This window comes from Diospyros lotus, chromosome 3, assembly GCF_014633365.1.
Source record: "Diospyros lotus cultivar Yz01 chromosome 3, ASM1463336v1, whole genome shotgun sequence".
In the NCBI taxonomy this organism is placed as follows: domain Eukaryota; kingdom Viridiplantae; phylum Streptophyta; class Magnoliopsida; order Ericales; family Ebenaceae; genus Diospyros; species Diospyros lotus.
In genome coordinates, this window is record NC_068340.1 from 7060225 (window position 1) to 7117739 (window position 57515).

At 36.9% G+C, this 57515-nt stretch overlaps 3 protein-coding genes across 5 annotated transcripts; all 3 read right to left on the minus strand.

The window, feature by feature from the left end:
- Positions 1 to 1912: 1912 nt before the first annotated feature.
- Positions 1913 to 23443, minus strand: LOC127796667 (trans-Golgi network-localized SYP41-interacting protein 1). Its single transcript, XM_052328929.1, has 9 exons — positions 23282 to 23443; positions 22888 to 23081; positions 22142 to 22471; positions 18701 to 22054; positions 17028 to 17886; positions 16290 to 16945; positions 2688 to 2835; positions 2535 to 2616; positions 1913 to 2297 (listed from the first exon to the last, which is right to left on the minus strand). The coding sequence occupies exons 2-9, from the start codon at positions 23053 to 23055 to the stop codon at positions 2195 to 2197; spliced, it is 5700 nt and encodes a 1899-aa protein (XP_052184889.1). The 5' UTR covers positions 23056 to 23081; positions 23282 to 23443; the 3' UTR covers positions 1913 to 2194.
- A 6008-nt stretch (positions 23444 to 29451) lies between these two features.
- Positions 29452 to 31751, minus strand: LOC127796668 (E3 ubiquitin-protein ligase AIRP2-like). Its single transcript, XM_052328931.1, has 5 exons — positions 31391 to 31751; positions 30589 to 30751; positions 30284 to 30350; positions 29951 to 30179; positions 29452 to 29857 (listed from the first exon to the last, which is right to left on the minus strand). Exons 1-5 carry the CDS (start codon positions 31477 to 31479, stop codon positions 29647 to 29649), a joined length of 759 nt encoding a protein of 252 aa, XP_052184891.1. The 5' UTR covers positions 31480 to 31751; the 3' UTR covers positions 29452 to 29646.
- A 12260-nt stretch (positions 31752 to 44011) lies between these two features.
- LOC127797435 (probable LRR receptor-like serine/threonine-protein kinase At1g67720) lies at positions 44012 to 51718 on the minus strand. Of its 3 annotated transcripts, none has more exons than XM_052330331.1 (16): positions 51355 to 51718; positions 50552 to 51089; positions 49845 to 50356; positions 49584 to 49713; positions 48950 to 49021; positions 48795 to 48863; positions 48633 to 48704; positions 48388 to 48456; positions 47689 to 47861; positions 47353 to 47606; positions 46725 to 46851; positions 46562 to 46627; positions 46293 to 46479; positions 46080 to 46212; positions 44642 to 44931; positions 44012 to 44295 (listed from the first exon to the last, which is right to left on the minus strand). In XM_052330331.1, the coding sequence occupies exons 1-16, from the start codon at positions 51422 to 51424 to the stop codon at positions 44088 to 44090; spliced, it is 2970 nt and encodes a 989-aa protein (XP_052186291.1). In that variant the 5' UTR covers positions 51425 to 51718; the 3' UTR covers positions 44012 to 44087. The 3 variants fall into 3 exon arrangements, with proteins under 3 accessions (XP_052186291.1, XP_052186293.1, XP_052186292.1); XM_052330333.1 differs by having other exon boundaries at positions 44204 to 44351; positions 51355 to 51714; XM_052330332.1 differs by lacking the exon at positions 44012 to 44295 and having other exon boundaries at positions 44426 to 44931; positions 51355 to 51711.
- Positions 51719 to 57515: the final 5797 nt, after the last annotated feature.

Below are 57515 nucleotides of genomic sequence, written 5' to 3' on the forward strand. Positions count from 1 at the left end.
GTTATCATCAAGGTTTCCTAAACTAAGATATCTTAGATTAACAATAAATTTGTCAAGTCGAAATTATCTTAAAGACTTTTGAGGTTAGTTTATCTCGAGCCATGTCAATAATAGTCAAGTTCTCTATGATTAGAATTAGAAATTAAATTAATTATGTCAAAAGATGAGTCTTTTTGTTTTTTATAATTAATTTTTTTTTAATAATAACATAATATTCTTATTTAATTTCAATTACGAATGTCGTCTACCTATAAAATGTTGTTAAAATATGAACAAGATAATATGTGTATTGAACTAAATGATAAGATGACAAATTATTCAAGATATCAAAAACTAAATAACAATGCATAAAAACTAATCAAAAAATTAAATAACCAAAAATTTAAGTCTAACCATTAATATTTTTTGCCACCTCATATCACATATCAACTTGTCACACCATATTTTAATAACATTTAATAGTATTGTAGCAAAGTCTTCGAATAACCTTCATAATGGTAGCTTCCCCAGAGGCTCATGCCTGTGGATAAGTCTTCGTGGGCATCTGAAGACCTAGTTGTAGCCTTTTAGGGCTGAGCAAGCCCAAAGGCCTAGCTACCCTCACACTTTTTGGAGATATGCTCCCACCTAACTCTTCCTTGAAGACTTGGCCGACCCCTGTTTGGGGCTTCCCACATCCAAATACCACTTTTCGGGCATTATTCTAACCTTTTGATCCTAAGCTAGGGCACCCAAAGACCTAATGCTCACACTCGAAGAGTCTTTCCAGATATCTTCGTGCATGCGTGCCACATGTCTCAATCCTTTAATGAATATGAATAGCTCTTTAAACCCATGTCTTCGAAAAGTAAGACCAAGGCCTAACTCGAAGACATGCCTATTGGTAGCACCCTCCTCTAAAGGACCTAGTTCTTTCTGAGGGCCACATGTGCACAAGCTGATCCTTGATCCCTTTTCTGAAGGGTCACAACCCTTCTAAAGACTAACATCCAATTCAACATGTTACACTTACATCATTATTAGACCTATTAACATGGTTGACTTAAACATTGAAAGACCCATGTGAAAGAGATTTTTGTGTGTCTTCTAATTGTCCTTGTCTTGTAAGCAACCCCGAAAACTCAAAAGACCATCCGAAAGTTACCTCCTAGAGACTCAAAGCTCTCCCAAAGTCGAAAACTTAGCCAATAATAGGACCCTTAGGCAACATCTATAGCTAAAGACCCTTCGAATCATGTTATCTCCATAGACCTTGTAGGCCCTATTGCCTTTGAAGACACCTTTCAGGATTTTCATCCACCAAGATTGAAGACCTTTCAGGCCTCTTCCTTCTCGAGGATTTCTTCAAGTCAATTCTATAGAAGATTTCCTGAGGCCTCGCTCACCTGCTCCGTCATTGCCAGGCCCTATCAAGCATTTCTTGAGCTTTTCATAAACAAACAAGTTTTAATTATTGTATTACGATAACAATAAATAGAGATGCCAAACAATTTATAATTGAAACTAAATAGAAAAATAATGCTACTATTAAAAGAAAATTAAAAATTTGATCTAAAATTAAAAATTCAAGTAAAAATCTAATTTTATTTTTTTAAATAATTAACCCCTAATAAAATTGCATTCCAATCCGAACACCCTTTAACTCTCATCCCAATCCAAATTTCAAAACTTTGGTTTTTCAAAATCCTGAAAATAAAAAATGAAATGGTACTTGAACCAAAAAAGTATTATTTTAAATAATTGCACATATGGTTCCACAAAAGTACTCATTTCATAGAAAAAAGGCTAAATGGTTGCCTGGAGTCAAGTTAACGATGAACATTTGAAGTTGGATTGATGAAAGTAATGACTAGTTGGATTGATGAAGCTTCAAAATCAAAATGGCATTCAAGTATCATGGTCACGGGGAATAGGATATATAGGGATTAATTTCTTATTATCTATTGACTAACATAATAACAAATTCAATTGAACACAGAAAGTGGAACAAATATAAAACATTCTCCATATTTGCGGAGGCCTAGATTCTCTGAAACCCTAAAATCTGATTGCAGAGAATCGCTAGGGCAAATCATATGAACAAAAAAGTAAAATGTAAGTCAAAAGAATGGTTAAAGGACTTATATCTATGATACATCTACCGTTTGTGAATAATGGAGTTTGTGTGCTTCAGATAGCGTATGATCACTGGCTGTTACAAGATTGTTCCGAGAATCCATATATGCACAAGCAGACAATAGGCAATTACCCCTAGCCGCGCTCTAGGACGACTCATCAGAGCTCGACCGCTAGATACCCTGAAGAAAAAAGGAAATGAAGTGTCAAATTGCTAGATGTACCTTTAATTAAGACATCTCTAGTCTTCTAGCGTACATAAGTTCACATCAGGCTTAATCAAGCTCTCACCATGAACAATGGAAATAGAGGACGTTAATAGCAAAAGATGTCAACAAATGCATAATTCTAAGTCATAGGAATCCTAATTTTGAAATTGGCATTCAATCTTCTCAGACAAATTTTTTATAGCATCTTACCAAAGTCCATCAATTCGATCTGCAATCATCTTCCCTTTCAAGGGAACGAGGCCAGACGTGTTAAGAGACTTGAATACATGACCTGCAAAATAGGAGTATTTAAGTTGCAATGAAATTACTTCCTAGGAAACCAGCAACCCACAGATATCATACCTTTATCTTCATCAGTTTCCTCGTTTGTGATCAAATGGTCAGATTCTGAATCCATGTTGATAGCAAGATGATCATTTGATCCCTTGCGCAATGTTCTCACATGGGCAGCAGAAGGGAGAGGAGGAGTTGCTTTCTTTCCAAGGGGCCCCTGCACAAACATTGTGATGCAAACACAGCTTATTGATGCAGTTTCTTTTATTGTGGAATGTAAAAGGGAAGTTGCCATAAGTTATGTACAGATGTTGAAAAGCAATTAATATCATGATGTAGTAATAATTGCCAGCTAGTTAGTGCCACTTTGCTTAACCCCCAATATAAATTACCCTGAACACCTTGCTAATTTTGGAGCTCTGACTTTTAACTTCATAAATCAAAACTTGCAACTTTGCTGGTTGCATGTGCAACCACATCAATCAAAGTGAAATTGTGAATTATGCGTATGTAAGCTACTTTCCCCACCTCTCTGTCTCTAATTGTTGGGGAATACTATCAGATTCAGAGCACTGATTGTTGCTCCTCCTATGCACTGAGACAGACATGCTCAGGAGCAGAATGATATGATCTGGTAATTTATTTTCTTAGATTGACTTTTGAATTCCCTCTTGTGGACCAGTGTCCAACTACATAGTCAAATTCAACACTTGAATCTGTCACATTCCTAAGGGTAGGGTAGTCCACAAAAAATTTCTGTAAGCTGCTAGGAGTTGTACCTAGGCAGTTATTAGCATCTCCTGGTGTACATTCCAGAAGATTAGAAGCAGCCAAACGGTTATAAATGTACTGTGGCCTTAGCCACCAAGCATGCATGAAAAGAATCTGATTTGATCTCTCTCTCTCTCTTCTCCAAATTCCCTCAGGAATCTCTCATCAGAATCCTAAAATATCCCTTGTCAGCTCTGAGATGCTGACAACTGGTATTAGAGCCAGGTGGTTAGCGGCGGTTAGCAGCCCAAGGCAGAATTCTGGGTGAGCAAATTGGACACCATTCCAATTGAAAATATCAACCGATTGATTTGGGAAGGATTCCGACTGACGAAGGCGGGTAGAACCAAAGGCGGTGAAGCCAGTAGTCTGGGTGAACGAATTGAGCAACAACCTGATCAGAAATATCAACCAATCAAGCTGGGAGGGATTTTGACTAATGAAGGTGGGTAGAACTGAAGGCGGTGAATCCAGCAGTCCGGGTGAACGAGTTGAACACCAACTGATCAGACATATCGACCAATCGAGTTGGCCAGGAGTCCATCCAACGAAGGAGGATACAGGGTGAGCAACCGAGAGGAGGATGGTGGAAGGCACATGGATGAAACAGTTGGAGTCAAGGTTGGATGCCTTGGAATTGAGCCTCCGACATAACCATGAGCAAGTAGACGAGAGGCTAGAGACGGTCGAAGCTGGAATCCGACACACCCAGGAGGAAGTCGGCCACATCCGAGCAGATGTGTCAATGATGGAGAGGAACATCCAGGAAGAATTTTCGGGGTTGAGCCAATAGCTGAATGCTGCCCTCGCTATGCTTTCCCAACAGCCTAACGCAAGCCTGCCAATAGATTTCCCTCCATGAGCCACGGCAGCACCCATCTTTCTTAGACTGAGAGGTCGGCCAAAAGTGGATGAACGAACGAAGTTTGCTACCGAAGGGTCTCTTAGGGGACCCTTGGCGAACCAAAATAATCCCCCTACACCAAGACTCAAAATTCTGATGTTCGAAGGGGATAAACCCCAGTGGTGGATTAGATGATGTGAACGTTTTTTTTTTTTTACTACTACCAAATAGCAAAAGGGAATAAGGTAAACATGGCAGTTGCCTATCTGAATGATGTGGCAGATTCATGGTTTCAAAGGTGGAGGCCAGAGTTTGTAAAGGAATTTTGTGCTCATTTCAGGGAACGAAACCTAACTGATATTGTGTGTTTAGTTGTATATAGAGATGATAGTTATGTATATATATTACACCTAGGGTTAGCTTTATGTCAGGACTCGTGGCTCATGGTCCGTTTAGTATTTATATATATAGGTGTACAATCTATTAGTTTAATACACACAAAAAACTCTCTCTAGCTAGGGTTTCTCTTTAAGCTTGACATGGCATTAGAGCCAAAATACAAATCCTAGTTCCAGAAGTCGTTGTTCGAGTCACCAACGACCGTCGCCACCTACCACACCGTCGCACCCACTTCTCGCTGTTGCAAGAGCCTAAGAAAACGAAGGGTTTCTCGTAGATCTGAACCGTTGGCCTCCTTTCTGGCCATTGATTGCTCGCGCCACCGCCGCCATTGCATCCATCAGCCTCAAATCAGCCCACCCCCAGAGCGCCGCTGCCGTAGCAACCTCCATGCGTTGCCCATTAGAACTGCGAGCCGAGACGTTTTTGCTCCAATCTCTCTCTCTGGTGCTCCGATTGCGACGTCGTCAACACCGTTGGACTCGTCTCCCTCAATCCATCTTGATCCCGGTGGTTTCGTTGCCATCCACTGCCCGTCATCGTCCACTTTCGTTAGTGCTCCAGCAAGCCTTTGCCGCTCCACTTTTTGAGTTGTTTTGGATCATCCAGTCTTTCTTTTTGGCTTATTATAACCCCCTTTTGTCTTAGATCTTTTTGATCTTGTAGGGCTCCCTTTAATCCAACATGTCAAGAACTAGTAAATTCGGCTCCTTCTCCAATATCCTGTCTCCCTCTCCAGCTATCGCTACTGAGAAGTTAATGGGCAATTTCAATTATATCTCTTGGTCTAAGGTTGTTGAACTGTGGTGTATGGGTCAAGGTTTAAAGGATCATCTAACTATCAGGTTTGAGGATGTGACCACAGACAAAACTGAGTGGATGAAAGCTAATGCTCTGTTGTGCAATCTCCTATGGTAGTTGGTTGATCATTCTCTTCACCCAATCTATACCAACTATACCACTTGCTATGAATTGTGGACTCAAGCCAAGACTCTCTATACAAATGACATCCAATGCTTGTATTCAGTGGTGTCTAATCTGATTAATTTAAGACAATAGGGTTTGACTCTTCTCGATTTTCTCCGTTAGATGGCTTCTATTAAGGTTGAGTATAACTCCCTTTTACTTGCTGGTAAGACTGCTACAGAGGATCTTGCCCAAAGAGATAAGTTCTTCATGGTTTGTACTCAAACCCTATTGGTCTTGAGCTTGCTCCTCTTCGTGACTAGATCCTTGCCAGTCCCACTGTCCCTATGATGGATGACGTGTATTCCCGTCTTCTCCGGGTTTCATCTGTTCCTACAGTGACTGCCTCTTCCACAAATGATAATTCAGTCATGGTTTCGTAGGTTCAGAGTAGTGGAGAACAGAGAGGAGATCGTGGTGGTAATCGGGATAAACGCCGCAGGTGTAACTACTAGTACAAGTGGGGGCATACTAAGGAACGGTGTTATAAGTTGCATGGCCGCCCTTCTGGTGCTAATGCTACTCATGTTGATGGTTCTTGATCTGAGTCTTTTGATGGACATCCATCGAACTCTTTACTTCTCACTGGGGCTGACTATGAAAAGTATCTCAAGTATAAGACATCTCAACAGTCCTCATCCACAGTTGCCTCTATCACCCACTCCGGTGACTCCATTGCCTGTCTCGCTCGATCATCCTCTTTAGGACCATGGGTCCTAGACTCCGGTGCTTCTAACCATATATCTGATAACTCCCATATGTTCTCTCATTTTACTAGTTCTGTTTCTTTACCTTCTGTAACTTTAGCCAATGGTTCCAAAGCAGTTGCAAAAGTTGTTGGCGCTGCCAAACCCTTACCTTCTTTGCCTTTATCTTCCTCATTATCCTTTTAATCTTGTTTTTGTGAGTAAACTTACACGTGCCTTAAATTGTTCTATCACCTTTGATGACAATTCTGTTACTATCCAAGATCGTGGTACGAGACAAATGATTGGCGTTAGACGTGAGTTGCAGGGGCTCTATCACCTCAACCTTCCTGCTTCTCCTGTTGCTTGCTCGGTGATTGACTCTCTTACTCCTCTCCACAACCGTTTGGGACATCCTAGTTTGGCCAAGTTTCAAAAGATGGTCCCCAATTTGTTTAGTTTGTCGTTTTTTTATTGTGAGTCTTGTCAACTTGGGAAACAATCTAGAACTTCTTTTCCAAAGCGTGTCAATAATCGGATTGTGTCCCTATTTGCTTTAGTTCATTCCGATGTCTGGGGTCCTAGTTGCGTCGTCTCTGTTTTGGTTTTTCAATATTTTATAACGTTCATCGACAACTATTCTCATTGCACTTGGTTATATTTAATAAAAAATCATTTTCCGCTTTTCTCAATCTTTTTGTGTTGAAATCAAAATGCAATTTCATACACATGTTCAAGTATTACACAGTGACAATGCCCTTGAATATTTTTTTGCCCCCTTTACTACATTTATGTCTTCTCAGGGGATCTTACACCATTCGTCTTGTGCCTATACACCACAACAAAATGGGGTTGTTCAGCGTAAAAATGGACATTTGATTGAAACTGCTCACACCCTTCTTTTACACCATCATGTTCCCTTGCGTTTTTGGGTTGATGTTGTCCTTACTGCTTGCTATCTCATTAACAAGATGCCTTCCCCTGTTCTTTAGCACAAAATTCCTCTCTCTCTCTCTCTCTTGTTTCCTGATCAACCATTATATGTTATTCCTCCCCATGTCTTTGGTTGCACCTGCTTTGTCCATACCATGTCTCTTGGTCAGGATAAATTGTCTGCTCGGTCCATTAAGTGCATTTTTCTTGGTTACTCCTGAATTCAAAAGGGTTATAAGTGTTACTGTCCTAACACCAGACACTATTTTCTTTCTGCTGATGTTACATTCTTTGAGTCGTCTCTTTTCTACTCCTCGCCCCATTCCGAGTGTCATCCCATTTCCAAGGCCATTCCTATTCCATATAGTCCTCCTGTTCCTGTTATCCCTATTCCCTCTTCTACCCCATTACAAGTTTATCATTAGCGTTCTCAACCTCGATCTAATTTTGGTCTTGACGTTGTTATTAAGCATTCTCCAACATCTCTTATTACACCGACGACTCCTGTTGCCTCACATCTTCTCCAATGTCTCCACCTGTCGTGACCCTACCTCCTGAGGATCAGTTTCCCATTGCCATTCGAAAAGGTACCCGTTCTACTCGCAATCCTCATCCCATTTATAATTTTCTTAGTTACCACTGTATGTCTTCCCCTTTTTGTGCTTTTGTTTCTTCCTTATCCTCTATTTCTGTTCCCAAGATCGTTAGTGAGGCCCCTTTCTGATCCGGGGTGGCGACAAGCAATGGTAGATGAGATGAATGCTTTGCATTCCAATGGTACTTGAGATTTGGTTCCATTACCCCTAGGGAAATCTCTTGTCGGTTGTCGGCGGATTTATATTGTCAAGGTTGGTCCTGATGGGTAGGTTGATCGGCTTAAGGCCCATTTGGTTGCCAAGGGGTATAACCAGGTTTATGGTCTCGACTATGGTGACACTTTTTCCCCTATGGCTAAAATGTCCTTTGTGTGTTTGTTTATCTCTATCGCTGCTATACACCACTAGCCATTGTATTAGCTGGACATTAAGAATGCATTTTTACATGGTGAGCTTCAGGAGGAGATTTATATGAAGCAACCTCCTGGGTTTGTTGCTCAGAGGGAGTCTAGTTTGGTTTGTAAACTCCATTGCTCACTATATGGGTTGAAATAGTCTCCACGAGCTTGATTTGGTCGCTTCAATGTTGTTATTCAGGAATTTGACATGACTCATAGTGAGTCTGATCATTCGATTTTCTATAAGCACACATCATAGGGGAGGTGTATATTCTTGGTTGTCTATGTGGATGATATTGTTATTACAGGCAATGATCAAGATAGTATTGTTCAACTAAAAAAACATATTTTTCATCATTTTCAAACTAAGGACTTGGGATTACTTAAGTACTTTCTTGGCATAGAAGTTGCTCAGTCAGTTCTAGTGTAGTTATCTCTCAACAAAAGTATGTGTTAGACATTCTGGAATAAATCGGGATGCTTGATTGTAAACCTATAGATTCTCCTATGGGCCCTAATGTAAAGCTTTTACTAGGATAGGGGGAGCCTCTTGCAGATACTGAGAAATACCGTAGGCTGGTTGGAAAACTTAATTATTTTACTATCACTTGGCCTACCATTTCTTTCTCAGTCAGTTTTTACAATCTCCTTGTGATACCTACTGAGATGCGGTTGTCCGGATTCTCAAGTATATTAAGGGAGCTCCAAGTAGAGGACTATTGTATGAGGACGGAGGTCATACTCAGGTAGTCGAATATTCTGACGTTGATTGGATAAGTTCTCCATCTGATAGACGATCTACTTCAAGATAATGTGTTCTAGTTGGGGGAAACTTGGTATCTTGGAAAAGTAAAAAGCAAGATGTTGTTGCAAGGTCGAGTGCAGAAGCAAAATATCGTGCTATGGCCTTGGCAACGTGTGAATTTATCTGGTTAAAACAATTGCTTCAGGAGCTCAAGTTTGTAGAGATATCACAGATGAGGTTAATTTGTGATAATCAAGTTGCGTTACATATTGCCTCCAATCCAGTCTTTCATGAGAGGACCAAACATATCGAGATAGATTATCACTTCATCCGAGAGAAGATTTTATCTGACTATAGTACCACAGATTTTGTCAATTCAAATTACCAGTTAACAGATGTCTTTACTAAATCTCTCAGGGGTCTCGAATTGGGTATATTTGTAACAAACTTAGTGTATATGACATATATGCCCCAACTTGAGGGGGAGTGTTGAGTTGTATATAGAGATGATAATTATGTTTGTATATTACACCTAGGGTTAGCTTCATGTCAGGGCCCGTGACCCATGGCATGTTTAATATTTGTATATATAGGTGTACAGTCTATTAGTTTAATACACAAAAAAATATTATCTCTAGCTAGGGTTTCTCTTTAAGCTTGACATTGTCAAAGAATTTAACAAACTGGAGCAAGAAGGAACGGTGGAAGAGTATCTAGTAACGTTAGAGGAGCTCACCCGACATTGGATGAGCATTACTTTGTATCTAGCAACGTTTGATGAGCATTACTTCATGTCTAGCTTCATCAGTGGACTGAGATCGATACTTACAGCAGAGACAAGAAGCATTATAGGTGATCAAGAGAGAATTGGTTGTGGCCCAGGAACAGGATGAAATAGCTTGTAGATAAGAAAAGAAGTGAGAAAAGCTTTGAGGTGGGCGACATGGTTTACTTGAAGGTTAAGAGGTTCCAGCAATAGCTATTGGTTGGACATCCTCACACCAAGTTGACCCCGAAATACTGCGGGCCCTTTCCGGTGGCTGCCAAGGTGGGAAAGGTAGCCTACAAATTGCAACTACCTGAAGAAGTAGGGATCCATCCCTCTGGAATCTCTCATCAAAATCCTAAAATACCTCTTGTCAACTTTGAGACATGGAAAAAATCCTTCAGTTGTTAATGAAAATTCAAGAAGGAAGTGCTTGAATTAATTGTAAAGAAAAATTCATAGCCCCTCGCATGCAAGAGAAAGAAATATCATTTTTCCTTCGAACTTTTTTTTAAAAAGAAATTCAAATAGATTCCTAAATAATAGCAGCATCTAAACTTCAGGATATTGTACAACAATATATGCAAGTGTTCCTAACGCATCCAAGTAACTGAAAGTAACTTTTCGAAACATATATTGTCTCCAAGTTTAAGGGTTAAAGAAGATTCAGTGTTATGATAGACATGCACACCCAATAATTGTCTAGGTTTGTGTAAGAGGTAAACATAAATGGAAGGTGCATCCCTAAAAATTTGGGATAATCTTTAGAATGCATTAAAGGGTAGAATATTTGGCGTTACAAGACTTTCATTTTTTCTTTTTTTTTTTTTTTTTTTTTTAGAACAAGAGGGAGAGTAGTCATTAATCTTTTTAGTTGGAGGTCCCTTTGATGTAGAGCTGTTGGTTTATGTTTTAACTAATTCTTTGTTTCTTTTATCAGGGAAAAAAATAAAAGGAAGAAAATCTATCTATAAAGTTCATCTTCTGTCAAAGAAGATAGTATCATTCAACAACAAACAACACCACAATAGGCATTTATCCAAATATGTGGGATCAGATACATGAATTCTAGCTTTTCATTCATTTCTATCCACTGCCTTATTTTTTGTAAGGCTCGTATACCGGATATCAAAACCTAAAGTGTCTCTCACCAATTTTTTTTTTTTTTTTGTCTTCCTTTACGTCTTTTGCTAATTACTTGTTCCATTCCATTAACTCCTTCACAAGAGCCTCTATTGGTCTTAATCCATGACCAAACCATCTTAATTGTGTTTCCAATACCTTATCTTCAATAAGAGTCACTCTAGCCTTATTACCATTAACTTTACTTTTGTTTTTATCTTTTCTTATATGGTTTTGCACATCCATCTTAATATCCTCATCTCAATTATGCTCATATTTTAAATATGTTGATATTTTACTACCCAACATTCTGTGTCATACAATAAACCTGATTTTATAAATGTCTTATAAAATTTTCCTTCTACCTTCAATGGACTCTTACTATCTCATAAGACTCCAGATGCACTTTTTCATTTTAACTATCTTGCTTTAATTTTATGGGTAACATCCTCATTTTAACTAGAATTCATGTAGCTGACCCCCACATAATGGGATAAAGGCTAGATACGTTGTTGTTGTTGTATCCTCATTGATCTCTTCATCTTTTTAGATGATTGATCCAAGATATCTAAATTGATCCTTTTTTAGTATGATTTGATCTTCCAAGAAAAAACCTAACAACAAGAGAACAAAGGTGACAACTGCATTTGATTAGCAATAAAGATAAATGGAAATGATCCCTTCGTTATTGTAGAGTTGAAGGTTTTCCTCTTTATTGCAATGTTCCCAAATCCAAATAGAAGAGGGGGCTGAGGTTAGGTAGCTGACAAACAGCACAAAAGTTATCAGATCTTTTCAACATATCTTTTTAGCACAAGAATGAAGGGAACAGCTGCATCTGATAAGCAATAAATATAAATGGAAATTGTATAGTCCCTTCAAAGCTTCTAGTGTTGAAGGTATTTCTCCTTATCACAGTGGGCCCAAGCCCAAATAGAGGAAGAGGGTTACATTAGGAAGCTGACAGAAAGCACAGAAATCATAAAACATTTCAACAAGACACATCCTTGGAACAATAGAATTTGCATTTAGTTAACACCCAATCAGATACAGTCCTAGATAGGATAATTGGGAGCTAGAATCTATGTAGCTGACCCCACCTAGTGGAAATACGGCTTGTGATGATAATGATGATTAGTTAACACCCAATCAAACAATCAAAATCACAGATAAAAGAAAATTATTGGGCAATAGACAAGAACAGATATCAGAAAGGTATTATAACTCCTAGTTTTCCAATATGATTGAATTTCAAGTACAGAGACCACGATTTGATGCCAAAGTAATTGCCATATGTATCAGCAATGTAGTGCAGCTTTGAGTTAAGAGAATTAGCCTCTTTGTAGGAAGTCAAGAGCAATATAGCCAAACTGCTACCTAATCCAGAACCTGCTATAAAAAGGACCTATTTTCTAACATGAACTTCAAACAAACAATGGAAGTGTATTCCATTGAAGCTTTATAAGAAATGAAACTAAAGAACAAAGGCTTGATTAGTGATATAAAACATTTCCCAATTTTTCATCTCCAGTTTTCATTTTTATCTCCAAAAACGTGTTCAATTTTGCTGATTTTGGTTCCCCTGTTTAGTGGCAAGGTTCTCTCCTCTAGTAACAAGCAACAGAGGTGATAGAAGGTTCTCTCTCCTTCAGTGTCTCCAAATGTGTTTCAGCGGCAGGGATGCTTCTTGAAGCTTTGCAGATCTCCTTCCTCTTCTCCAGCAAGCTTTGGCCTTCTCCAGTAGCAAGTGGTGAGTCTTCAATCAGGAGTCAGGAAAGAACCTAACCTTGCTAGGTTAGGTTTTCCCCAATGATAGCTGGGAACGGCATTCCAATGATGATTGGGTTCACAGAGCCCAACCATCACAAGTTTGGCATAGAGAGAGAGGGGGGAGGGGGGAGTCACCACTGGTGCCAAAAAACGAAAGGGAGAGAGACTGAAAGTGATGCGGTCGCCAATCAAAACCCAGCCCAAAGCCAACCCAACCAAATCGGAACGGTATCACCGGAATAGTAGCACCATAACAATATTTTAGTACTTCTTAAGTTTTAGAATTTTACTTGATTTAGGATTCTACTTCATGTTTCTACTTGATTTAAGATTCTACTTCATATTGATTAGGGTTTTATTTTTATTAGGATTCTACTTAAATTTTATTTAGGATTTATTTCTATTAGGATTCTAATTGGCTTTTGCTTAGGATTTATTTTTATTAGGATTCTAGTTGAATTTTAGTTACAAATATTAGATGGATTTGGATTAGCCAAACACTATAATTATGTCTAGGATCTAGAGTTCGTAATCAAGTTTTTCTCAATCAAATTTCAGCAACCTATTTGGGTTTTCTTAGCAACACAGTCTTGTTTTTGCATATTTTTGAAAGCCAAGTTTCGGCCATTGAAGTTTGTTCTTTCAATGGTTTATTTGGTGTGTTTTTTTTCACACGCGCTACACACTGCGTCAGGTGGTATCAGAGCAGTTAATCAAGCAATTAAATGACCAATCTTGAAGGTAACGGTAGCAACCAATCTCGTGACGGTGATCAGGGGTTGTCCGCGGTTTGGAGAGCAATCAAAGAACAACGGAAAGTATCTCGAACCATCTAGTAGCGATTGGAGCAAATCAGCAACCAATTGGGCACCTTACAACGAGTTAAGGATAATCGGAACCAGACTAATGGCGTGAATCAAGCTAACTACGTTAAACTGGGAAGATCAGCCATTAATCCTATCCTCGTTAATCATAGAAGACCAATGATGGATGATAGCGACGATGAGGACGATCTTGGTCGTATGATAGCCAACTCTAGTGGTAGAGGGGTTAGAAGGAATGCGCAGCAACAAAACCATTGGAGAAACGATGAGTATAAACTAAAGAATGGTTTTTCGGTGAGTTTGGAACTTGATCTTGAACATTATGTTGTCCCAGCAACCTCAACGTTTGCAAACTCAGGTCTAGTTTATGCTACTAACATGACAGAAACTCTAAGGTTGTTGACTCATACTAGGGTATTTTCTAGTCCTGAGGGCTCAGGCATTGCTTCACAATCCAAGGATGATGGTGTTTCTTCTGATCGGCTTGTGACTGTAAAAGAGATGGAGGCCATGGTAACAGATCCTTCTACAGTTTATTCAGGCTCTGACATGGTTGAATCGAAGGCAATAGGAACATATTCACCTTTGCGATTGCAAAAACAAGATGGTCACAGGGATCTCTTTGTGAATAGGGGTGTTGGATCTCCCAGGCTAGTTAACTCGGGTAGCGCAACTGCTTTCGATATTAATCTAAAATTAGATTTCGAAACTCAGAATGTTGTAGCAGCTACCACTATAGCTGATCAAGTGCCTGGACCAAAGGAGGATACAAGCATCAATATTTGAAGTGATGGAGAGACTACTAGTTGTTATGGAATAAGTCTTTATTCAAAACAGTTGCAAAAGAATGCTTCTCTAAGCAAGAAAAATCTACGAATGAATTCGGAAGTTGTTGAGGAGTCAAAATCAAGAAAGCTGGTGAGAGGAGAAGGACCTATGATAAGATCTACCAGATTAAAGAAGTGCTCAAGATGGAAAGTTCAACATCCTCAATCTAACAGTAATAATACAATGGAGGCAGAGGGCAACAAACATGGTGATGGTTGGACTCATGCCAACGAAGATAGGGCTAAGAGGGGAAGGAATGTCTTTACTTATGTTCCCTTAGCAGAAAAGTTCAAGCAGTTCAAGAAGATGTCAAGCAAAAGTTGCATAAATAAGAAGTACAAGACGACAGCTGACAAGCATAGAAAGCATAAGATATTTGAGGTTGGAGATGAAGTCACGATATTCTTAAAAAAAGAACGGATTCTAGCAGGAAAGCAGAACAAGCTCAAGCCAAAGAAATATGGTCCTTACAAGATTCCAAAGAAGACAAATGATAATGCTTATGTTGTAAATTTTCCTAGTCATATGGGTATTTCTAAACATTCAATGTGGCTAATCTCTCTTTGTACTTGTCGAACGTGGATTTGTCCTACTTGGATCAAAATTCGACGTTGAATTTTTTTTCAAGTGGAGGTGAATGATGCGGTCGCCAATCAAGACCCGGCCCAAGGCCGACCCACCAAATCAAAACAGTATCACCGGAATAGTAGCATCATAACAATATTTTAGTACTTCTTAAGTTTTAGAATTCTACTTGATTTAGGATTCTACTTCATGTTTGATTAGGGTTTTATTTTTATTAGGATTCTACTTAAATTTTATTTAGGATTTATTTCTATTAGGATTCTAGTTGGCTTTTGCTTAGGATTTATTTTTATTAGGATTCTAGTTGAATTTTAGTTACAAATATTAGATGGATTTGGATTAGCCAAACACTATAAATATGCCTAAAATCTAAAGTTTGTAATCAAATTTTTCACAATCAAATTTCAGCAATCTATTTGGGTTTTCTTAGTAAAACAGTCTTGTTTTTGAGTTTTCTTGAAAGCCAAGCTTCGGCCATTGAATTTTGTTCTTTCAAGGGTTTATTTGGTATGTTTTTTTCACACACGCGCTACACACTGCGTTAGAAAGAGAGAGAGGGGAGAAAGAGGCAAGGATATTTTAGGTATTTTAGAAAAATTAATGGCTGTTTATTTATGATAGGGGTTAAATTATTTTGCTTTCCAAACTTCAGAGGAACTTGTAATGCTCAAATGGAAGGGAAGTCCTTGTAACTTAAGGGGGTCTTAGTGTAATTTACCCCAAGTCAATTATTTTCTATTAGAAATGTTACACTAACATCATCAAGATTGATATTTTTACTATTTATTAATATTTTCCTTCATTTTTTTTTTTTTTTGGGCTGAGGGAGGCCTCTTTTTTGAAGATGACTAAAGTTTCTTTAGAATGATTTTCAGGCCAAAATAGAAGCAAGCAACCAGCATAAAACCAGAATTTGTTTTTTGGTCTTTTATGTTTATGGAAATCCATTCAATTCAATTTGCAAACAAAATAAGTAAGAAATTGAAATAATAGATTCATCCCAGATATTAAAAAATTAAAAAATTAAAAAATCATATAAATCCAATATTTGTTGGAGTTGATTTATGATCCAAATAGATAATATCTTGTAAATTTTTGTGATTTTTTTGTCAATTGACCCTTTTATATCCCATTGTTTTCTACAGTTTAATGATCAAACTATTGGATCTGTTATATTGAGAACTATCCAGTTTTTGTTTTCTGTCTTTTCTTTCTTTCTTTTTTGTTTTGCCCACTGCTTTTGATCATTACAATATTTTTAAGAGAATTCCTTCAGTTTCGAAAACTTGTATACATCTTATAAACTAAAATACATTACCAAAGCTAGAGAGAGACAGTAAGGTTCAAAATAGCAGCCAATAACTCAGGGATGCCTTATAAGGTATTATGTAAAAGAATAAGTTGATAAGAGCAAAAATATATATAATAAAACACTTACCCCATCTTCAATTTCAGTTATCTCTGACCAAGAAGGCACTGAAGGTGCTTCTGTGATGATGCTTCTTTCCAGGGCATCCTCAGGTGAACCGGATCTACTTTGATTAGAATGCTCAAGTAACCTAACCTTTGTAGATAATTCATCCATGATCTTTTGGCTTTCCAGCAACTTTGCACCAAGTTCCTGGGCTTTAGACTTTGAATTTTCCGATTCCAAAATCATGCCCATAACCTGCTTTTCTAATACTGTTAAGAGTTCCCTTACACCAGCAGATTTCTTGTCTCCAAGAAAATTATCTCCTCCCAACTTCTGAATTATATTTTCCAAAACTAACTCCAGCTCAACAAATTCACTCTTCATCTTTTCAGAGTCATGGTTATCTCTAATCTGCTCTTGAACTGTCTCTTCCAGATGTTCAATTTGATGAACCAGGTTGCCAACAGTTGACTGCAGCTCATCCTTGTCATGAGATAATATGTTCACGTGATGCCGCATTGCAGCAGCAGCATCAATTATGTAGAAGAGCTTCTTTACACGGTCTGTATCATGGAACTCAGTATCTTCTACTTGAAACTCACTAAAAGGGACTTCAAAATTATCTACCTTATCATAGAGGGATTTCACTTCAGATGCTGACAGGAGTACGTCTTCATTACCTGCAACAAACAACATTAACAAAATGGTTAAAGGCTACAATAAATAATGATAAAAGTTCAGCAAGAATAGACTAATAGTCACCTTTTTCTTTTGTCACTGAAGTATTGTACAAAGACAAAAGTTCTGCCTCCCTGGCATTCAAATTAGCCTCCTTTTCCTGATAATCCTCCAGTTTGAACTTCATTTCCTGGAAAGAATTTTGTAACACTTCTAAATCAGTCTCCAACTTGGAAACCCTATTTTGGTTCAAGTCCCTTTCTTCTATGGCATTCTCTAAACTTATTCCAGTTTCTTTCAATTTATTGTCCATATTTTTAATGGTAATAGCTGATTCATTCATTGCATTCTCAAATTGTTTAGTTAGTGCTTGAACTTTTCTAGTAGCCTGTAATAGGTCCTCTGCAGTCTTGATATATTTGCTGCCCTCAAGCTTCAGCTGATTTTCTGCTACTGTTTCTCCTTGGGCTTCTCTCATGTCAGAGGACAAGTTATTCAATTTTTCCAGCTCAGGAACAACGCCCAGTTCCAGTACATTCCTCTCAACCATAAACTGCAGTTCTTGGGTGGCATCAATACAAGCTGACTGTAAAACTGTAATACCATGTTCCAACATGGCTCTCTTGTTTTCGTGTGCCTGTCTGCCTGTTTCCAGATTATTAACTGTTTGCTCCAGAACTCTCACTTGGCCTAGCTTAGCTACTACCTCATTTCTTATTGCTTGTAATTTTGTTAAAAGAAATGCAATAATCTCTTCCATGGACGCAGAGAAACCTTCAAATTTATCCGCAAGAATCTTGTTTTTAGAATGAAGACCTTCCACAGTTTTTCTGAAATAGGACTCAAAACTGTCACCACCTTCTGCATGATCCTCCCCATTGTCCAATTCAACCTTTGTGTTGTTTTCAAGATCAGCCAATAACTTCAAAATATATCCATCTTCCTACACATATTGGGAGTGGAGTGGAGAGAGAGAGAGAGAGAGAGAGTATCAGAAAAGAACCAATATTTTAAGGACATAGGTATAAATTTAGAAGTGTAGATGCCAAAACATTCAGGCATATGCAGATGAAGCACAAGTATAAGAGAAGCAGCAGAAATTTTATGAGAATTCTGCCTCGGATCAGTTTTTGTTTCTCATTCATCCTAAGCAGCATGAACACTTCTAAGAATATCCTATGTCCGTGTTGGATGCCAACACTATTCATAAAGGCTGAGACATGTCTGCCATAATAAAGTAGCCCATTATCCTTTTAGTATTTCCAGAACTAGGCATGTTTTGAGCACTTGGAAAATAGATGCCAATGCTTAGAGACATATATATGCATTATCAATTCAAGGATAATCACTAAGCAGCTGATTATTGAAACTTAAAACAAAGGGAATTTATGAATATGGATTCCCCAGCTTTCAGAATCTGAAAACTTTAAATAAAATGTCCTATTTGTTTTTAGCTTGAATTAGCAAAAACACACATGAGCACGCGAGTGCGCATGCATACACACAGTTTTTAGCTTGAGCTTGTTTAATTATTATGATTAGTTCACTCAGAGTGCTAGGCCAGAAATTCACCGGCTTCTTTTTCCAACCAGTATTCTGAAATTCACCAGCAAAGATGAAAAAAAAGACATTAAGCATGTGGAGGAAAAAGGTTCAGAGGGAAGAACCTAAACGCAACGAGTGTAAGTACATATCACATACAATTGTGAGCACAAGCAGTTTTACAAACAACTATTAACATAATAACTTCAAATTACCTCTGTATCTGGATAGCTTTTCAGTTTTTCTGATCCCATTTTGACAAAATGATCCTTTATGTCTTTGAGAAGGAGGTCCATATCTTTCAGCCCCTCAAATTTTATCTCAAATCTTTCGCCAAGTAAAGAGAATAGGGTCTTATCATTTAGTAGCAACTGAAGATTGTTAAGATGACTGGAAAGCTCCAGAGACCTACTTTCTAAGCTACCACTGGTTCCAGCTAATTCTTCCATACAAGCATTTAACTTGGAATTAAGTGCTAATATCTCCTCTTCAGCATTTTTCTTTTCACCAAGAAGTTCAGAAATGTTATTTTCTGCCTTCAACAATGCATCTTCCAGTCCTGTTATTATTGATCCGGCATCTGCAAGCTTCCTAGCCTGGGAATCAGCTTCATCTTTTTGTTTCTTCATTTCATTCTCCAAATTACTTCTATCTGCTTGCACTTTGTTATTTGCCTCAGACAGCAAAGAAACATTAGTCTCCAACTGGGATAATGCATCTTCAAGTGATTTTATAGTACTGTAGGCCTCTGCAAGTTTACTAACCTGGGAATCAGCTTCTTCTTTTAGCTTCTTCATTTCATTCTCCAAATTATTTCTATCAGCTTGCGCATGATTCTTTTCCTCCGAAAGGAAAGAAACATTTGTCTCTGCCTCAGACAGCGCATCCTCAAGTGACTTTATAGTTTGGTAGGCTTCTGTAAGTTTGGTAGTCTGAATAGAAACTTCTTCCTTCACTTTTTCCAGCTCCGACTCCACTGCCACTCTACTAAATTGGGCACTTTCTTTCTCGTTCACAAGAACAGAAATCTTATTCTCAGCTTCTAATAATGCATCTTCAAGTGACTTTCTCATTGCAGAAACCTCACTAAACTTGCCTGCTTGGGAAGAAAGTTGATCTAATACTTTCTGTAACTCTTGTTCTACATATGTCTTACCAACTTCTAGTTCATCCTTTTCTTCAGCTAGTCGGGAAATATTATTTTCTGCAACTGATAGTGCTTCTTCCAGTGATTCCTTGGTTGTGCAAGTTTCTGCTAATTTGCCCGAAAGAGAAATGACTTCCACTTTTAGTTTCTCCAACTCCTGTTCTACATCTATCTTTGCAGCTTGACATTCACTGAAATATCTTCCAAGCCAATGTACCTTCTCTACAGGTTCTTTGAACGTTGGATCATTAGGAAGAGCAATATCATCAATTGATTCAATCACTCTCTGTAACATGTTATTGCTCTCCGCTAAGAACTGCTCAAGTTGATCCTTTAGATCATTCATAGTGGTAAGATCAGCCTCCAACTTGGGAATGAGTTCCACATCAGCAGACAATTTACTAATCTGATTCTTGCAACCATCAAGTGTAGATTCTTGCTCCTGTTTCTCAAGCTTCAACTTCTCAATTTCTGCATTCTTTTCATCCAGACGCTTCTTCAAGTTATCCTTCTCTTGAACCAGTCCTTTTCCTTTCTTAACTGCCATAGATAGTTTTTCCCTTATTAAAGCAGATTTCTCCTCTGAACGTTCAAGATCTTTCTGCAGAGCACTTTTCACATCCTTCAGTGCTTGAAGCTCTTCAGATGCAACTCCCAATTTATTTAATAAAGTATTCACCCTTGATCTAACTAGGACATCTTCTTCTAATAATGCTTCACAAAGCATCAACTCCTGATCTTTTATATACAAAAGAGTTTGAATTCTTTCAAACATCTCAGCCTGAAGATTGGAAGATTTGGAGGATGAACTACTTAGCTCTTTGACCTTTTCAAAACATCTCTCTATAAACATGGCCACATCAAAGTGAGATTGATCGGCCTCTTGACTGTCCATTGCAATTCCAGATACATCTAGCAGCATGGCAACCATCTGATCCTTCTCAATTGAAACTTGGTGCTCCTTCTCAGAAATCTCTTTGTACTTGTTGGTCAGATCTTCCAACTCCTCCTGCAGATAATTTTTCTGTTGCATTTCTGTTAAAAGTGAAATTGTTAGGCGTTCAATCTCATTATTTACAGCTTCGCTAGTCCTAGCAATCTCATCTTGAAGTTTATTTGCTTCTCCTTTGGCTTGGGATAATGATTCCACAAGCCAACTGACTCGAGATTCAAGGTCAGAAGAGGAATTGTTTTCTGGTAAATCAATCAAAGATGGGACATTTATCAGTTTGTGAAGTTCCATCTTCAGGCCCATTAGTGTATTTCTCTCATTCACAAGCCATCTAATTCTCTCCACAATATCTGCCGACTGAAGTTCCTGAGGCTCAATGGCGTCAGGCAAAATTTCCTCACATTTTGCAAAAAGTGCATCCCGCTGTGCAAGTGCTTCTTGCAATGAAGCAGCCAAAGTTTCAGTTCTGACCAATTCCTCCTTAGTTGTTTCAGCAACCTCCAGGGCACTTGACTTCTCTTGCAATTCGGTCAAGCATTTCTCAAGTACACTTGTTTTCTCAGCCAAAGACTGCTTTAGCGAGTCCCGCTGCTGAACCAATGCCTTTCCTTTTGTCACAGCCATGCTGAGCTTTTCTTTTGTATTAGAATATTTTATTTTCTCCTGTTCAAGTTCTACTCTGAGTTTTTCAACATCTGCATTTGCCATTTTGGCTGTTTCTTTGCCTTCGTCAAGCTGTTCCACTAGTTTCCTGTTTTCATCTTCCAAACTATTAATTCTTTGAGCCAAGTCTACTTCCTTCTTTTGGAGATCAAGCAAGATCTCACGTGCACCAACAATAGTTGTCCCAATGTCATCTTGTATGCTAAACCCCAACCCGACCTCAGTCAAAGATTGCTTAAGTATATCAATTTCACAGAGGAAATGGCTATGCTTCTCAACCAGCAGGGAAGTGCTTTTCTCAATGCGTGACATTTTCACAGAGATGGAGTCATCCAACAGATCTTCATTAACTGATATGCCAAGAGAAGCTAGCAACCTGTCTGCAATAGCCTCAATATGCTGTTGCTCATTGTGTGTAAGGTCCAGAGATGTTTTTAGAGAATCAGACCAACTCTTAGCTGAACTTAAGACAACATCCTGAGATATTGACAGTTCAGCAACCTTTGCATGAAGATCTTCAATTTCTTTATCCCTTGTAAATACCATGGAATGGAGTTCTCTAAATGTTTCCTCTGTCTGTAGCTGTACATTCAAAGCATTCCTAACAAACTTCGAGCATTCATTTACCATATCATGCAGTGGGTTATCAGATAATGAGATCTTTTCCCCCACCTCTTCCATTTCAGCTCTTTGAAGGCCAGAGACAAAACTGCTATCATTTTCCCTAGGCAAAACCTGTTGACTGTTCAGAGTCTGAAGCTGATAATGTAGATTAGCAAGTTCTTTCGTGAAGGCTTCCCTTTCTGCCTGTACGATGAGAAGAATCAGTACCTAGCACCAACTATTCAGCAGAACAGAAAAATTACATAAATTTTACATAAATTGACAGACAACCTTATATTCTTGTGCAGAACCTTCTTTCTCACTGATGGTTTTCTCAAGCACAGCACGCAGGTGAACCAGCTCATCCATTAATTGCTTAATTTGTGTCCCCGTGTCTGACTCATTAGCAGGAGCTTCCTGCAAATCATCCTGTGTCTCCAACCTTTGGTTGGATTCAGGAATTTCTGCCACTTCTCTATTATCAGAAACAATTAACTCATCAGGACAATCAACAAACATGTCTTCTTTCACCCCATCTTCAGTCGCTCTTGTGTCACCCGAGCTATTTTCTGCAGAATCAGCCCTATGCAACAGAGCCTCTTTACCATCTTCTTGATCCACCTGAAGGGAGTTAATACGTGCATTTATTTATGCTTAGGGTATTGATATTGGCACATTGAAAAAGACCAGAAATACTAGCAAAAAAAAAAAAGAAAAAGAAAAAAAGAAAAGAGAAAAGGCCAGAAACAAATTGATGATCTAGGAAAACAGAGGTTCTAAGAAAAGTTAAGAAAGACAAGCTCATTTCCCAATTATTTGAGCAAAAGTTACATATCTTTCCAGTAGCAATTTCCAAGATTAAAAATTGTCCTGTTGAAACTTATAAGATAAGAGTCCAGTTTCTACGCTTTTGATTAAAAAAAAAACCAGCAAAAAAATATAGGTAGAAGCAAATAAGAAAGCAAGTTCGCTAACCAAACAAGAAACGAAACAGCAAATCGTTGCTTTTCCACGAACTACGAAAAACTCTGCAGTACCTGATCAATCCTTCCAGCTCCATCAACTGGCTCGACAATGACGGGAACTTCCCCAGCACTTGCTGCTGCATCACCCGGTGCTGTTTCTGGCTGAAATCCATTGAATTCTCCATTTTCCACAGCTCCGGCACCTTCCAGGACCAGCTCCGAATCACGATTCTCCGACATTTTCTCCAATCATAATCCAAAACTCACTATCGAGATCAGGCAAAAAACGTCAAGTCAAGAAAACTGAATAGACAACAGTATCCGATTCTCTCACTCGCGCTCAATAAACACAGCAACAACGAGACATTTAAATGGGAAAAACAAATCAAAATAAGACGAAACCCTAGAAACTGAATCGGCGTGTGGGTATACACATGCACATACATGCATCAAAGGGAAAGCTTACCGGTAAGTGAAATGGAATTGGCAGTGCGATTGAAGAGAGATTGTGCGTGAGTAGCTCGATTTGCGTTTGGAGACGAAATGTATCAGCAAATCGTTCGAGTTCGGAGAAAGTCCCTGGTTCAAGGCGTTATTTCCATTGGCTCGTCCGGTAAAACGACGTCGCTCGGTGCTTGCCGTTATGACCTCGGGAAACACGATGGTGAAAATCAGGGAAGCGCAGGCGTTACTGTCTTGACGGGGGAGAAAGTGTCGTTAATCAAAGTTGTGGTGGTTAATTATAATTGGAGAAAAAATAATTGTCGTCGACCAGCCACTGTTAATCTTTTGTAGGTGCATCGGGTAATACTGTAATAGTCCACAAATTATATATATTAAATAAATATATAAAAATTTAATGATAAAAATTATAGTCTAATTTTATATTTTTAAGATAAAATTTAAAATTAACATAATGATTAAATTAAATATTTTATACTTGAGATGACTGCCTTATGCAGTTTTCAACTATGTTGCACAGAAACACCTTATAGGAACCGTTTTCCCGTTTTTTCGTTTTTGAAACGTTTTATATTCTCGTTTCGGACCTTATTTATGTTTAATTTTTTAGAAAAATGTTTGTTTTCTCGTTTGCGTTTCCTGTTTCTGTTTCTGTGCAATATAGATTTTTTATACTCATGCCCTCGATTACATTAGGAAAGATAAATCGTATATGTGAAGTTTCATCTCATTGCGTAGGACGAAAATCGAACTCATAACCCACTGAACTAACATCAACCGCTCAATCTATGCTCTGAGACAAATATTTTATACTTGTAAGATAATGACATCAAAATTTGATAATTAAATTTTATATTTATTTTTAAATAAAAATATAAGAATATTTTAAAATTTTATGTTATTAATACGACTTTATTATACTAAAATAACTTCTTTATTTATATAGTAGTATAAATATATATATGTGCAACTAAGGTGGTTTAATTAAGCTTAAAAATCAAATAAAGTCTATGTTTAAGTTCTAATCTTTCAGACTAAATTCTCTAAAACAAGTTATTTGTTTGGCTTTATACAAATACTTTAAGACTATATAGTTTAAATGCATTCATGGGAGTCGATAAATCCTTTCATTTTCTAAGCTTACAAATTAAAAATAAAAAAATATTTGTTTAACTAATTAAAAAGACCATTCTACCCTCATCAGCTATCTAACCCACTTCCCGACTAATAAAAAGTGTTAAAATTTAAAATTAGATATTCATCATGATCAAAATTTAAAAATCTAACTCAAATAGAAAAACACAAACATTTTTGTTTAGGAGGTATCCTGTTTAAGCCAAAAAGTCAATTTGATTCGTGTATTATTCGTCACTAATTTATCACTAATTTGTTTAATATTTGATGTGGCATTACCTAAAATTACTAGAATACCCATACGCGCTAATAGTTTCACCTGCCACGTGGATCACCGGAGAGACCGACACGTGGCAAGTCAACACTCCAGAGCGAAGCCCGAGAAATCCGGGCCGAACCGCAAGACCCGTTCCAACTTGATCGGGATTCTCGGGAGTCGTGCCCGCTTATCTCGGGTACCCCAAAACGGGTTCGCCTATAAAAGACAAGGACTCTCGCCAGGTATATTCAAGCTCTACGTCTCTCTTATTTACTTCTACTTGCATTTACTCTACTGATTTGAGCGTCGGAGTCCACCCCGAGGGATCCAAGCCCCCGCCCTCCATTGTCTTGCAGGTTCTACACCTAAGATCCGACATCGCCAAGTCCAAGGTACCATTCCTGAGGTCCAGTTACAGAGGTGGCACGTGGTAGTCGGTCTCAAATACCATCATCAATATCTATATTTTTGGGATAATTAAATAATTTTAAGTGTTCAAATCATGTTAATTTAATAATCCAATTTTTTATTTAGTAATAATTTAGTAAAGAAACAAAAATAAACTAATCTAAGTAAAAATTTAGTGCTAAATAATATAAATTTTTGTATGGGTAAAACAAATTAGGTCAATTTAATATAACTTTTAAGAATTAAGTCAATTTGATACTGTCATAAGTTAATATTTAATTTGATTAATGCCTGAAAGAAATACTATTAAAGTTTATAATACTTTTAGCAATTATGTGTTACATATTCTTAATGTATTTTATTTTGAATATTCAAAATTACTTTACCTGATAATATGTTTTTTTTTTAATATTGTCAACGTTCAGAATAAATCGACCGTGGTTCATTAGCCTGCATTGAGAGAATAAACACAAATACAAATTGCACACTGAAAAGTTTTACGTGGTTCAGTCAAAATGATGCATAGTCCACAACTGTTCTCTAATTATTTCGGCAGAATAACAGTATATTATTACTCGTCCCTCTTTATAATGGTTTTTCGACCCATATTTATAGCATAAGATGTTTACAATTTGAATAATCTACCAAATAGAAAGATAAGATCACGTCAATTGAGTTTCTTTATTAGTTCCCCGTAGTCAAGAAAGAATTTTACTTTTGTATGGATTTGATTTATTTTGAATTGGGAATGTTGACTTTACGATAAGCTCACAAATCTCGTTTCGAGCTAGCTAAGTAAGTTTACGGGAAGCTGGGCACGCAACTCGCTGTTCACGTCATTCTGCGACCTGGATTTGGTGTAACGACCTGTGACTTTAATTCACCTTGGGTTAATCAGGCTTCGAATAATCGGGCTAGCCTTTTGGCCTGTTTTCAGCCCACCCAATACAGTCTAAAAATACACATAACAGTTACTATTTTGCTTTGGAAATTTTAATTGTAGTCTTAAGGCATGGGACAAGGCTACACATGACAATGGAGAAAATGAAGAATTAAATACATTGATGGCGGGGGTGGGCATAAGAACTGAGAAAGAGATAGGGAATAAAAATAAAATAAAGATTAAATGGATACCCAATTCAAACACGATGAGTCATTGTTAATGGTACTCCTGCACAATACACTCCTCACATCGACGAATGATAAAAGGTTAATCAAAGTCAATTTGGTGGTTCAATTCAAGACACGATTTAGTGGTGTCTGGCTTACCCTTTTTCCTTTTTTTTTTAAGTTCTTCTACTTAAAAGCTGTATAAAATTTGAAAGTAGATTAGTATTTAATAAATATGTTTTAAATTATTATTTATATAATTATATGTTTGATTTAAAAAAATTGATAAGTTATAGAACTTAATAAAAAGATTAAAATAAATATGTTGTTAAATAATATAAATAAAATTAATAAAAATATTTTTTTAATAAAAATAAATTATAAATTGATATCCTAATACAATTTATACTATTAAATCTTAATAAATTATATATAATTATTAAAAAATATATTAATATAAAGCATTAAATTTAAATTTAATTTATTAAAAAGTTAAATATATATATTAAGACATTAAATATATATAAAGAGAGAGGAAAAAAGAGACCGAAAATGAAGACAACGATAGAGACGACGGCCGCGATAAAGATGGAGTCGACAATGATGATGAGGCAATGACGACAACGGATAGAGATAAAAGAGGCAACGACGATGGGTATGGGGTTAAAGGCAGCAGCTGCTATGGAGGAGATGGAGAAATACATGGAGAGAGGATAGAGAGAGTTTTATAATATTTAAAGTTGAAAATATGATAGTTGTTGAAGGACAAAATTATAAAATACTTAGTCAACTAACTAAGTCATATATAGTGTTTTCAGAAGGGGAGGGGGGGGGGAGTCAAATAACGTTTAAACTTGATAATATTTAAACTCTTTAATTTTTAACAAACATATAACTAAATAAGTTATACAACGTTTAAATTTCACTGACAATTTATAAGCAGTCAAACCGCACAGCCAAACACCCTCCTAGGGACCCCCTAAAACAAGGCTATGAACGAAATTGGTTTATAGTGAAATTTTCCTGCAGCGTTCCTGAAATCCCAATCAAGGCCCTAAAAGATGCTAAATGTCAATATGCTAAACTCTTTGTGGAACATCAGAGCTGAAATTGCCCACCAATTCTCACAAGTTTGAGGCTAATTTAGGGTTGAATTCATCAAAATATATAATCTTCTGGTGGGGATTTCTTCCTGATCAGCCATGAGAATCTAGGCTCTTCCTGTACTACAAACAACCCCAGAACTCCGAATCTAGAAGATGAAAGGAACCTAAGATTGCCATCTTGAGAAAAATAACAAGATCGACAAATATCAAGAGCCGGGCAGCCTTCTTTCAACAGCAATACGTCGGTTGCTTCTCCAAAATCTAGGTTATATGAGACTAACACCCGGACACTGGCAGCGTGCCCAAGGGTCGAGGTCTCCTCATGGACCAACTACATCTAAAAACCCCCATCAACCAATTCTGGGAGGCTGCCTAGTCATAGATTTTCTATTTGAGGCCATCTCCTTTGGGATTTGGTTTTCGACACGTCTACAAACTCCACCCTTGGAGTGAACTCTGCAACGGTCAGATTAACAGCTCTTTCAAGAAACTACTACACAAATTTAGTCATAGTCCAACGAGGAAGGAGGTACCTCTGAGCTTGCAGGTTCCAATGAGCTGGTTCAACAAGTTTCTCCAGGTGTAGAATGACGGAAGATAAATGCTAGCGGTATCGGGCTGAGCTCGAAAATGCACTCTTCTGAAGGACTATGCCCTGCCACAAGGTATTCCATTAGCTCAATCTGCTTACAGAGATGCCTGTAGGATATCTTACAGACTTAAATGAGTGCTCGTCAATGAAAAAATTCAAGTAACATCCCTACTGAGGCACACATTCTTGGACAGTGATGCCAGAGTACACCGCGGTTGATCGGTTACTGCCAGTTGGGTGCCTTCCCCTAGGAATTTCTTTCTCAATTCCAGGATCTTGATAAAGCAGGATGCAATGCAACTGCCAGTTCAGTGGTAATAATCCACAACAAAATCCTGCAAAGTTAGTCGCAAATTTCAGAGAAGGGTATCCTAGTTGTGAAGAGGCGTCGGATAGTGTACACATACCTGCCGGGTAATGTAATGAGTCCAATTAGGCCCCATCTTGAAGAGCCTCTATGAATGATGCAAGCTTGGATCCAAACTCATAGAAGCCACACATTAGCAGATAGGTGAACTATAACCTCAACAAAGGCTTCCATTGACCATTATTTTTAACCATGTGATCAATAAATAGCGCGGCCTGTAGTACAGCTCCAATCCACAAGTAGCTAACTGATTTTACCATCAAGAGGAGGATAATTGTACCAAGACACCAATGGGATCTTTTCATTTTCTGTCTCCTAAAATGAGAGAGTGCAAAATCTCCTGGAGAGGCTCAATATGGTTCAAATAAAGTATGAATCAGGAAACACATGATTCTGCAGAACGAAGTTTGAGAGGCTGAACTTGAGGCTGCCTTCTTCCTGCTCTTAATCTCTCCTCTCCACCTTTTGTCAGAAAGGTAAAATGTATCCCAACAACATTACATACCAATGATTTGTTTGAAGTGAAAGAAATGGAACTATTTATGCTGCAATCCCTGATTGCAGCATTTGTCACATGGACCATCTATTTGGATTTTGGAACTCCAAATATAAATGCAATTTTTCACTGTGTTATATTTTCAGTACTTCAATGCCACCGTGCAGAATGTAGCTTTAGATGGCCTTCAAGTTAACAAGGGATAATGAGGAATCTATGCATGCATAAGTCATGCTGGGCAACTGAACTTACTTGAACCTTTGATTACAATAGTCGAACTAATTAGATTAAATACATAACAACCAGACATCGGAACTATCAGAACCAATGCTTAAGCTTAATGCTTAGGATCGTAATCATAAGTGTATATGGAGGGCCTGCTGTGTGCATTTACAATATGCTCCAAATTGAAAATTAAATCTTTCCATGTGGAACCCAAACAGGGAAGTGAGATGTAATCATCAAACACGTACAAACCAACAGGACGCTGACTTCTAGATGCTTTCTCTACTTGCATTCTCACAATCAAATCAACTGAAGCCTAGCCAGAACAATCCAACATCACTCTTTTAAGCTCCATCTCAACCATTGAAATGGAAGTGAAAAAATAAAGAAAAGGAGAAAAAAGTGTGATGCTCTCAACTTGTTCACCTTCATGCATTTTCTATAAGCAAGATATGGAAACAAAAAATCCGGAGTCCAGATTCAGAAATGGGAAGTCTATTATTCATCAGAAAGATATCATATGTTGACATTTATAAATTGCTTACAGGTACAGTACAGAACTGGTAATCTCTGTGTAAAAATCTTAAGAGAAATGCCCTTACCAGAATCATCTATTTACATGTGAAGGTTGGCTTTTTCTATCTGTACACCAATCTTCTCACTCACTTTGGGTCAACGTAGGTAGTCATAATGCATTAGAAAGAGGGAATCTGATGAATCTTTTGGCAATCTGTTGATATAAAGGTAGAAACGCAGTAAGTCCTCTCGGGAAACTGTTTCCGCGTCTACCACATCATCACTACAAGTAAGGACCCATAAGTCTCTGGACTTGACTCTCTTGATGTTACCACGACAAAAGGGGCAGGACTCTGATCTTGTGTTCCTGCAACTCAGCAGGTAAATAAAGAATAAATTCCAGGTACACGTGACGGGAAATGCGAACTTAATGGATAAAAATCTAGTCTGTTATATATACCAATCACGATAGCAATTGATGCACATTTCATGACAGCAATTAGGCAAGACCATCTTGGTACAGCGCTCCAGGCAAATCCCGCATTCATCTTCTCCATCCAAATCAGCATCGGACAATCCATTACTGCCTTTGATCTTACTAATGATCCCTGAGCCAGAACTCTCACCGTTAGCATTATCCGGTTCCACCAAGTCACCGTGGAGCCGCTGAAGAGACGGCAATATAACAGCTGCAATTTCAATTTTTGGAACAAAAAAAGAGTATAAGCACATAAACTAATCTAAATACATCTTCAATGCTCCAAAGAGATAAACAGAAAGATTATCTACATACCATAGAAGTCCCTAATCGTTGCCTTCCTCCCATGCTTGGAAATGTTAGGTCTTCGATCCACATACACCTGCAGAGATAGCAACTTCAACGAACTACATTGAAGGAACTATCATTCTACAAGAACAAAAAGCAAGCACTCCAAGCATCCATATAAACTCTTTCCTAATTTATATGGCCATCAATTGGATTATAAGTTCTCAAGAAAGGAACCCATCTTTAACTCGTTCTCTACTTTCCTTGTTCTTCCCAACAAGCATAAGGAGATTCAATTAGAAACAACAGGGCTATCGATATTCAGAACCAACCTTATATACAAGTACATGGAAAAGATTTAGATATCTTGGCAACAGACACATGCAGGAGCAATCCATCCATTGGAGCAAGAAGAACAGGAGGGGTGTCCAGTGATTGTAAACCAATTTCATCTGCAGGCGAGCACCACCTTTGGCTCTTGGTATTGCAGCTGCACTGGAAGCTCAAAAATAAAATAAAATAAAAATAATAATTAAGCCAAAAATCACATTTGACCTGTCCCTGCTTCTAAATTTACTCAAACAAATAGAGATAACATGAAGATTAACATAGATATACCCGTCTTTAAAACACCTATTATCAAATTGTCTTTTAGGATTAAAATAGGAGAAAACCATGTAATCCTAAATTGGGTATGGTCCATACAGCTCTCAGCTCTCTAATATACAGCTATAACCAAACCTAACCTAGACTACCTAAACTTCCTACCTATCACCAAAATCATGAAAAATGGGAGCCCGAGAAAAACTTTTCCATCCCGAGAGAGATTGCAAGATGATATTGACAATGGATGTGAGAATAATTGTCAGAATAGAAATAGACGATGAAATCCCAAATTGGTAACAAATCTGTAGTTCCAAAAAACTCCTGAACTATGCATACTGTACAAAAATGTTTTTAAATGACCATAGACTAGCTGAACCCAGATGATGATGATGATGATGATCGAAATCAAAATTGAACCGAACCCAGAAAAAGAAGAAAAAAAAAAAAGGAAAAGAAGAAAAACAGGCAAAATTGGATATTCCAAAATCCAGGCGCAGAACAAGAAAGTAAAATTGAAGGAGAGCTCACAGAGCGTTGGCGTGCTGTATATCAGCTTCAAGGATTTTCAGGGAATCCTGGTAAGAAAATCTTGGGAACTGGTAATACATCATCTCCATCTCTCTCTCTGTCTCTCTCTACACAATATCTATGCTTTAAGAAGATCAAAGCAACTGGGCTCGGCTCTTGAAGAACCTAATCGAATCTCCACCAAAAAGTGGATAAACAGAGAAGCGCATAAAGGGGGCTGTGTCTACGTCTAACTTTCCCTCCCACTCCTATCTCTCCTGAATGGGGCGGCTTTGATTATGACCGTTTTGTTGATGGGTAGCGTTTGGTCAGCAAGAAAATAATCCCAACAATCCAAGTCCATGTTGATGGCTTTTTATCTGCAAGGTTGGGCTTGTCTAGATGCCTTCTGGTCCTATCTATCTTGCTTGTTTCATCACAATCTTTCTCTGAAAATAGTTTCTATTTCAAGTAAAATACATTTTTTCTTCTTCAATTATCATATCCACTTCTTTATGAGTAGATGATGCATGATCTGTCTTCCTACTATGATTTGTGCTTATCCTGGCCTTCCATTGTTGGAGCTTTGCCAATCATGTTTTTCTTCTAATTTCTTAGGACAGCTAACAATAAATAAACAAAAACTTTATTCTAAATTTATAGAAAGAAACAATTGTATATTTCTTTAACAATTATTGTTTATACATGTCATTCTGAAAGGGCACTATTATCATCTATCATTACCTTAAAGAAGTCAAGCCCAAAATCTTGGTAATTGAAAATAATAAGAAATTAATCCCACTAGTTTGATTGCTTTGAAATTAGCTTTGCAAGTCAAAAATTGATGTTAGTTGATCAAAATAATTCAACATTCTTGATGAGACTTGGATTAGAAGGGCAGGTCCTTGGGTTGTCCCTCAATACTTAGTTTGGTTGAAGCTGGATTAAAGCATTAGGTTCCACTAATATTTATATTTATGTGATCTTATACTCTAAGATTTATAAACCTAAATATCAGCCAATGACATTGTCAAGAGTATTTATTTTTGGGTTTAAGTAAATTTGGGAATTGATTGACCCAATTTAATTTTGCTATTCACCTTGGTTCAATTCTATTTTCATTCTTTTGACTTAAATTGACATAAAATCGAATCCAATACAATCTTATTATTTATTAAGATACTCGTATGCTCCTACTTTACAAATACCCAATAATCAAACAGGCGATGATGAAATATATGAAGAAATAAAATATGATATTTTCTAGAATTTTATTAATTAATGAATTTGTTAAGGTGCATCTAATATATATTATTTTTTAACCAAAATATAATGATTGAGTGGAAATAAAAATATTAAAAATAAAATATGTTAAATATAAGGGAAGCCTATTTTTTAATTATGTGAAATTGGAAATGATAATTAATGCAACCACCTTGGGCATCAACTACAAGTCATATTATTATTATTATGGGAAGGGGCAAGAGGCGTGTTGAATAGAGCAACCTTTGTTGAGATTATTTATTGCTTATGAGAATCATTGCTACGGTTGACAATTTAACAACTGCCCCCTCATTAGCATTTATTATTATGAATACAACAATTTTAAATACATTTTATAATAATAATAATAATAATAATAATAATAATAATAATAATAATAATAATAATAATAATTATCCCGAATTACATTATTTATTATTTAAAATATTTTTTTCTTGTATATAAGGTTATTTAAAGCTAAAAAGGTGGGTATAATGAAAAAATTTAAGGGTCAACAAAATTTGGGTTTCACTAAAATAATCGAATTGAATCAATTAAAATTATCAATTTGGTTTGGTTTGAGCTAAGAGTTAATTTTGTTCAATTTTTAAGTTTAGTAATTTTGATTATTTTAATTCGATTCTACATTGATGTTGAAAAATAATTAAATCAATTGAAATTGTCAAATGATGTCATTTTTTACCAATATTTTGAAAGAAATAGGAGAAAAAAATAAACAACTTTTCTAGTTAATTTTTTCAATTTTCCAATTTTTTTTTTCAATCAATTTGATTTTTTTTCATATTTATTTGATTTTTTCAATTTTCAATTTGTTTTATTTTCATATTTATTTGGTCAATTCAATTCGATTTGATTTAATTTTTTTACACAGGATCACTTATTTCTATTTCAACATTTCAATTGATTCAATAGTCAGACCAAACCAAAATTCTAAAAAAACAACTAAATAACAAATTCAAACTAAATTCGAACCCAAATTTAAATTCTTCCAACAACTATATATTTAGAATTTTAAATTTTAAATAACAAACGATCTATTTTAATGTAATTTAAAGGTTTGTTTAATTTGCAAGATAGGATAAGATAAGATAAGATAGGATAAATTAATTATATCTGATTTGTTTTTGTGGTATATATTGAAGGGCAAGAGAAAGGCTAACTTTAAGGATTAAAAAAAAAAAAAGAAGAAGAAGAAGAAGAAAGGTAAGATAATTCATTCATTCATTCCCTTTTTATTTTAAAAATTTAGAAAGATTCTTGATTTTTCTCTTTTTAAATTTAAATTAAATGATCAAAGATAGAAATGACAAGAAATAACAATTATCCGAATAACATTTTGTTTATCATATCTTCGACTTTCACGTCTTGTTCTTTGCCACGTATTATTGAATTATAAATCTCTCACTTTTATCTCCAATAAGAAGTGAATATCATTTGAAATTTATCCTTAAACTTACATAAATATTATAATAAGGTATGAATTTTTTCATCACATATTGGATGATGATAAACTATAATATATATATATATTTATTTATTCATTACACTTCTTTTAAGATATGAATATTTTTTGTTAGTTGATTTTATTATAAATTGCATTTCTTTTAATGCTTATAATGCATTTGTTTTTGACATTTTTTTATTAGTTCAATTTTATGGCGATGGATAAGATGTAATAACAAGTGTATTTATTATATTTTATTTTTAATGTTCAAATGCTTTTACTTGTTGGTGATGATAGCATTATTTAAAAAGTAAAGTATATGAAAAAATTGCTATGGGAAGGAGTTTTCTTCTATGATCATATCTATTCAATTGAATATATGTAAATATTATATTTGGTGTGTGAAACCTTGTTAATTAAATTTTATTTGTTAACAAAATACTTTTATTTTTTTAAAAAACAAAAACTAAATTTAACAATAAAATTTGAATCCCTGATATCCAACTTAAAGTTAATTTATTTTATTATTATACTAGTGGTGAACCCGTGTGATACACGGAAGAGTTTAATTTAAAAATAAAAAAATAAATTTATTATTTTAAATAATTTTAACATAATTAATAATTATATTTTTTTAATCTTTACTTATTTATTAAAATTTAAGTTTAATTAATTATTCGCTATTCAATATATTAATGGAGAACACTTTTAATTCAATGTACTACTATTTAATGTGTTAAAGAATAATTAATTTCTTAAGTAGGTCACTTGACAAAATATTTATAAAATTTTTTATTTATTATATTATATTATATTATATTTATTTATAAATAAATATTATAAAATCTATAATATATCCACTTAAAGACGTTCCTTATTTTCTATTTATTATATTATAATTATAAATATAAATTAAAACTCTTAAATATGAGTAAGAATAAGGTTTTTAATAATAACAAAATTTTAAAAATATGAATTTTAATTTCTTCCATAGTCTTAAAAATGTGATACTTTAAATATTAATTAGCATTGAAAAACCCTAACATTTAACAACCTTAAATATTTTTTTATGAATTTGTTAAAATATCACATTTTCAAGACTATAATATAATTATTAAAGTAATTAATAATTAATTAATCACTACCTATGATTTAATGCAAATTTTTGAGGAAAAAAATTTACCATTGATTAACACTTGGCAAAATACTTTGTTTGACTATCATATTTTAATATTATATAAATATATATAGAATAAAGATATAAAGATAATATTTTAAATAAATGAACAATTTTCTATAACTTAATTAATAGTTTAAGTTGTCTATTAATATATCTCATAAAACTCATGCAAATTTAATACAAATTTTAGAGGCAAAAAATAGCTTGATAGATTTTTGGAGGGAATAAAAATTTGCAAACTATTTGTAAACACCTCCGTCCAGGTACCCCAACCACCTAGACTACCCGAACGGGAGTGCCTACGGAAGGAGAAAAAATGGAACATAAGACAAAGACTACTCTGGCATACATAAACAAGAATTAAAACAACGGAAGCGAAGCTATATACTTGCATGCACTACGGGAACACCGCTAGCACAGCAGCCACAAGATAAATAAATGAATACAGACTCCTGTGCCGACATACACGAGACTCGAAGAATGACCTGGCACAGTAAAAATATAGAATAAACTCTACTCAACCATCAGAGTTGACAGAGACTGACAGGACTGTCTGTACACCATACTGACTCTGTCGCTAGAAGCTAACTCCCTTGCCCTTGACCCATGCTGCCACTACCTAAAATGATGAAAAGTAAAGTGAGTCGAGAGACTCAGCAAGCATAAAGAAAGAAAACTTGCAAACTGAGCAAATCCAATAAACTCTCCCCAGAACACCAACCCTCAAGCACACACAAGTCATGAGACGCACAACACAGTAGTATAGTATAATAAAAGCACATACCGGTCATTGGGGCCTACACACGACACCCAAGTCCCATACCAACATGTCGCTGCCCTGGAAGGCAACAAATACCTCCAGCAAACCTGTGCGCGCCGTCCCGGATCAGTCCTCCCATAACCCGAATGCTCGCGTAGGTCCTCTCGACACCTGAGCTGTAGAAAAACAGAGCCATAGGCTCCCTTGGGACGATCATCTCTTCCGAGACTTGTAAACTGTTGGTAACCATGCAATGCACATAAAAATGTCATGGCGTAGTGAGTATCAACGTGATACACTAGCGCTCATACATCCAGGCATCAGGCCATGCTCTGCCTACATAGTAAACCACACGCAATGCATATGCCCGTGCCAGATGCAATCTAACCACACTAGAATGTCCATGTCCAATCATACTCAATAAATGAATATCCCAACATGCATTCCATACCCATGTGCATATCAAATCATGAACAGTAATACAATGTATCTAATCATGCAATAAATCACATACTGACAGAGCTAGTCAGCAGTGCTTGACACCGGTCAATGGCCAGTGACTAGGAGTGTCCACCAGACGGTCCACTTCAGGGCCATACAATAGTCTACCACAACGTCACCAAACAACCGACCCTTGCCCCACTGCTCGATAGCTCTAACTGAACCACAAATAAACCCGAGAAAATTGTAAATAAATCCGCACGTCTAGAAACCTAGTCCCCAAGATGGGTTCAACATTATTCCAAAATGAATAGGGGGGGTACAAACCCCCATAGGCTCACAACAAATAAAGTTCTAGAAGTCCTGGGTTTAATTTAAATTAAACCCATTGAATAACAACTCAATAATAATAACTCAACAAATAATGTTAGGCGCCGAATTAAAGTAAAGGAGGGGATAAAATATGAGAAACCACAGAGTCTCTCACAGGAATTAAAGAACATGAGGAGAGGGTTAGGAGCTTGCTTTTATTCGGCCGATTCTCGCATTCCCTATGCTCCCGCTGCGAAGTAAAATACTTTTTAACAATTAATAAAATCATACATTAAGTAAATCTAACCATGTATTATAAATAATTTAACCATATAAAATTCTTGAACATATAACGCTTCTAATAATGTTTTACTCACATATCCGGTCACTTTTCATGCCAAGAAAATCTCAAAATCCCCTTATTTTTCCCTTATTCCCTTACTTTTCTTTTATTTTCTTTTCTTTATTTTTTTTTCTTTTCTTTTCTTTCTTTTCTCTTCTCTTTCTCTTCCTTCTCCTCCTCATTCTTTTTCCCCGTGCCTTCTCCCCTACGCCTTCTTCCTTGCGCACACCAACAGCCACCCGCCGCTGCCCAGCCCCCTGCCAACGGCACAGTCGGCCACCCCCGTTACCGGCGCCGCCACCCACAGCCGCACTACTGCTCGCGTCTCCCCCTCGCTCAGCTGCGGAGCTCGCGACCATGGCTGCCATGGTCGCAGCTTTGCTTGCTTCTGTCCGCTTTCTCATGCCACTGCGAACCAATTCCGTCACCAACCTCGGTCGCGACTGCTCCACCTTTATCGCAACCTCCCGAAGCTCGTCGCTGTTGTAGCTTCGCTCGGCTACCATGGTCGAGCTTCACTCAGCCAGCTTCCATGGTCGCCACTGCGTCACGCCTCTCCCTCTTTCTCGATCTTTCCATCTTTCTCCCTTTCCTTTCCTCTCTCTCACACAACTTCTCTTTTCACTCGGCCAAGCCCCTTCCCATTTTCCCAGCTCTCTCACCATCTCTCATTCTCTCTCCCCTCTGTTTTATCTTCAGAGAACAAAGGCCACTGTGCAATACTTGGCCTCCAAGCACACACGCACAACCACACAAATATAAACATATTAATTTAATTTAAATTAATTTGATTTACACTTAATTATTATTATGATTATATTATTATCTCTATTATCATTGGCAATATATATATACTTTTATTATTATTATTATTTTGTTATCTTAAATCCTCAAATACCGAAATTTGTTAATTATTCTCGTCTCCACAATTTTGGGATGTTACACTATTCTACTTTAATATAATATATTATATATTATTATATTATAGAAAGATAAGATTTTATTTAATGGATAATTTTTCATGACTTAGTTAATATTTTAAGTGTCTATTCATATTTCTCATAAATAGTATTTATTTTTGATTGATTGATGAATTAATTGATGAGAAGATCTAATATAAAATATTTATTTTTGATTAATTAATAGCATTGAAAAATTCATGCAAGTTTATTACAAATTTTAAATGTAAAAAATAGTTTGGTAGATTTTTGGAGGGAAGAAATATTTGCATACTATTCTACTATATATTATTATATTATATTATATAAAGATAGAATTTTATATAAATAAATAATTTTCTGTGACTTAATTAATAGTTTCTGTAAGCATCCCGCCCGGATACCCCCAACCACCTGGACTACCCGAACAGGAGCGCCTACGGGAGGAGAAAAATGGAACACAAAACAAAAACCACCCTGGCATGCATACACGAAAATAAGAACAGTGGAAGCGAAGCTAAACATATGCATGCACTACGGGTACCCCGCTAACATAGCGGTCACATGATAAATAAATGAACACAGACTCCTGTGCCGATATACACGAGACTCGAGAAAAGACCTGGCACAACAAAAATAATAGAGTAAATCTTACTTAACTATCAGAGTTGACAGGGATTGATGGGACTGCCTGCACACCATACCGACTCTGCAGCTAAGAGCTAACTCCTTTGCCCTTGACTCGCGCTGCCTCTACCTGGAATGATGGAAAAACAAAGTGAGTCAATAGACTCAGCAAGCATAAGGAAAGAAAGGCTGAAGGCTGTATAAAACTAGTAAACTTCCCCCAGAACACCAACCCCCAAGTACACACAAACCATGAGACACCATAACATAATAGTATAGCATAATAAAAGCACATACTGGTCCTTGGGGCCCACACAAGACACACGGCACTGAAGTCCCATACCAACTTGTCGCTGCCCTGGATGGTAACAAATACCTCCAGCAAATCGATGCGTGCCATCACGGGTTAGTGTTCCCGTCACCCGTGTGTCCGTGTCGGTACTCCCAACACCCGAGCCAGAGGCTCCATCGGAACAGTCCTCTCGTCCGAGAATTGATAACTACCAGTAACCATGCAATGCACATAAAAATACAATGGCATAGTGAGCATCAATGTGATACACTGGCGCCCATACATTCAGGCATCAGGCTATGCTCCACCCACATAGTAAACCACACGTGATGCATATGCCCGTGCTGGATGCAACCTAACCAAGCTAGAATGTCTGTGTCCCAAGCATACTCAATAAATGAATATCCCAACATGCAACTCGTACCCATGTACATATCAAATCATGAACAGTAATATAATGAATCTAAATGTGCAGTAAATCACATACTGGTAGAGCTAGTCAGCAGTGCCCGACACCGGTCAACGGCCAGTGACTAGGAATGTCCACCCGACGGTCCACATCAGGGCCGTACAATAGTCTACTCCAACGTTACCAACAATCGACCCTTGCCCCATTACTCGATAGCTCTAACCGAACCATAAATAAATCCGAGAAAAATCGTAAATAAACTCGCACGTCTAGGAACTTAGTCCCCAAGCTGGGTTCAGCATCATTCCGAAAGGAATGGGGACAGTATAAACCCCCGTAGGTACATAATAAATAAAACTCCAGAAGTTTCAAATTTAATTTAAATTAAAACAAATGAATAATAATTCAATAATTAATGCTAGGTGCCGAATTAGAGTAAGGGAGATGATAAAATACAGGAAATCACGGGGTCTTTCACGAGTATTAAAGAACAGGAGAAGATGGTTAAGAGCTTGCCTTTACATGGTCGTTTCTTGCATTTCTTACATTCCCACTGCGAAGTAAAACGTTTAATAACGATTAATAAAACTGTGGCTCACATTAATTAAATCTAACCGTGTAATATAAATAATTTAGCAGTCTAAAATCCCACGTAGGCGCACCACAATTAAAATCTCAATGAGTTTCATATTTAATTTAAATTAAATCACGCTAATAAAATACTCATTTTATATAATTAATACGCGTAACTGAAACGAATTAAGGGAAGACGAGGGGTTTATAAAATGGAAAGAGATTGTAAAAGTAGATGAGAGCTTGCCTGTATCTAGTCGTTTACAGCGTTTTTACGCTTAAATACCACCAAAATAATACACGCTGTAAAATAGAATAACTCTCAAAATTAACAAAATTGGATCCAAAATGAAATTCTAACCATACAAAATGTTTAATACATAATTCTTTATGTACCTGGTTAATTAAAACCCATTTAAATCTCATTAAATCTTGAATTTTTGCCCCAAATTCCTCTATTTTCACCTCTAACGCGCCTTCTTCTTCTCCTAAATTTACTCGCTGGAACTGTTCGAAATGAACCCCAGAATTTGCGAAAATCAGCAATTAAAAAGCAAGGAATTGGGCGGCCCAGCGTGCGCTGTGTGGCAACCAAGGGCTGCCCACCGCCTTGCCCAAAACGACGTCGTTTTGGGCAAGGTTTTTGGCTGTAAAATCAGCCAAAATCCCTCCAGCGCGTGGGCAGAATAGAACCCGCGTTCCCCGCTGCACACACGCACGCATAGCCGTTTGCGCCAACTACTCTCTCATACATATAATGCAAGAGATTATATTTAAGGTGACTCGTGACCCATTTTCAAGAATTATTGCAACACCCAGACTTTCAAAAATCGACACTTTTTTCCCATTTCACAGTTACCTCTTATTTCACTTTCACCCCATAATTTTCAAAAATCTCCTAATTCAATTTATTTTATTATTTTTCTAAATACTCCCCAATAGTAATTATTTTCCTTAAATCCTCAAATATTTAATAATCACATTAATTACAATAATTAATAATAACTAACCATTCCCAAATAATTTAATTAATTACCTTTAATTCTTTATTTTTCTCAAAACCACATAAATAAATACTTCCTCTTAAATTCTCAAATTTTCAATAATGTCCTCAAATACTGATATTTATATTTATTATTTATTTTCAAATTTCGGGATATTACAGTTTAAGTGTCTATTCATATTTCTCATAATATTTATTTTTGATTGATTGATGGGTTAATTAAATATTTAATATTCACATAAGAATATATTGGAAATTACATAATTAGCATTGAAAAATTTGTGTATTTAAAACTCATTATTAATTTTACAATAATTAGTACATATTATTTCAAAACAATTGAAAGATTTAAATTATTAATGTAAATTACAAAATGTAAATTATTAATACAATAAGTACTTAAATGAAAATCATTAATGCAACTTTTGGGGTAGAAATTTTATTACTACTTATTATTTCAAAGCAATTGAAAGATTTAAATTATTAATATAAATTACAAATTATAAATATACATATATATATATGTATATTTTTTCATCACATATGGGATGGTGATAAACTATAATATATACATTTATTTATTCATTACACTTCTTTAAAGATATGAATATTTTTTGTTAGTTGATTTTATTATAAATTGCATTTCCTTTAATGTTTATAATGCATTTATTATATTTTATTTTTAATGTTCAAATGCTTTTACTTGTTGGTGATGATAGCATTATTTAAAAAGTAAAGTATATGAAAAAATTGCTATGGGAAGGAGTTTTCTTCTATGATCATATCTATTCAATTGAATATATGTAAATATTATATTTGGTGTGTGAAACCTTGTTAATTAAATTTTATTTGTTAACAAAATACTTTTATTTTCTTAAAAAACAAAAACTAACTTTAACAATAAAATTTGAATCCCTGATATCCAACTTAAAGTTAATTTATTTTATTATTATATTATACTTTTATTTAAATTTTATCTAAAAATTTAAAATTAAAGTGCAATTACCAATTCTCGTCAAATGAACCTTTATTTAAATTTTTTTAATTTTATATTTATTATTATTCAAACATAACAATAGAATTTTTATCAAGGAATCCATTTTAAAATTCTAAGAAGTCTGTAAAAACAAAACTGATAATAAGACATAGAACTTTTCCTATATAAATATTTTGATGTTTAAGTTAGATTTGTCAAAATCGAAAAAAGTCAGAGAGTTATTGAATGAATAAAAGTGACTTACTTGAAAGGGTGGATCTTCCCTTGAGAAGTGATGATAATTTTTGATATTTTAATATTATGATTGATTTAGATAATCCTTTAAATAAGATTTCGAAAGTGTTGTTTGCACGACTACTTCACAATGGACCTTTTGGGAGATCTTTGTGGACTCTTCTAGAATTTGTTAGTCCTCCCATGCGGGAGCCTGTCAAGGATTCTCTTGAGGACCCTTTGGTCAAGAAGATCTCTCGGGCTCTTTTTTCACAATCTTAATCTTTGTGCTAAATTTTCAACTTTTAAGCTTAATCTTCCTAAACTTTGTAAATATATTTTGATTGGTGTAAACATCAATATTATACATACATAAAAAGAACTACACCTCAAATATATATCTACATACATAAAACTAGACTATCCACCAATTAAAAATAATGTACGTAAAAATTAGGTTTAATATTGGACGATGCAGGAAGTGACCTTTACTTTGTTTTTTATATTTGTATTTGCATTGGTCAAGTTGGAGAAGAGCCTCACAGGTCCCGTGTTCAAATCTCATTGTTAGTTTCGTGATTTATCTTTCTTGCAGAAATCATGAGACTAAACTGCGGAGGCCCTTAAGATGAGGGATTTCTCCCAAAGTTGGAAAAGAGCCTTACGTTGAGGAATACATAATACATATGTTTGTGCATCCATACGGCCAGTGATACGTCGTAAATATATTTGGGGAGGAAATGTGACACTTATCCTTATTAAATGTGTTATTTGGGGGAGTAAGTATATTTATTTAATTACGTATAAAAAGGTAGAGATCTTTAAGCATGTAGAATTGCCTCTATCATGCTTTTTCATGCTTTCTTTCTATTTATTGTTATCCTACGCTCTCATATTTATATTTCTTGCACTTTATATTCATCATACTCAAGAATTTTCCGCTTTTATTTGATAGTACAATCATATTTTAACTTGAAGTATATAAAAAAAAAAAAAATTGGTTAGATTTCATGACAACTTTTTATTATGGTTGTGGGTTTTACAACTTGTTAGCACATTTATGAGGCATTTTGTAAATGAGAAATTAATTTTTAGATTCCTAAAATACATGATTCTTGATAATACTCTTGAAAATATTTGATTTTCAAGATTTATATAATTCTATGTTTGATTAGTTTAAACATTCTCAATAATGTTGGGAATTTTTTTTTTTTTTGAGAATCTTACATTTCTATATTTGGTTTAAATTTAACATTCTTAGAAATTTATGATATTTTTTTAAAATTACCCTTATTTAATTTTTTGTTTGAAAATGATAAATTTCTTTTTTTTACACATTATATATATATGTGTGTGTATATATATACATAATATATATGTTTGTGTAAGAGGATAAGAGGTCTTTTAATCTTTCTATTTGTTAAAAATTTTCCATAGTACATGGGAATCCAAGATTTCCAACCCCCTCATAGAAATCTTTTTGTGGGAAAATTAATTAAAAAATAAATCTTGGAATGCTATCTTTTCAAATTTCTTTTAAAAAAATTTGTACCAAAACCTAATATTCTCACTAATCTAAAAATTTCTTCTATATCAAACGTCCTTTTAAGGGCAAAACTCCTAAATAGCTAAAAGTGCCCTCTTGATAGTGATAAGTGTTGTATGTGTAAATTCTACATGTGAAAATATACAGAATTGCTCTATAAAAAGGTATACAAAGGAAATGAAAAGAAAGAAAAGAATAGGTTGGGTCCCCACTAGGTGCAAATTGAATACTGAAATAAGAAATAAAAGGGATCAATGAAATAGAAACAATGAATTGGAAATAGAGTCAAGGTTCAAAATCCATAGATAATTAATATGGATGGGATCGTCTATAATGTTAGACAAATGAAACAATTTTTAAGATGAATAATGTGGGTTCATGACACCATCACATGCATATAAATATAAATACGTATAACCAACATAACATGTACATTCATGTGTCCAAATATGAAATATCTTTGCTTCTTTATCCCATCTTGATTGGTGCCTGCATTCTTTATTGCCCATTTTGATCAACTCAAACATCAAAGAACATGGTGATCTCCTCCAGCTCCTAAAGTTTCTGCATATATATGCATGCGTGAACTCGACTGTTTGCCCTATGTTACTGAATATGAGCTGAAACGAGATGTGCATTTGTTAATGTTCCCCATATAAAAAGGTATATGTGGTCAACATCGATGCATCCATGAATGAAAGGAAGAGGATTGTAATAATCATTTGAGTCGAGAGTTAAACTTTCTGGATTTTGGATGAGAGTTACAGCCTACAGACATATCAACAAAATGAAAAACCAATATCTTTTATATACAAAAAAGAAAGAGAGAAGGATAACAGGTTATGTCTTATTGGTTACAAAGTATTTATGGAGGTTGGAAGATGTTTATCTTGCAGATGGGTGTACGTACCCATTGGATGTGTCTGGGCTCTCAATATCTAGAAAACTTGTTAGTAGTGTTTTGCGTGCAGGCTGTGATCTTGAACTCCCAGAAGATGAATTTTCATTTCCTTTCTGAATCTTCATTGCATCTTGTATAGCCAGTATTATTTCCTGCATCTTTGGGCGAGAATAACCGTGTTGGTCGACGCATTGTATTGCAACTTCTGCAACTCGCCATACAGACTCAACCCTGACACTTCCTAAGAGAGAAGGATCCATGATGCTAATTACATCCCCTTTTCGAATCAATGACCTTGCCTGCAAAATAACATTTGAGCCATCGATATTTATTTTTATGGAGTGGGAAAGCATTTCAAAGAACGATCTTAATAAATTCTAGTACAAAACAGATGAAACCTAGTCTATAATGATTTAGGAAATTTGGTTAATATACTCTGGAAATATAAGAGTCAATCAATATAAGGACGGTCTAACTACATTTTTGACGTTATGTAATTATGTGTTGTTAGTGGATGGCAGCATTGAATGCTTAAATGCGTACTTATACTCTTGAGCTTGAATGTTGGTTAAATTCATGCTTTGATCTTATAAATTTGATCTTAAATGCAGGATGGATGCAAACATATGTGCAATTCACTTATTCTGAACCTACCTTATTTGCTAGATTGGTATTCTCATTAAAAAAATCAGAGATTCCACTAGACGAACTAAATTGATGACTGAATTGTTCCAGGGCATGCCATCGAATGTTTACGTTGTCTATTGTATTCAATGTTACTCGTATTTACATTTACTCAATGCCTCAACTTTTATGACGAGGCACAGTTCAGGTCAAAGGTGTTAGGTTTCAACTAGATTTTGGTAATGTTTGGGCTACAGTCTGGATGTTTCAGGTGTTTGGCAGTATGCTGCATTATTCAGGCTCCTTAACTGTAGAAAAAGGTACTACCTTATGGATCTTACAAGCAAAAGTGCTCGCGTTGGTGTGCGCGCGCGTGTATGTGTGTGTGAGAGAGAGAGAGAGAGAGAGAGCCTTGCAAGATTGTTTTGCCTATTACACATTGATGCATACAACTTTGAGCAGTTTTTATAGTTTCTTATGATGGAATCCTTTCACTTTTATCTGGGCATGGAGGAACAGTTTTATGTGCTAGAGAATGCAGACGCTAAATTATTATATAGATAATGAAGTAAATGCACAGTTTTATTGTGTGGCTACTTTAGGTTGTATTTTCTTCTCTACTATACCAAGATCAAATTGAATTCATTGGTGACTATATGTATGGAATCAGTGCATCCTGTTTTCTTTCCCTATAATCACTTCACATTTGTTTGCATAGGTCTAATTATTTCACCAATAAGTTTCCAACAGACAACTAAGGTTTGAAAAAGAAAAGGAAACCGCTTTGTAGAAGATCCACAAAAAAGAATTGAAATGTCCATACCCAGTGAACAATGTTCCACTCGGCATCATAATCTTCATTTGATACGGGTTTTCTTCCAGAGATAAGTTCCAATAGCACAACCCCAAAACTATAAACATCACTCTTTTCAGTCAATTGCTGATTCCCATAGTACCTGTTGGCCAATACACATTGGTAAAGCTTCATTCAAAAGGAAACATGGGATGTTTATTACTTGCGATAAGCATGGCTTACTCAGGATCTAGGTATCCTACTGTTCCCCGTGCCACACTTGATATATGGGTTATGTCTTCTTCAGCTTGTCTTGAAAGTCCAAAATCAGACACTTTTGCCCTCATATGGATGTCCAGAAGAATGTTGCTCGTTTTCACATCGCGGTGAATGATACTGGGGTTACATCCAGTGTGCAAGTACTCAAGGCCTACAAAGATCCAAATTTTTTGATTAAATTATTGTCTTGAAAATCCATACACAAATGGACAACAGTGAAATCCCAAATCAACCCTTAGCAGCATCTTGTGCAATATTAAGACGGGCCATCCAGTCCAAGTGTTTCTTGTTGGCTGGATCTGTCGGATTACATGATAGATTTGTGTTAGCTATTTCTGTAGCAACTGAAAGGACGGAATAGTGAACTGAGAAATTAATGCACAAGTTCTAGCATACCATGAATGTGATCCCTCAAAGTTCCGTTATGCATGTATTCATAAACTAGCATCCGCTGATGTGCTTCTTCACAATATCCAATTAAAGGAACTAGATTCCTATGGTGAATTCTTGACAAGAGGGCAACCTGTTAGTATGTTTCAATAGTTAGTAGTAGTTCAAGACAATATTCACAAGTTTTGGAGATGTAAAAAATTGTGAATGGTGTTTCTTTATTTTCTGTTATCTTTTGTAAAAAAAAAAAAATCATGCTCTTCTCAGTAGGGTTCTTTACACACTAATAAATAGCATTGACTGCTAAGTTTCTCAACAACTTCTATTTGGAACACTAATCTTGAACTTTGGTACAATTCCTAACCTCTCTATATACATATATATAAATATATCTATCTATCTATCTCTATCATTTTCGTTTGTTAATTTCGGAAATTCCAATTGCGAGCTTCTCTGTGTCTATCATTTTGGAATTAGTCCTTTTAATTTAGCTAGATAAAGTTGCATTTGCTTGATCATTCTTCTTACATTAGTTAGTGCATATACTATGTGGTAGTGTAACAAACAGTGGATTCATTTCCATGCTGAAAGATTTAGCGAGGAGGTTTGTGCAAGGACTTGTGAAGGAAACTACCTCAGTCACAAATTGCTGTGTTCCATGGCTAGTTGAATCAGCCATGATCTTAACTGCGACCTCTTTCCCATCTTTCATCTTCCCATGATAGACAGGTCCAAAACTTCCTTTCCCAATTCTCGTTGAAAAATTTTTAGTAGCTTCTTCTATCTCAGACACTGGAATATAGATTGCAACTCCTTCATCCATCAAATGTCCACCTCGTGCAATTGAATAGCCACTTGAAGGTTTTGTGCTGAGCCGGAAAGAATCACCTGGGGAGAAAGTACCCAATATTTGATATGCAAGCAGATTTGCGTTCTGTGCTCAAAACTAATAACACAGAATGGGACATACCTTTATCATCACTTCTCCGATAAGAATTCTTTCTCCGATGTTTGTACACTATTAACAAGCTTCCTAACAGTAGGAATGAAAGAATTGCAAGTACTCCTATTGAAGTTCCAACTATCAGCTTGTAATGGGTCTTATGCTTTGAGTTCCGATGTAGACCAGGATTGTCTTTATAGCTGCAGAAGAACATTTAGTGCTAATCAAATACTTTTGTAACTGAGCCACGCATGTGTTCTTGTGCTAATTCAATACTCTTGTCACTCTGGTTGGTGCACTTAGTCTTTGTATGTTAATTATGATTTTTATGTTTGTGCTCGTTGGTTGTTTGTATGCAGATATCTTCATCTCATTATGGTTTTTTTAACTCATTTGTCTTCTTTTCTCTTGCACTATCCTTGCAGAATCCTATTCACCTTACTTTGAAGTGCTTTTCTGTAATTCTTAATAAAATATGTCTAAGCCTTGGTGCATGTTACCGAAATCTTAAGACACAGTAATTGAAGATCTGTACTATATCAGTCCCCAAGTTTATGAAGTCATAAGCAATGCTGTCCTCTAAAAGAGAATGGCAAAGATTGTAACGTTTTTTTTTGGCTTCAAATGGTGTTTAGAATTCCATAGAAATTGATGTCAATTACTATTTCATGGCATTTTACAATTTCTGTGCACACTTTATTTTCAGCACACAACATAGAAACATACTCAAAAGAAATATTTCTCGCTGACAATGCCGGAGGGATTTCCCCGCTCAAGGAGTTGTTCTGTACATACCTGTCACATACTGATTTAAAGTTAATGCACATTTTATAGCTGTATTAGGAAACAAATCTTTAAATTGGCACAGGGATACGATAAAAATTAAAGCAGTCAGCCCATTTCACCAAAGTTTCAAAAGATGTGGCCCATCCAGTCATGTAGGGAAGCTGAGTATCAATATGACTACGTACAATTCTTGTAAGCTTGGTAAACTACCCAGGTAAGAAGGTAGGGGACCATTCAATTTGTTGTTCTCTAGATGCCTACACGTGCACCAAAATAAAGTCATCATGAAAATAGGAATGGAATTCTCTCATTGTAACTTATTGACCACAATTATGAGAAACACTTACAGAGTTGTTAACTTGATCAGATTACTCATGTCAGGGATTGACCCAGTGAGGAAGTTGTCATCTAACCATCTAAAGAAAGAAAGTTGTAAACTACATTGTAGCTGTAACACTGATGCAGAATAGGGTTTTTATTTTCATAACATAATAACACTTACAGCTCTGTCAATGCATCCATGTTGTTGATCTCTGGTGGGATTTCACCCTGCACGCTTTTTCCTGACAACATACTGTGAAAAAGGGCGAGTAGAATTCATATGGTAGCTCACACAACATGCAAGATTATTTCTTTCCTTTTTCAACCTAAAGACTTCTCTATATGGATACACCATAACTGTGTGTGTTTGTATTGAACATAACAACCTAAGTTAATCTATTTGTACTGCTCTACGCCTTAATTTCGCATGAGAAGCATGTATGAAGAAATGGCTAGAGATGACTTTTAACGATCCTTTAAATGGCAGGAATAGAGAAGTCAGAGATAAAATTGTAATGCGCTTGCTTCCAAGAGTGATGACCATTTACAGTGCTTTAGAGGAGAGGGTAGTTATCAATAGATGGTTTAGCATTGAAATTTTGAACTGAATTTCCAATTTATCTTCTGGATTGCTGTACGCATGACAATTCACATCTTCAATTAAGCAATCTGTAGTTTTAACTGGATGATGCTAATTGAAAAAGTACTATGCTTACCTTCACTATGGAAATCTTAGACTTCAGAATCAAATATGTGGCTTGTTATGGCAATACAGAAGGACCAGAATTGTCATTGATACAAGGTAAAGTACTTACACTTTTGTAATTCTTGGTGGGGCGCTAGAGCTGCAAGAGACCCATTCCCACTGAGCTGGCACACAGGGATCACCTTCATTTGTCTGGACACTCTCGGCAGACATGGAGCGAAGAGCATTGACAGCATTCACTTTGAAGTGGAGATAATAAGACTAATTAGGTCATACTGGTAAAGCACATTATCATCTGTCATTTTTTTTTGCAGGCTATACAGACCAAATATCAATCACTACTCATCATATTATATGTAGTTGGTCTTACCATCTTGCTCATGTGTCTTTGAGGCAATCTGTACATATTTGCTTATTTCAATTGCATTCAGAAGTGGTCCTTGAGTAGAATCCCTGGTTTTTGCAAAGGAGAATGTCAGAACGAAATCCAGTGTTACATTCATGAAGCTAGGTTCATATAGAGTGTAGCTCCCATTTGCATTCTCAGCAATATTCACCACTGCATTGCTATAATCAGGAACATAAGGCTGCGTGATTTTAAATTTTCGTGTTTCATTCGAACTCAAGTCCTGAATTTCAGCAAAGTATGCATAAGCACGAGCATTCGCTGGGAAATCTTCTAAATTTAACCTATAGCTGAGAATCCCTTTTGTGCCAAGCACTGCACTCTGCATTACTTTCACAGGTGGATATTCTCTTGTATTGACATTTATGTTCTTCGTTGTATTGATTCTTTCAGTGCCAGGAGCTACACCTACAAGAAAATTTTGTCTTCTATCAAGATCTGAATCCCATATTCGGTCATATGGATCATCCGGATACCTGTCCAAGATAGTCATACTGTTACCTCTGCAGAAATGAACGTAACTGAAGATAACGTTCCCGAGCAAGCGGGACAAACGTCCCTTGAAATTGATTTTTCTGTTTAGTATGTGTTATTCATCATGCTGCCCTGACTAGGAAAAGATATGCTTCTGCTAAACGTACTACCAAATATAAAATCTGAAGAGAGCATACCTTACAACTTCTCTGCTTGGGGCTCCAAAATTTACCCTTGCTGCTACTTTTAGATAGAAATCATCCTCAAAATCTGTCGCATACATTGACAGATTCAATGGCCGCAGCTCTAGGGTGGATATGAACGGGGAACCTGTTGTTGCACAGCACAAGCACACATCAATGGAATTTGAGCGTGCCCTGATGATAATTTCCTTCACATATACTCTGGATCCGTCCTGCACGGTTACAGTTGACCACTTGGTTGCATCCAGGTAGAGCTGAAATTTGGGGTATGTGTCTACGCTTAAAGAGCTGCTATATAAAAAGGTTGCTCTGACAAGGTATCGCCTTCTCTCTGTGGTCTTTAGATTATAGCAGTACTTCTTGCTGTCTATGGGGAAGTCCCGGCGTCTCTGATATTGAGGCAAGTCTCCATTTGGATTCTCCACTTCTACTGATTTTCCATGGCTCATAAGTTCAGTGTCTGAAATCCAGTCTAATCTAGTTCTCGGGTCAGTGTAATTACTTGTGCTTCCACAATCTATACTGATGAATTCTGCATATTTTATTGCTTGTTGGTCATTGACTCGTTGCACAAACAAATATGCGTCTTGTTGGTTATAATAATAGTACACAAAGGCATGTTCCTAGTTGTAAACAGATTCCTTTGTTTCAGTTGAACTTTTTCTCTAAGTGTGTGCATGTGATCTAGCAGGCTCTGAAAGTTTTCTTCTGATTCTTCTTCATCATGAATACACAATCATTATGGTGAATGGAAAAAATTTGTAGTACTTTCTGTAATAGATGTAAGGAAAACATACCTTTCACTTGGGAGAGACTAGATTGAATCAAGCACAGAATTAAAAGAAGGTAAAGGAAGATTAAACCCATTGAAGATGAGGAAGAACAGACAACAGTCAGTTCTATGGAGCTTCCACTCTGATTTTAGCATTTCAGGAGTTGATAGACTGAAGACTTTGTTTGATTGCAAATCCTCCCCCCAATCTTCACCCCACTTGGCTTTCACTTTTTTGATTGATGATTTTGGCAATATTCACCCATGTTTGGGTCTGTAGCTCTCTTGAAATCTGCCTTTTCCTTTATTAAGGATTTTCATGTTCATTTCAGATTAACTTTTCTTGCTTTGGAAAAGGACATGAACATACTACACTATCTTAAGCAAGAAAGCAGAAAAAAGATGTTCTGTATTTTACTTTTAGGTTATGTGCATATTTTGATGATCAGCATGGCAATCCTGATTAAGTGAATTCTGACCATCTGATGCGTCCCAACCAATCTGGGACTAAGTCTTTTGATGGGAAATATCTTGTACTTGGCAACCTGATTGATGTATTGTGGATGAATGTGAGGATGAATGTGAGAATGCTTTTGTAACACACCATTATTATTGTCAATTAATAACATAAAAGAGAATCTGTGGTCATGCAGAGGCATCCACAAAGTAGGGACAGATAAAGGAAAGCATTTAATTTCTTTGGTAGATTTAATTTACTCTTGCTTTGTTGAGTTTTGGTGGCAACAAAATCTTTTTCCTCGGCCCTTTGAGCCAATTTGTTTTTAGCTTTTTCTAAAGCTTGAAAAAGCAAGCAGCTTGGTGCCCCTTTTCATGTGGACATCGAACATTAAATGGTCCCATTCAACTGTCTTTAGTGTCGGCAATATTTGGCCATGGATTGGAAGTGAGAAGAAAATGGGGGGAAATAAAATTTACTTACTTAAACATAGAAGGATTCCAAGAAAATATCATAATTTTATTTCATCTTTCCAAGCAGAAGAAAATGATTTTAGGACATTTTAAAAATCATTTTACTTTTTACTGTGAAGATTCCACCTACATAGCCACTTTTTATCTTCTGTCCTTTTGTGACAAAACCAACACAAATAAAACAAGTTACAGTGCATGAAAGTGACTGCTTGTGAAGAGCCAATCAGCAACAATTTGTGCAGAAAAACGAGTCAAGATTGGTCATAGAAACAGTGGTGGCCCCAAGTTGCAGTCAAGAAATAAATAACCATGTTATACGTATATTATTTTTATATATTTTAAATTACATAAAAAGATATTATGATCAAAATACCCTTTGTCTTTATGCGTTTCATGCGCTTTATGAGAAATTCATCTATTAATATGTTAGTAATTGATGATGCGGAAGCCGATCACCTTCTCCTGCCTCAATCAAAGTACTTACAAAAGATGAAGTTGGGGACTTCCTCCCCTGAGATCACTCCGACAATCAAGTCAGTTCATCGGTGTATCTCTAGTTCTCAATATACAGTCAAGAACTTAGGAAAAAAGAAAGTCAAATCCTTTACCCGTACTTGTTCCCTTCCTTTTATCCTCTTGTTAAGATAAGGATCACCTTTTCGAATCGCCAGGATCCTCCTCCCGTCCCTCGCGGAACCATGATTTTAAAGATATGGATTCAGCAGTCCCTATCTCTATGATCCGTAGAGTGATGATTGATGCCGAGGAATTCGAGGAATCTTTGTTGAACAATAGGTTTAGTCGGTTTACTGAAACGTATCCGCCACGTGTCTTTTTTGGGCTTAAGCAGGATGTCGTTAGTGTGGTGGCTCCCTAGTGAGCACATGTCACTGTTACCATTGGTTGTATTCCTGAGGTATTGGAGCAATTATGAACCCAAGGGTATTTTCACTCATCAGTGATATAGATAAAGCATTCAATAAAAGTTAGGTAGGATGCTTTATCTTATTTCCTTTTTTTTTCTGTGTATGTTTTTCTTTACTTTAGATAACCAAATAAATTACAAAATAAACAAGGACTTGAATTCTAAGTGTTATGCATGCATGAGATTTAATTTATTTACAGGTTATTCATAGTGACTTAGATCATCCTTACAAACAATAGAGTTGGACCGTCCGGGCCCAATCTCAGCCTTTTCCTTAGGCCCAATCTGGTCTTCCTTTTGGACCCCACCTTAGTCCAGCATCATTACAATCCCATTGGATATCCACGCGACAGTCCTAGATCCTATCCTCATTAATGGCGGATTCCATTCACATTAATGAGGGTCCCGTCGCCATCATGCTACCGCCTGGGAACCTCTATCAACGTCGGATAGCCAATCCCATCACCTACAAATGCACGACTCATGCATGCAGGAAGGCATCTCCTCATTTTATATCAATCAGTTCTCTTCAGAGCCAAGGTATGTTCTGATCCTTGACCTATTGATACACTATCTCTCTTACTCACTCAACCGTTGGAGTGCTTGCAGGTGCCAGCTGCCTCCCAGACAGACCCGTCGCCGGAGCCCACACCCTACCTTCGATCGCCCTCTTCGATCAAGAAGGAATATCTAGCACCCACCGTGGGGCTCGGTAAAACTTACCTACCCCATAAGCTCACAAAAAGCCTTTCAAACCAACCTCCTCGTTGCCATACCATGGCACGAGTTAGAAACACCTATACCCAAAGGTCAAGTAACGACCACCACCGCCTAAATGACCTTTCCTGCATTGACCCACCCCCGGCCAGCCGGATAACTAAGGTTGTCGACACTATTGCTGGAGGTTTTACCAATGGAGTGCTGAGATTGACACGAGGTTAATACCCTCACGCGATCATGACAATAGACAACACTAAGAAGAAACCGAGAAGAATAGCCCGGCACCCCACGATCTGCTTCACAGACAAAGATCTTGAAGGAATGGATTCGCACCCTGATGATCCCATGGTAATTTCTGTTGTCGTTGTAGATTTTTTGATAAATAAGGTTTTGGTGGACAAGGGCAGCTCAGCCGACCTGTTATACCTATCTACCCTGAGAAGAATGGGCATCCCCGAACGAAAGTTGGGACCCTTTAATGAAAGTTTGATCGGCTTCTCAGGAAAGCAGATAGAAGTCAAGGGTTACATAGATTTGCCAACCTCATTTGGGACGGCTCGGTTGGTCAAGGCCATCACTATCCGGTACCTGGTGGTGGATTATCGGGCGCCGTACAACGCGCTCCTGGCCCGACCATCTCTTAACACTTTGGGCGCGGTAGTATCCACTTCCCATCTATCCATGAAATTCTCGATATCCAACACCGAGGTCCCGAGCCTGGCGAGGACCTGCGGATTAAGTTTTCGGACATACGACCCCAACCTACAGATGAGATCCACCTTGTGAGCCTGGGTCCTCGCTTGGAACAAATCGTCCATATAGGTTCCACGTTATCGAATGAGTTGAAGGAGAGGCTCATTAGCTTACTCAGGTAGAACACTGATCTTTTTGCTTGGACCCCGCCGACATGCCCGGGATAGATCCACTTGTCATTTTCCACAAGCTGGCACTAGATCCAAAGGCCAGATCAGTCGCCCAGAGGAAAAGAAGACTGGGGGAAGAAAGACAGCGCGCAGCCGTCGAGGAAACAACCAAACTCCTAAAGGTCGGATTCATCAGAGAGGTCCCATACACAACATGGCTTGCCAATGTGGTCAAGGTGAAAACATTCTTAGGAAAATGGAGAATGTGTGTCGACTTCACCAACCTAAATAAAGTGTGCCCAAAGGATTCATACCCGCTGCCCAATATCGACTGTCTTGTGGATGCGGCCTCTGGGTATAGGTACTTAAGTTTCATGGACGCATATTCTGGTTACAACCAAATCCAAATGCACCTCGAAAATGAAGAAAAAACATCATTCATCATTGAGAGTGCCAACTTCTGTTATCAGGTTATGCCATTTGGGCTAAAAATGCGGGTGCAACATATTAACGACTGATGAATAAGTATTCGCCAATCAGATCGGCCGGAACATCGAAGTCTATGTAGATGACATGGTAGCCAAGACTTTAGAAGAATAGGATCACTGCTTGGACCTAATCGAAATATTCGCGCAACTTTGGCAGCACAGCATAAGGCTCAACCTTGACAAATATGCCTTCGGGGTACAAGTCGGTAAGTTTCTAGGATTCATGTTAACCAACCGATGAATTGAAGTCAACCCAAACAAGTTCGAAGTCATCCTCGCGATGTATAGTCCTGCCAGCCTGGAGGAGGTCCAGCAGCTAACAGGCGGAATAACAGCTTTGTCTCGTTTCCTTCTAAAGTCGGCCAACCGAGAAAAGCCCTTCTTCCAATGCCTAAAAAAGTCAGCCGAGTTCCAGTGGATAGAAGAATGCAAAACTGCTTTTTAGGAATTAAAAGCCTTCCTAGCGGCCCTCCACATCCTTTCAAGACCAAAGCCTGGAGAAGAACTTTCACTCTACCTCTTCATCACCGCTAACGCTCTCAGTACAGTACTAGTCAGGGAGAAAGACAAAGCACAACGACCAGTATACTTCATCAGCAAAACTTTTCAGGGAGTTGAACTACGATACCAAAAGATCGAAAAGTTAGGGCTCACACTGGCAACGATAGCCCGAAAGCTCAAACCATATTTCCAAAGCCATCAGATCACGGTCCAGATTGATCAACCGATCTGGTAAATACTCTAGAAGCCGGAGCTTTCGGGAAGAATGATCGCATGGTTAGTCGAGCTTTCCGAATTCGATATACAATACTAACCACGAAAGCACATCAAATCCTAGGTATTCTTCGATTTCTGTGCCGAACTCTATCTCCCCTCGAACAAAACCCAAAACCCAACCCCTGGATATTATTTGTCGATAGAGCCTCTAACATAAAAGGAAGTAGGGCTGGGGTCATCCTAGAAGGACCCAGCGGTCTGATTCCCGAACATATCTCCGCAGTACGAGGCCCTATCGACACATACTCACAATGCCTAGTCGCCCTGCTTACTTGGACGACACCAAGCTAATGCCTTCCCCTTTTAGGACGACCATATTTGAATCCCAAAGCCATGCGCGGTACGAGATAGCGCACAGAGAATACTGCCCTACTTACTCGTCTCGGGCCGACCTCAAAATGACTCTAGAATTTCCAGCCCAATAAAACTACTCGGGCTCTCATTTTCTAGCTTGAACGCTCGTTACTCGAGCCTCTGACCTGGGGAGCTGTGGATCATCTCGGCCCAATCTGGTCTTCCTTCTGGACTCTACCTTGGCCTAGCGCCAACCTGCCACAACATCATTGCAATCCTACTGGATATCAGTGCGGCAGTCCTAGATCCTGTCCTCATTAATGGCGGATCCCATCCACATTAATGAGGGTCTCATTGCCACCATGCTACTGCCTAGGAACCTCCACCGGTGCCGGATAGCCATGCAGGAGGGCATCTCCTCCTTTTATATCAACTAGCTCTCTTCAGAGTCAAGGTATGTTGTGATCCCTGACCTACTGATACACTATCTCTCTTACTCACTCGACCGTCAGAGTGCTTGCAGGTGCCAGCCGCCCCCCGGATAGACCTGTTGCCGGAGTTTGCGCCCCGCATTCGATCACCTTCTTCGGTCAAGAAGGAACAAGAGTGTTCACTGACCCGACCAACCCTAACCTCATGGGGAGAATAACATGAGAGTGTTACAACCATTTTGCTAAGAAATAAAATATGTGGAGTTTCACAGAGGGTATCAGGGATCAAATCTCTGTGACGGCATTTGTCTCATATAAAGGTGTGAATTGAATGTCTATATGTGTATATAGACTGTGACAACATCCGGGTGTACCTGACGAGCAAACCGGGGGAGAAGGCTATCTGTCCCCAGAACTAATTGGGCAAAGCTCGAAACCCGGGTTATCAAAAAAAAAGAAAAGAAAGAAGAAAAACCAAATAACTGTTGAAAAATTATGGTGTTGTAATGACAAATATGTTGCAGTAACCCAAAGATACCAAGACACGAACACTCGTTTTTCTTAAGACTTTATTTGTAATACCCCGAGAGCCCAAAGAAGTTAGTATATATCGAGGATAGTGTAAGGAAGGAAATTACACCAGTTAGATATCTTTTGGCCTAAATGTAAGCAAAGAACTCACGGGTTAAGCTTGCTTAAGTTGGGGAAGCTTAAGGATGGGTGACCACTAGGAAGTTGGCGTAGGCCCATGAGGGTAA

What these genes read in the sequence shown, in the direction of transcription:
- LOC127796668 (XM_052328931.1), bottom strand. Translation starts at nt 31,479, where the DNA reads ATGGAGATGATGTATTACCAGTTCCCAAGATTTTCTTACCAGGATTCC. An exon ending in ATACAGCACGCCAACGCTCT is followed by an intron (nt 30,752 to 31,390) that starts GTGAGCTCTCCT and finishes TTGAGCTTCCAG; the next exon opens with TGCAGCTGCAATACCAAGAG. An exon ending in ATCAATTGCTATCGTGATTG is followed by an intron (nt 29,858 to 29,950) that starts GTATATATAACA and finishes GCTGAGTTGCAG; the next exon opens with GAACACAAGATCAGAGTCCT.
- LOC127796667 (XM_052328929.1), bottom strand. Translation starts at nt 23,055, where the DNA reads ATGTCGGAGAATCGTGATTCGGAGCTGGTCCTGGAAGGTGCCGGAGCT. An exon ending in TTCAGTGACAAAAGAAAAAG is followed by an intron (nt 16,946 to 17,027) that starts GTGACTATTAGT and finishes TGTTTGTTGCAG; the next exon opens with GTAATGAAGACGTACTCCTG. An exon ending in TAACTGAAATTGAAGATGGG is followed by an intron (nt 2,836 to 16,289) that starts GTAAGTGTTTTA and finishes ATGTTTGTGCAG; the next exon opens with GGGCCCCTTGGAAAGAAAGC.
- LOC127797435 (XM_052330331.1), bottom strand. Translation starts at nt 51,424, where the DNA reads ATGGGTTTAATCTTCCTTTACCTTCTTTTAATTCTGTGCTTGATTCAA. An exon ending in ATGGATGCATTGACAGAGCT is followed by an intron (nt 48,864 to 48,949) that starts GTAAGTGTTATT and finishes TTCTTTCTTTAG; the next exon opens with ATGGTTAGATGACAACTTCC. An exon ending in TGCACAAGATGCTGCTAAGG is followed by an intron (nt 46,480 to 46,561) that starts GTTGATTTGGGA and finishes GGATCTTTGTAG; the next exon opens with GCCTTGAGTACTTGCACACT.